Source organism: Cibotium barometz, chromosome 52 (genome assembly GCF_041138505.1).
Source record: "Cibotium barometz isolate CiBa-2024 chromosome 52, ASM4113850v1, whole genome shotgun sequence".
NCBI lineage: Eukaryota > Viridiplantae > Streptophyta > Polypodiopsida > Cyatheales > Cibotiaceae > Cibotium > Cibotium barometz.
In genome coordinates, this window is record NC_141097.1 from 24,870,557 (window position 1) to 24,942,645 (window position 72,089).

At 40.3% G+C, this 72,089-nt stretch overlaps 1 protein-coding gene and 1 pseudogene across 2 annotated transcripts; both read left to right on the plus strand.

The window, feature by feature from the left end:
* Positions 1-27,475: 27,475 nt before the first annotated feature.
* Positions 27,476-31,166, plus strand: LOC147608984 (uncharacterized; annotated as a pseudogene). The gene is made up of 3 exons (XR_015264350.1): positions 27,476-27,597; positions 27,855-30,154; positions 30,531-31,166. The product of XR_015264350.1 is annotated as an uncharacterized LOC147608984 (transcript).
* Positions 31,167-50,762: 19,596 nt separating this feature from the next.
* On the plus strand, positions 50,763-53,898 carry LOC147608985 (uncharacterized). The gene is made up of 3 exons (XM_086788687.1): positions 50,763-51,804; positions 52,209-52,555; positions 53,446-53,898. Exons 1-3 carry the CDS (start codon positions 50,763-50,765, stop codon positions 53,896-53,898), a joined length of 1,842 nt encoding a protein of 613 aa, XP_086644813.1.
* The last annotated feature ends 18,191 nt before the right edge of the window (positions 53,899-72,089 follow it).

Below are 72,089 nucleotides of genomic sequence, written 5' to 3' on the forward strand. Positions count from 1 at the left end.
CTGTACTGTCTCCATCTACTCCATTAATCTAGCTCTGTCACATGCATTTGTACTCTTCCTCTTCCTCTTCCTCTTCCCCTTCCCCTTCCCCTTCCCTTTACCCTTCCTCTTTCTCTTCGTCTTCGTCTTCATCTTTCTATTTTTCTTTATTTATCACTACATGGCTATGGTGTGAGCTATTGAAGGTATTGGAGGCATTCTTCTCTTATGCTTAACCCTAATGCATTTGTGCTTTTTCTTTCTCTTCCTGTTTCTCTTTCTCTTTCTCTTCCTATTTATCTCTCTACCAAGTGATGGTGTGACCTAATGAAGGTTTTCTTCTATTATGCTTAATCCTAATGATTAATGAAGGTTTTTAATTTTTATGCTTAATCTTAATGATTAATAAGAAACATAACGAGATTAGGGTTATAATTTCAAGGGTTAAAATTTATAATGTAAAATGAATGGGTTATTTGGTTGATTGTGTGAATGCACCCTAGAGGTACAAGCCTAGAGGTACAAGATATTGTGGCAAGATAAGAATGCCACATGTAATATTGTATGGTGTGTAGGTTTAGACTAAAAGGAGTGGAAAAGGAGTTGCCACATTAATGATATGTAAAGTGGAATAAGCTAGAAAGCCTATATCATTGTATGGTTCATTTTGTGAATGCAAGAGAGCAATAGAATTGAGTGTTGAATGTGTAATCTCTCTCTCTCTCTCTCTCTCTCTCTCTCTCTCTCTCTCTCTCTCTCTTATGGAATTCTTAGAGTGTTTTAATCCACCCTAAATATATTGAGTGTTGAATGTGTAATCTCTCTCTCTCTTTCTCTCTCTCTCTCTCTCTTATGGAGTTCTTAGAGTGGTTTAATCCACCCTAAATATATTGCTTAATCTATGTCTATCACCATGATCAATCCCTTCTACAGAGAGAGAGAGAAAGAGAGAGAGGAGGTGGTCTCCCCTTTTGCAGGGGCATTCTCTCTGCCAAATTCATGATGTATGCCATCAAGCGAGATGGGCACTAGGAGTTTGTCCACTTCAAAAAGATCACCACACCCGCATCAAGAAGCTTAGCTCTATAGCCTGCACTTGTTGTGCAGTGTCTACAAGGGCGTCTCCTGTGACCCTGTGCGTGTGTCGCTCAGAAGGTCTATGCAGGTGTCTACAAAAGAATCACCACCAGCCAGCTCGATGAGCTCATTGCCGAAACGGCCACTGCCCTAACGGCCAACCACCCCGACTATGCCCTATTCGTAGTAGCCAAAATTGCAGTCTCCAACTTGCACAAAATACCAAGAAATCATTCTCGTCATGCTGCGCACAATGGTGAAGATAGTGGGTGGATAAGGGCCACCCACCACAACCCGTGAGAAAAGCGATTGCAGTGAAGTGAAATAAGATAAGGTTTGGCACCGGCAACAAGTATTTTTTTAAAAAAATCCTTAATCTTTAAATTCATGTGTGGTGTAAAGAAGCCCAAATTAAGCCCTTATTCATATGCCATTTATGAGAATACTTGTGGTGGTCCATCCATGCAAAGATTCTCAAGTGGAGGCATCTTGTTATTTTTGGAGGTCATCAAGAACAATAATCTTTGTTCATTTGGCATCTTTAAGGTGTGGAGTTGTATATTTTTTTATCTCTCTATCCTTAGCCCTAAAAAATTGAGTGGATATCGGCTTCGAGAAATCCGTGGATTTTAACCACATTGGATGGGTTCTCCACCATAGTGCATAAAAAGGTTTGTAAAACTAAATCACCCATAATTGAGATGGGTAACTGTACTCGAGCTTGAAGCTCAAAACGAGAATATTTTGTGATCACCCACATTGGTATGAGGGTTGCCCTGCCCGAGCTTACCTAGAAGCTCGAAATGGTTGTCGCGTTATGTGTGCATGAGCGATGCACGTGCAAGGTGCATGCACATGGGTTGGCTCCCATGAGGTTCCCACCCAAACTTCTATGTTTAAATCGGACTCAGTGGTTAGTCGGCTCAAAATGGACTACTTCGTGTCTAGATTAGCCAAGCACATGCACACACACTTGTTGAGAATAAACCAATTTGCATTGAGGGGGAGTGTTGAGATTGTCAATGCCTAATTGATAGGGGTGAGAGATGAGTTGATCAAATTGATTGGAGAGGTTTTATGCACACACCCAAGTTTACATTGAGGAGGGGTATTGAAACGTGCAATGTAGAATGAATGGGTTATTTGGTTGAGTGTGTGAACGCACACTAGAGGTGCAAGATATTGTGGCAAGATAAGAATTTAGTAAACTTATGTGGTTTTTTGCTACTAATGCCACTCTAAAAGAACTTATATAGCAAACAATGATCATTACAACTAAATTACCTTTGTTCAGCTTCTTCTGTATATTGTGCATCCTCTGTTTTAAAGCGGTTTAGCCTTGTGACAAATGAATTAGCTATTGTATATCATCATCATAAGCTTGATGTGACTTGGAAGACAATATGGAGGGACTGCCTTTTAGCTTGTCATCTTTGATAGTAGATGGACCTTCTCTATCTTCTTAAATAGGGCCAATGCCTAGTGAAGCTTTCATGCCATCACTAAAAACAACTCTGACTTCTTATGGATAAATGTTAGGAGGATTAGAACTACAGGATCTCCCCATAGACTATTAGTTGCCATGGTTATTATGTCAAGAATATATTTTGGAAACTTCTCAAAACTTATGAATGTTGCTTAGATGATGCTGGAAATGGAGTTTAATGCGCAAGTGAGGTTCAACTTCTAGATATGATGCCTATAATTGGAAACAAAAATTATCTAAAAATGTCAAAGGAGGGAGCTAGATGACACTAGCCCATATGACCACATAGTGAGAGCTTGCGTTTAAGCCCAACCACAAGGGCCTTGTTTGCAAAAATAAGGCCGAGACTTGTAACATCCCGCAAACGGGAAACATAAATGGCAGCAACCACTACACATTCAATTACCCACTCGCAAGAGTTTGGGAAAGAAAATGCTAAAATGTTTAATAAGGTTTTAGCATTAACATCTTTTTAGCATTGTAATCGTTTGGTCAATTGTTTGCAGCAGTGAAGGAGAATTAGGCGCATGCAATTATTTTGATCTGCATCATTAGACGCATGCAATCATTTGCTTAGTTGAGCGTAGTGAAGCAACATTAGACGCATGCAATCATTTGCTCAGTTGTTTGCAGAGTGAAGGAGCATTAAACCCATGCAATTGTTTTCATTGGCATGCAATCATTTTTATAAGCATGCAATCATTTTCATCATTTTTATAAGCATGAAATTGTTTTCATCAGCATTGAATCATTTTTATAAGCATGAAATCATTTTCATCAGCATGAAATCATTTTTATAAGCATGCAAGAGAGGAAAGAATCTGATTCAAGCACAAACCTTATCTTAGGCACTTGAAATAAACCATAGTAACGATCGAAGAGAATACCTGGTGTTGGAGTTGTTCGAAGTGCAGGAGCAATAGATGCATGCATGGTTGTGTTTTATGGACAGCGTACAATCAATAGTTCTCCCTACAGGGAAAAACAAAGAAGCACCAAAAATTACAAGTTCACATGGCAACATCATATTTGCAGCCGGGGTAGCGCTGAAAGTGCCAGAGTGCCTTTGATGAAATCATTTTGATGATCAAGGAAGCAATTGCCTTCATGTGTGCAAACCGTAAGAGAGGCCTTTTACATGTAAGTATTGCCACTCTCTTTTTTTTCTTAGGAATGCTTAAAATTAATAGGAAATGGGTATGTACAACTGGCTCATGTAGACAAGTCTCACACATTGCTGACAATTTATCCAAGGGTGCACATCCATCGTAGTTAACAAGGATCAAACCCAGGACTTCTAAGAGAACACTTGTCCTCTTCTACTAACTTAGCTATTATCGTGGTAGCAACCCACTCACTTTACAAATAGGCCCAGCCCAAACATTGCAAACCTAACGTTAAACTCATCTTAGATATATTATGGGGGAGCTGCCATGTGAGCATCAATTATAGTGATGCTTATAGCAGCACTGAGGAATTAACTTTTTGAACCTACGATGCCGCTAATGCTGATCTTTCTCCCCCAAAAAATTCCCTCCACTCCTTTCTTTGAGGGACTTTATGGCTCCATCTACTCCATTAATCTAGCTCTGTCACATGCATTTGTACTCTTCCTCTTCCTCTTCCTCTTCCTCTTCCACTTCCCCTTCCCCTTCCCTTTACCCTTCCTCTTCGTCTTCGTCTTCATCTTTCCATTTATCTTGTTATTTTTGGAGGTCATCCAGAACAATAATCTTTTTTCATTTGGCATCTTTAAGGTGTGGGGTTGTATATTTTTTTATTTCTCTCCTTAGCCCTGAAAAATTGAGTGGATATCGGCTTCGAGAAATCCGTGGATTTTGACCACATTGGACAGGTTCTCTACCCTTGCATAGTGCATAAAAAGGTTTGTAAAATTAACTCACCTGTAATTGAGATGGGTAACCGTACCTGAGCTTGAAGCTCAAAATGAGAATATTTTGTAATCACCCACATTGGTACGAGGGTTGCCCTTCCCGAGCTCACCTAGAAGCTGGAAATGGTTGTCACATTATGTGTGCATGAGAGATGCACGTGCAAGGTGCATGCACATGGGTGGGTTCCCATGAGGTTCCCGCCCACACTTCTATGTTCAAATCGGACTCAGTGGTTCCGCTACTATGAGCGGGTCAGCTCAAAATGGACTACTTCGTGTCTAGATTGGCCAGGCACATGCACACACACTTGTTGAGAACACTCCAATTTGCATTGAGGGGGAGTGTTGAGATTGTCAATGCCAAATTGATAAGGGTTAGAGATGAGTTGATCAAATTTATTGGAGAGGTTTTATGCACACACCCAAGTTTACATTGAGGAGGGGTATTGAAACGTGCAATGTAAAATGAATGGGTTATTTGGTTGAGTGTGTGAACACACTTTGTGAACGCACACTAGAGATGCAACATATTGTGGCAAGATAAGAATTTAGTAAAGTTATGTGGTTTTTTGCTACCGATGCCACTCTAAAAGAACTTATATAGGAAACAATGATCATTACAACAAAATTACCTTTGTTCAGCTTTTGCAGATTGTGCATCCTCTGTTTCAAAGCGGTTTGGCCTTGTCACAAATGAATTAGCTATTGTATAAAATCATCATGAGCTTGATGTGACTTGAAAGGCAATATGGAGGGACTGCCTTTTAGCTTGTCATCTTTGATAGTAGATGGACCTTCTCTATCTTCTTAAATAGGGACAATGCCTAGTGAAGCCTTCATGCCATCACTAAAAACAACCTTGACTTCTTATGGATAGATGTTAGGAGGATTAGAACTACAGGATCTCCCCATAGACTATTAGTTGCCATGGTTATTATGTCAAGAATATATTTCGGAAACTTCTCAAAACTTATGACTATTGTTCAACTTCTAGATATGATGCCTATAATTGGAAACAAAAATGATTTGAAAATGTCAAAGGAGGGAGCTAGATGACACTAGCCCATCTGACCACATAGTGAGAGCTTGCGTTTAAGCCCAACCACAAGGGCCTTGTTTGGCAATAAGGCAAAGACTTGCAACATCCCGCAAACGAGAAACATAACTGGCAGCTACCACTACACATTCAATTACCCACTGGCAAGAGTTTGGGAAAGAAAATGCTAAAACGTTTAATAAGGTTTTAGCATTAACATCTTTTTAGCATTGTAATCATTTGCTCAATTGTTTGCAGTAGTGAAGGAGAATTAGACGCATGCAATTATTTTGATCTGCATCATTAGACGCATGCAATCATTTGCATAGTTGAACGTACTAAAGCAACATTAGACGCATGCAATCATTTGCTTAGTTGTTTGCAGTAAAGGAGCATTAAACACATGCAATTGTTTTCATTGGCATGCAATCATTTTTTTAATCATGCAATCATTTTCATCATTTTTATAAGCACAAAATCGTTTTCATCACCATGCAATTCTTTTTTATAAGCATGAAATCGTTTTTATAAGCATGCAAGAGAGGAAAGAATTTGATTCAAGCACAAAGCTTATCTTAGGCACACTAGAAATAAACCACGATCGAAGAGAATACTTGGTGCTGGAGTTGTTCGAAGAAGTGCAGGAGCAACAGATGCATGCATGGTTGTGTTTTATAGGGGGTAGCACTGAAAGCACCGGAATTCCTTTGATGAAATCATTCTGATTGATCAAGGAAGCCTTCATGTACGAGCCGTAAGAGAGGCCTGTTATTGCCACTCTCTTTTTTTTCTTAGGAAGGCTTAAAATTAATAGGATATGGATATGTACACGCGGCTTGTGTAGACAAGTCTCACACATGATTGTCGACAATTTGTACAAGGGTGCACATCCATCGTAGTCAACAAGGATCAAACCCAGGACTTCTAATAGAACACTTGTCCTCTTCTACTAACTTATCTATTATCGTGGACTCTCTTTACAAATAGGCCCAGCCCAAACATTGCAAACGTGACATTAAACTCATCTTAGATTTAATATGGTGGAGCTACCACGTGACACCTCCCAACTCGGCCATGTGGTAACTCCCAACTCGGCGTATGCTGAGCGTGAGAGAAGGCATGAAGTGTGTAGAATTAGGCGTTGAGCAAAAGCACATAACTCGAGCAACGTGGTGATCATCAAGCATGAAGAGGGTCGAGTAGCAACACATAACTTAAGCAACAACACATAAGTCGAGCATCAGCATATCTTAGAGTAACATGAACACAATTGAGCAATAGCGTGAACAAGAAGAGAGGAGCTAAACTATGCCTACTAGTTTCATGTGTCGTGTGCATGTATGCTAGCTAACGAGCATAACATGTGCTACATAGGAGCTGAGCTGTGTCTACCTATGACTTGCCAGCTGAAGTGCTCATTCCTGTTACCAACTAAACTATGCATGTATGTGCCTATTAGCCTGACTATTGGCCTAGTTTGGTTGAGTTGAAGAAGCAGCTGATATGGAGGCTTGACGGTATTCATGGATGTGTGTACAAGAGAGACATTGAGAGAAAGATGTAACAAACACACAAAGAGAGAGAGGGAGAGAGAGAGAGAGAGATGTAACAAACACAAATAGAGACAATGATTGCATGACTCAATGATGTCATTGACTAATTAAATAGTGTTAAATCAAGTACATGCTTTTATAGGCTGAAAAGCCTTATCTTTGACACATCACATTAAGTGGGGCAATGACACATGGCTACAAATATGACATTTGTTCACCGATTTGAGAACACTTGAGCCTTGAAAGTTAGGGAGAAGGAGAAGAGAATGCAAGGGTCTTACCAACTTGTACCTCTAGCCACTCATAGTAGAGTAACCCTCTCTTGTGGGAGAACTAAAGGTTAAACCTTGCCTCTTTCACTATCACACCACAAGGAGCTTTGCAAATGGGTAGGGAGCAAAGAGAGAGAGAGAGAGCTATGGAAATCTCAACCTCTAATTCAATGCTATGAAGAGTGAGAGCATGAGAGAGTAGTCAAGACAAGGAGAAAGCATGGAAATCTCAACCTCTACTTCAATGCTATGGTGAGTGGGAGCATGAGAGAATAGTCAAGAGAAAGAGAGAAGGAGAAGAGACCATTGACATGGTGAGTGAGAACATGAGAGAGTAGTCAAGAGAAAGAGAGAAGTAGAAGCGAACATACATCAGCACCATCACTCACTCACATAGTCCCTAAGCATACATGTAACAAAGAAGAAGAAGAGAAAGCATACAAGCTACTTCAATCACAAGAGCAAGAAAACTCAAACTTAATTGTGAGAATAGGATTATGTCTTTTCTCATTAGTCCAACTGTCTTATATATACAAGACTCATTTGTACAATGCCCGGCTTCCCAAATAATGTCGAAGGGCACGATAAGTTAGTCTAGGCTAATTTCCTAGTCTAAGTGTACATTATTGGCATTACAGAAGTCGTAAGGTTAGTGTTTGACTTTCTTTTGGCATTACACAAGTCGTAAGCTCAGTGTTTGACTATCTTTCGGCATTACACAAGTCATAGGCTCAGAGATTTCCCATAATCATTTTACATAAAGTGCATTTATTGGTAGGAAAAATATGGCTTGAAAGTGTTGTTGCATGTTTGGAGTAATGTTAGCCAATGTGGTTAAGATATCCCCTTCCTAATCACAATTCCATCCTTGAAATCGACATCAGCAGTGAAGCTTAGGGAGGCTAGTGGGTAGAAGTCATTAAAGTTCTAAAAGTAGTCAAAGCGGGACTTCGTGTACTGGGTGGTTTGATGAAAGGCTTTATGGGATTTCTAAAAGGCTATTAAAAAGTCAAAAATATCTTTGAATGTGAGCATCCACTATACTTGCTTATGGTAGTTGAGTATCTGGCAAAGAGTTGGGCCCTTGTTGATGTCACTAAACGGCCATGCCCTCCTAAAGACCTTCATGAAATGCATGCCATTCTGAAAACTCCACCAAAAGAACAACGATGAGCCAAGAAAAGTGAATGGTAATGACCACGTTGGGGTTAGGAACTACATTATAATCTTGGGTGAACTTACGCATTGTGCAAAGCATCCATTCTTCATGTAGAAGGGTGGGTGGCTGTGGTGGAGGTATCCAGGATAAATTGAACTATAGCTTCGGGTTCTTTTTCAGCTCTTTCTCAAATCTGATGGGAGGCACTGGGATCTCGCCTTCTTCTAAGACCTATGAGATGGGAGAGAGGAGTGATCATCTTGCAAAGTTGAAGCTTTGGTGAGTCCATTTAGGACATCCCCTAGAGAGGTAAGCGGTGGGGGTGGCTTGAGAGATGAGAGGGGTGTGGACGACGTTGGAGATGCAGGGGGGGTAATCCAAGGAGAGGTGTTGGTAGGTGGTGAGGTGAAGGAAACAACAAGAGGAGGAGCTGATGTTGAGGTTGGTCTAGGGAAAGGGAGGTCAAGGCATGTTCCTTTTGCCTTGGCCTTGGTAGAAGCATTTGAGGTGTGTGTAATTGAAGAGGGGCTAGATGTTGAAGGGTCATGGGAAGCTTCACATGGGCCACCGATCGTTTATCATGCTGGGGGGTCTTCCTTTGACATGTCCTTGCTGTCAGACACATCATCATCGTCCTTATCCTTGGCAGTGTTAGTTGTGTCTTCTTCTTCTTCCTTTCTAGCGAGCATTGGCTTCATGGATCGATAAAATTCACGGACCTCCATATATTCATCATTTGAGATGTCTTGGGAGTAAGCCACATCCACAGTGTTGAATAGGTGGCATTTGCTAGTGCTCATTTGTAGCTTCCAAATTCTATGAATACAAGAAGAGGATGCCAAAGGGCACATAGATAATGCTAGCCTTTGTGGGTGAGATGGCGGTAGGCCTCATCCACTACATGCTAGCCATGGGTGTGCATTCATTGAATGTTGGTCTCCGTGGTGAGATGGCGGTAGGTCTCATCCACTACATGCCACCATGGGTGAATGTTGGTCTCCTTGGTGAGATGGTGGTAGGCCTTATCCACTACATGCCAGCCAAAGGTGTGCATCCATTGAATGGCCCCACTGATGATGTCGGTGTGCAGGTTGGTATGGGCATAGCTCGGTGGGAACAAAAAGCTCAATGTAGTCTCCCTCATCTAGGTGGTCGGAAAGGTTAAGGACTCAACAACCATGATTGAAGGTTGTGATAGAGGACGTGGTGAGGGAAATGACACATAGTGGAGGGCTCAGTGAAGGAGATTGTGTTCTGGAAGAAGAGCATGGTGAGGGTGGTGTAGGAAGCATAAGGTACTTTGGAGAAAATTGTGGAAAAGGTGAATGTGGCAATCTCCACAATCATCAATGAAGATATTATGTTAGCTTGGAAAGTATTTTTCAAGAATCACTTCTTCTTGTTGTTGCGGACATCAAATTGTTTGTTTGGGAGTATCTTCTTTAATAATCAGAGTAGGCTATTCACACTATTATTTCTCCATCCATATGTTGTTTACAAGTTGAGGATTTCCAAGCATGCCCGCAAAGTTGAGTACTTTACAATCTCATCATACAATGGTGTGTTAGACTCCTTGTGTAACACATCATCTCTTTTAAAATTTAAAAGTTAGGTGTCTCTTCCTCACCCTCGCTTTTGAAAAAAGTGAGTGATCATCTCCTCCATGACATCCTCTTCCTCTATCTCATGTGGAGGGAATCCTGGTGGTCTCTTCCAAATGTACTGAACATGCTCCACTTTCCAAGTGCTCCTTACGACACTTGTACTCCTTCCTCAAGTTTACGTTAGGCCACAAGATAAAACGCCAGTATAAGCACTGCTAGGTAATGTATAAATGTCGCTATAGCCGTCCGTAAACGTTGCTCAATGGCATTGTAAAAAAATAGAATGTTTAACTTGGGTGGAAATAAAAACTTAAAATAAATTAAACTCCAAAAATCTTGACAAACATCCAAATCTTTTTGAAATAAAATAACAAAATCACCAAATCATTATGTTATGATGATATATATTTAATAAGTACCATCATCAAATCTATCTTGTAATAAATCCATGCAGGCCAATTGGCCTATCTCTAAATCCATCATTTTGATGGCTCCTATATCAATACAAAGTTTTATTCCACTACTTGAAGAAGATGTAGATGTATTATTATCGTGGTTATTATTATGACACATAGGCTTATTGATTTCATTTGATGAAACCAAAGGTAGTAGATCTTCATTTGTATTACATTCCTCAAATTTTGAATGGGTTTGTTCCATTTCTTGGTCCCAGGGATTTAATATTCACGTGATCACAAGATTTTTTGTGATAATAACACATGTGAACAAGTTATTCACATGTTCTCATGTTACCGTTCACAAAATAACAGGTCACTTACCATTTGGGAACCCCTTAAAAGCTTGGCTACACATGGGAATAAGCTATTCACATGTTCTCATGTTACCATCTTCACATAATAGCATGTCAGTGGCCACCTAAGAAGATTTTTCAAGGTAGCTGGTCGTGTGGGCTTGCGTGTTTGCTCGTGGGCGCCGCTTGTGGGGAAGAAACGGGTAGGTGTGGCTGCTAGGTAAAGTGAACAGACCACTTGCAAGAGAGTCTGCCGCAGCAGCTAGCGAGGCAGTGTGGAGACTGTGGCTGCCGCGTTGAACTGGGGGGGGGGCCTCGTCATTCTGCAGAGAGAGAGAGCGAAGAGTTCTAGGCCGTGTGTGAGCTGCTGGCGACAAAGTGCAAGGAAAGGCTGGGCGCAGCCAAAGGTGCTCTAGTGGAGCCTCCCCGTGTGAAGACAAAGTAGGCGTCGACTTGCAGAAGCGACGGTATGGTGTGAAGGGAGCGCAGCCAGTTGTGAGAGAGTCTGAAGAGAGTGTTGGCCACCAAGGATACAAGAGACTACACGTGGAAAAGGCTCTGGTGGTTGCCAAGGATACGAGGGGACAGCAGAGGAGATGCTGGGTGGTCAAGGGCAACAAGTGGAGCCTGTGTGAAGAAGGGAGCCGTGGTGGCGAGATTGGGAACAGTGTACAGGTGATGTGGCTTGGGCTGGATGCAGATAGTGATGCTGCGTTGAGAAGTGGTTCGTGGTGCTGAAGAGATTGTGCAAGGTTCTGGTGGTTGGGGAAGTTGCTGGTCACGACACACAGAGAGTGGGAGCTGCTGAGTTGAAGGTTCGCTAGTGTGGGCGCCTTCTGAAGAGAGTATCTGGTTTAGTGTGGGCGATGATTGCAGGTAGTGCGTGGATGCTGACTAGAGAGGGAGCCTTGGGTTTTTTGTGTGTGTTGGATGCAGAAGAGGTGCTGATGTGTGGGCTGGAGACAATGGGGTTTGCCTACAACAATTGGCAGGTAGCAGCTGGGGACAGACAGTAGCCGGGCTACAGAGAAAGTGAAGAAGGGGTGCTGGTGTGGGCGCCCTCTGGAGATTACAGGGACCGAGAGACAGAGGCTCGGTTGTCAGACACAAGGGTGTATTCCCTTGGTAGTAAATCCTGGCCAGAGTCCTGGTCTTTAGTGTATTTGCTGTGTTTATACAGTGTGTATGGTGCTGTGTGTTTTGCTGAAATATCATCTGTTCATTGTGGTTCTGAGCTGGGCTATAGAGGCAGGTTCTTTCTTCTTTTTTTCACCTCACATCCTTTTGGTGCCCCCACTGAGGATAGCTCAAGTTTCTCTTACGAGAGTGTATGCCCCAGAGTGAGAGATTGAAGGAAGGTGTTTCTGGTTTTTTTGGGATGGAAGTGAAGTTTGGGGATCAAGATGATGTCTTATCCAGAGTTTTATGGTGGTCCGAATGAGGATGTGGCAGATTTCTTGGAAAGGATGGAGGTTGCATGCATAAGCAACCATATTAATGAGTCGGTACAGGTGTTGCGGCTACTGAGCATTTGCTTGAAGGGAGATGCAAGGACCTGGTACAGAGCTTATGAGGAGTCATTAAGGGATGCTACTCCACGCATTGAGATGATTGAGGATGGATTAAAGACAGCACTTAGCAACAGGTTCAAGAAGCTAGAAGACCCCGACAAGGTTTGGCATGAGGTGCAAGCTCTGACACAAGGTGAGTTTGAATCAATAGATGATTATATGAAGAAATTTTCTTTGCTATGGGAGACTCTATGCAGGGCTTTAGGGGAAGACCAGGTATCGCCAGACATGATGAAGAAAAACAAGTTTGTAGCCGGGCTTAAGAGGAGTATTCGCTGGAAAGTGGAATTGAACAAGCCCAGGTCTTTTGAGGATGCGGTAGAAATTGCTAAGTCAAAAGATTGGAAGCTGCAGCGGATGAATCAGCTGGGGATGATTCCACTTGTAGCACAGCCGGAGATTCGTAGAGTGGAGGCTACACCCATGAATGCAGTGATTGAGAGGATGAAGCCCACTGCCCAGGCTATGCAGATGGTACCACAAGCTAGTCAAGGAGTACGTATGGTTCCTGCAGGTTCTGATGAGGGATTGCGGCAGGATATGAAACAGATGGTTGATCTTATGAAGAATTTGAGCTTAAATTTAATGGGAAGTACATGTGGTGGACGTGGTAGAGGCAGACGCAATAATCTTGAAGGGGGAGATGGACAAGCAGGGTATGGACGTGGTCGTGGTAGGGGCCGTCATTTCATTCCTACATGCTGGAACTGTGGTGAGCTTGGTCATCTGAGTACAGATTGTGATAAGCCTCAGTGAATGGGTGGTGATATGTACCCACTACCTTCACAGCTACCTGACAGGTCAAATGATTATGGTATTGATATCAGGGATCAAGCAGGCCCCAGTAGAATCACAGCTGAGGAGAAGGGTAAAACTAAGGTGATAGATGTGGTCACCCTTGAGAAGACGAAGGAGGCAAAAGCTGATGTGATGCCTTTGGGGAAACGGATGCCACAGGAAAGGGAAAGCAAGGATGCTGCAGGGCCCAGCAAGAAGAAAGGTAAAGTGAAGGAAGGAGAGGATGTGAAGGTCAAGCAGAAGCGAAAGTCTCGTAGGAAGTTTCAAGTAATTGATTTTCCACTAGGGGGTGGGCAGAATAGCTACAGTTTGCAAGAGGACATGGCTGAAAGGAAGGCTAACATTACTTTTGGGCAATTGATAGAGTTAGCTCCTAATTTGAAGCGTCAGTGGAAAAGACTTGTGAACCCAAAAGAAAAGGAGCCTGCCAAAGGGATAGTGACTGTTCTATCTGTTCAAGAGTTGCCTGATATATGTCCTGTGGTGAATGTGTGGTACAAAGGGAAGAATCTGGGAGAGGCATACATAGATGGTGGAGCACAGATTTGTGTGATCACATTGGCAGCTGTGGAGAGGCTTGGTCTTAATTCTACTGAAGCGTCTGGTTTTCGTATTCGGCTGGCCAATCATCAAAAAGTCAAATGCTTAGGTATGATCAAGGAATTGGAATTGCAAGCTTTTGATGTAAAGGTGCTTGTGGATTGTCATGTTATGCCTGTAGGAATGGGTGCATTCCCCATCATTTTAGAAAGACCATGGCTGAGAGCAGTGAAGGCTGTTCAGGATTGGAGGAAAGGGGTCATTACTCTGTATGATAGGAGAGGGGATAAGAAGCAGTTTAATATGGATAACCAAAAGCCTGTTCGTGATGAAGAGGAAAGTGAAGCTGATTCGAGTGATGATATGACTAGTAGTACTACTACTAGTGAGGGAACAGAGGATACTTCATCTAGTGAGGAGGATGCAGAGATGGATGCCCTCGTTATTGATGAGGAAGTGCTTAGTGATGAGGTTGCTGAACAAGAAGAAGCCATACATGAGGAATGCGAGGAGGTACAAATAAATCACGAGCAAAGGTATGCATGTGATGTGAAAGAGTCTGCTTTTGAATTTTTGAATGAACCTGTGTGGGATGAGTGGGATATAGAAAGTCTACAAGATGATGAGCCTGAGTCGGAGCTCGATGACCAGATGTGCATTAATGTTAAAAAAGCCATGACGAGAATTAAGGCTATGAAGGAAGAGCAACAGAAGACTAATAATGAATGATGCTGCTGCTATAGATGAGATGGATGCTGTAATAGATGAATTTCTTGGTGGCCTTGAAGGTGAAGATACAAGAATTGAGGTGGATGCTTTGGCAATGGTGCCTTTTGAAGGGGAGTTTGGTTTGCCTATGGTGGCTGGTTTTGATGGTGATGTTTCTTATGCTGATGGACAGGAAAATGTTATGGTACAAGAGATTTTTTTTGATGAAGCTTTCATCAACTATTACCCTCAGCAGGAGTTGCTGCACTGGTTCTCCAATATTGGTGCTGACCATATCAGTGATTTTGGAGTTGAGATGAGGCAGGATGGTGTGTATGTCAGGAGCTTTGTTTCCAGAAGCTCTTATGATATGTGGTGGGAAGTGGGATGGAAAACTATGCGTGGGGAAATTGACGGTGTTTCTTGGATCATTTGGAATAGAGATGTGTTGGTTACACTGTATGATGCTCAAAGGATTGACAGAGGGAAACGTGGTCATATGCTTTCTGCTGATTATAAATGATTCAGCAGGCTAGGGGTTGGGCAAAGTATGTCAGGTAAAAATTTGAAAGGTGTTCTTGGTCAGTGTACATATGGTGCGTGTGGTGTGTGAATAAATTTTGCCCTGAATGCCCTCGCAAGTGTACAGGCCGAGTGGTTTGGCAGTGAGCTGGTTTATGCATGTGTTTTATTTTCCGGAGCAGACGTTGGAGATCTGGAGTTTTATGGCAATTGTGAGATGTGCGGATGATTACTAAATACAAGGTACCAACGACTGACAATTGTCGGATTTGGTAAGTAGCTACAACGGGAAATAAAGAGGGGGCAGCTCTTGTATTTATTTGGAAATATGGGCGCGGCACGTGAATCAAATGAAGCAAAATATAAGGAGGCATTGGTAGCCATCATTTTGTGGTTTTGAGGCTTTTAAAAAATAAAAAATATTTATATTATGTGGCCACTCTATAGAGAGCCAAGTGGAGTTCTTTGTGGCGGCCAACTCGACATCTAGAAGGTGGTGGAAATAAAAGTGAAGGGGCCGTTTTGTTCTGGGGGTTCAGAGGTGCAGAGAGGGAGAAAGACCCAGCGTGGAGTTGTCGCCCTTGCGAAGTGGCTGCAATAGAGGGGGGGTCAAAAAGGCGACGACCTTGCTGGAGTTCTGCAGACAAAAAGAAGAGAAGCAGCCGCCTTGTACAAGGTAGCTGGTCGTCTGGGCTGGCGTGTTTGTTGGTGGGCGCCGCTTGTGGGAAAGAAACGGGTAGGTGTGGCCGCCAGGTAAAGTGAAGAGACCACTTGCAAGAGAGTTTGCCAGCCGCAGCAGCTAGCGAGGCACTGTGGAGACTGTGGCCACCGCGTTGAACTGGGGGGGGCCTCGTCATTCTGCAGAGAGAGAGAGCGAAGAGTTCTAGTCCGTGTGTGTGAACTGCTGGCGACAAAGTGCAAGGAAAGGCTGGGCGCAGCCAAAGGTGCTCTAATGGAGCCTCCCCGTGTGAAGACAAAGTAGGCGTCGACTTGCAGAAGCGACGGTATGGTGTGAAGGGAGTGCAGCCAGTTGTGAGAGAGTCTGAAGAGAGTGTTGATCGCCAAGGATACAAGAGACTACACGTGGAAAAGGCTCTGGTGGGTTGCCAGGGATACGAGGGGACAGTAGAGGAGATGCTGGGTGGTCAAGGGCAACAAGTGGAGCCTGTGTGAAGAAGGGAGCTGTGGTGGCGAGATTGGGAACAGTGTACAGGTGATGTGGCTTGGGCTGGATGCAGATAGTGATCCTGCGTTGAGGAGTGGTTCGTGGTGCTGAAGAGATTGTGCAAGGCTCTGGTGGTTGGGAAAGCTCCTGGTCACGACACACAGAGAGTGGGAGCTGCTGAGTTGAAGGTTAGGTGGTGTGGGCGCCTTCTGGAGAGAGTAGCTGGTTTAGTGTGGGCGATGATTGCAGGCAGTGCGTGGATGCTGACCAGAGAGGGAGCCTTGGGTTTTTTGTGTGTGTTGGATGCAGAAGAGGTGCTGATGTGTGGGCTGGAGACAGTGGGGCTCGCCTACAACAATTGGCAGGTAGCAGCTGGGGACACAGAGTAGCCGAGCTACAGAGAAAGTGAAGAAGGGGTGCTGGTGTGGGCGCCCTCTAGAGATTACAAGGACCGGGAGACAGAGGCTCGGTTGTCAGACGCAAGGGTGTATTCCCTTGGCAGTAAATCCTGGCCAGAGTCCTGGTCTTTGGTGTATTTGCTGTGTTTATACAGTGTGTATGGTGCTGTGTGTTTTGCTGAAATATCATCTGTTCATTGTGGTTCTGAGCTGTCTTATGGTGTGGGTGGGTGGTGCATGGTGAGAGAGTGTTCCAGCCGGTGGCTGGTGGTGCCCCGTTCGTGGTAGTGTTTCCAAGTTTGCGAGGTGGAAGGGCTATAGAGGCAGGTTCCTTCTTCTTTTTTTCACCTCACACCAAGATCAACATCTTAAAGCTAGAAGACATAGTTAAGGCTCTCATGAAGGAAAGGAACAAGTTTGCAAACACAAACTGGCAACTAAGAGACAAAAAAAGAGAGAGGAATAGATTACCCAAGATTTGGAAGAAGAAAAGGAAGTTCATTTAATACAACTTTGCCAAACCCTTTCTGACAACTCAACCCATGACTCCTATAGACATCAAGAACCTATTTAATAAGTTGAGGGAAAGGGTAGTTCCATTGGCTAATTTGAGTAACTCCTCTACTTAATAAGTTGAGGGAAAGGGTAGCACCATTGGCTAATCTATGTAACTCCTCTAGACCCTCTCCAAACCTTTACTCTATTTTTTTACTTCACTAACCCTCTCCCTATGTAAATTTAACCTTAATGTCAATGAAAAACTAACTTGGAGGAATTTAATGTTAATCAATCAAAATACTACAAGATATGTTGACCCCACCATAAGTATGGGTGTATTCCATGGGGATATATAACTAAAAGATCCAAAGACTATCTATCACTATTCCGTCCATCCAATAGTGTTAAATTCCATATCATGGCATAGAGTCTTATTGCATTCTACTAGATTTCAAAAGAGGGAAGAGCTTCTGGACTTAATGAAACCCACCATAGTTTCCCATCTCAAAAAAAGAAAAAGAGTTTAGAATGGATGCAAGAACCTGGATGGTTTGAAGCGTGGGATACCCACCACCATATTTTAATGCAATGTGCACAATAGCACCATAAATCATCCCTTTAGTATTTTTATATATGTCATTATGCACATCTACTTTGATCAAGAACATATAGTGTGCCCTACATTTTTGGAGAAGGAAGATGTACATGTGCATGACTCATGGATCTCTCAAAGACCACAGCTACTAAACCAAGATAAGGAGGCATAGGATAGATCAAAAGATGAATACACTTGTAGTGTCAATAGGCCCCTATTTTCTCTTACTCTGCAAAACCAAAGGGAGAATAATGACAACCCAAAATATATTGACCCTCCTTCTTCTTTCCCAATTTTTGAATTTCCCACTAACACTCTTGACCTCGAGAGTTTTTGGAAGTTATGCCAATGAGTGTGACTAATCCTTCACAACAAGAAGCTCTTTCTTAGAGAACTAAAATTTATCTCTAATAGTACAGATGTCATCTTGGATGTGCCTACCAACAATGAATATGAAGTGATGATCATAACTAGTAACGTGCTACTGCAACCCAAACTCATCTCATGAAAGCCTTAAAAAAAATCACACCAATCCATCCAACTACGGCAATCTTGCCAGAAGCGTATGCAACCACAGATAGGTAGCCATGGCTACCTTACCCCATTAGAGCTCCAAGGCAAATATGCAAGAATTAATGCTAATGGGGAAGGAAGCCTACGCCAATGGTAGGGTAGCTGGAAGCATATGCAACCACAAATAGGTAGCCATAGCTACCTTACCTCATTATTAGAGCTCCAAGTCAAATATGCAAGAATCAATGCCAATTGGAAAGGAAGCCTATGCCAATGGTAGGGGAAGAAAGCCTATGGGAAAATGTGGCTAGGCACACTAAGCTTGCAAATCCAAACTTAGTAGATCCACTGAAAATTACTCCTACGAGAGATGGCAGATCAAGTACCCTATGGATTGTAAATATCTATTCCATGCAATGGATTTGATGGAGGCTGATTAATGCCCTTGTCCCCTTTATTCTTGTTCCTTAAGAACTGTACTAGCTCGACACGACACAATAGCAGGCATAGTAGTAGCAGGGAGAGCGGTGGGGGGAATGCATGGCACAGTGCTTTGGGAGGGGTGGTGGTGGGGATGAGGATGATTCAAATGATTTAGACGTGCCTCCGGGTGATGGTACGATCTTGAGAAAGTCACTACAAGGCGATTTGGGAAATATAACAATATTGTGACCATATAATTGCCTTGTAGTGCTACTATTTTATTTTCACACATAAGTTCTCCATAATGTAATATAACACCAGTTCTTTGACACCCTTGAGAAAGTCACTACAAAATGATTTAGGACATCCAACAAGATTATGACCATCTAATTGCCTTGTAGTGATTCTACTTTATTTTCACACATAAGTTCTTTATAATGTAATATGAAACCATTTCTTTGACACCCTTGAGAAAGTCACTACAAAGCGATTTGGGACATGCAACAAGATTGTCACCATCTAATTTCCTTGTAGTGATTATATTTTATTTTCACACATAGTTTCTCCATGATGTAATATGACACCATTTCTTTGACACCCTTGAGAAAGTCACTAAAAATCAATTTGGGACATCCAATAAGATTGTGACCATCTAATCGCTTGTAGTGATTCTACTTTATTTTCACACATAAGTTCTTCATAATGTTATATAACACTATTTATTTGACATCCTTAAGAAAGTCACTGCACAGCAATTTGGGGCATTCAACAAGATTGTGGCCATCTAATTACCTTGTAGTGATTTTCACAAATAAGTTCTCCATGATTTAATATGACAACTTTTCTTTGATACTGTTGAGAAAGTCACTACAAAGAGATTTGGGAAATGACATTCAACAAGATTGTGACCATCTAATTGCCTTGTAGTGATTCTACTCTATTTTCACTCATAAGTTCTCCTATAGAATGTAATATGACACCATTTCTTTGGCACCCTTGAGAAAGTCATTTTATAACAAAGGGATTTGGGACATCCAACAAGATTGTGACCATCTAGTCTCCTTGTAGTGATTATTCTTTATTGCCACACAGAAGTTCTCCATAATTTAATCTAACACCATTTCTTTGATACCCTTGAGAAAGTCACTAAAATGCGATTTGGGACATCCAACAAGATTCTGAACATCTAATCACCTTGTAGTCATTTTGCTTTGTTTTCACATAGAAGTTCTCCATAGTGTAATATGACACCATCTCTTTGATACCCTTCAAAGAAAGTCACTACAAAGAGATTCGGGACATGCAACAAGATTGTAACCGTTTAATCACCTTGTAGTGATTCTGCTTTATTTTCACACATAAGTTCTGTATAGTAAATATGACACTATTTCTTTAATACCCTTAATAAATTCACTACAAAGCGATCCAGGACATGCTATTATGACCATCTAATCGCCTTGTAGTGATTTTGCTTTATTTTCAAACATAAGTTCTCCATAATGTAATATGACACCGTTTCTTTGACACCCTTAAGAAAGTCACTACAAAGTGATTTGGGATATCCAATAAGATTATGACCATCTAACTTCCTTGTAGTGATTCTGCTTCATTTTCACACATAAGTTATCCATAATATAATATGAAACCATTTCTTTGACACCCTTGAGAAAGTCACTATTAAGTGATTTGGAATATCCAATAAGATTGTGACCATCTAATCGCCTTGTAGCAATTCTGCTTTATTCTCACACATAAGTTTTCCATAATGTAATATGACACCTTTTCTTTCACACCCTTGAGAAAGTTACTACAAAGTGATTTGGGATATCTAACAAGATTATGACCATGTAATCACCTTGTAGTGATTCTTCTTTTTTCTCACACATAAGTTCTCCATGATTTAGTATGACACACTTTCTTTGACACCCTAGAGAGTGTCACCTCAAAGAAATTTGGGACATCTAATAAGATTGTGACCATCTAATTGCCTTGTAGTAATTCGCGTTTATTTTCACACGTAAGTTCTCCATAATGTAATACGATACCATTTCTTTGACACCCTTGAGAAAGTCACTACAAAGCAATTTGGGGCATCCAAAAAGATTATAACCATCTTATCACCTTGTAGTGATTCTACTTTATTTTCACACATAAGTTCTCCTACATAATGTAATATGACACCGTTTCTTTGAAAGTCACTACAAAGCGATTCGGGACATCCAATAGAATTGTGACCATCTTATCACCTTGTGGTGATGCTACTTTATTTTCACATATAAGTTCTCCATAATGTAATATGACACCGTTTCATTCACATATCTCACTAGTAAAAGTGATTTCTTTGGCATATCTCTAGAATTATTGGGTAGAATGTGCAAACAAGCAAATGAGCTAACACCACTCTAGTGTTCATATATATTAAAGAACTGACAACATGAAGTGTGGCCTAAGTATTTTATTAAGAAATTCATATTTATCTATTAATAATATAGTAATATGAGGAATATATGAAATATATCTAATTATCAAAAGTTTTGTTAATGGTGGCTCTCTTCTTACTACTCCAAACGTTTTTTCTCTCGAGAGAAAAGGCAGGAAATTGAGTCTAATTCTCCCCTAATGCTTCTCCTAGTGTTGTGATTTGAAAACTTTGGAGGCTAATTCTTCCATAATGTTTTTGTTTGTGTTGTAGTGATTTCGAAATCCTCATTGCATCATAGTGATTTTGCTATCCTAGTATTTAGGCAATGTTATGCACCTAATGCTTATGCTAGTATTGTAATGATTTGGAAACTTTGGAGTCTAGTTCTCCCATAATGTTTCTATTAGTGTTGTAGTGATTTCGAAAGTGATTTGGAACATCCAATAAGATTGTGACCATCGAATCGCCTTGTATCGATTCTGATTTATTCTCACGCATAAGTTTTTGATAATGTAATATGACACCTTTTCTTTCACACCCTTGAGAAAGTTACTACAAAGTGATTTGGGATATCTAACAAGATTATGACCATGTAATCACCTTGTAGTGATTCTTCTTTTTTCTCACACAAGTTCTCCATAATTTAGTATGACACACTTTCTTTGACACCCTAGAGAGTGTCACTTCAAAGAAATTTTGGACATCTAATAAGATTGTGACCATCTAATCGCCTTGTTGTAATTCTCCTTTATTTTCACACGTAAGTTATCCATAATATAATACGATACCATTTCCTTGACACCCTTGAGAAATTCACTACAAAGCAATTTGGGGCATCCAAAACGATTGTAACCATCTTATCACCTTGTAGTGATTCTACTTTATTTTCACACATAAGTTCTCCTACATAATGTAATATGACACCGTTTCTTTGAAAGTCACTACAAAGCGATTCGGGACATCCAATAGAATTGTGACCATCTTATCTCCTTGTGGTGATGCTACTTTATTTTCACACATAAGTTCTCCATAATGTAATATGACACCATTTCATTGACATATCTCACTAGTAAAAGTGATTTCTTTGGCATATCTCTAGAATTATTGGGTAGAATGTGCAAACAAGCAAATGAGCTAACAGCACTCTAGTGCTCTTATATATTAAAGAACTGACAACATGAAGTGTGGCCTAAGTACTTTGTTAAGCAATTCATATTTATCTATTAATAATATAGTAATATGAGGAATATATGAAATATATCTAATTATCAAAAGTTTCGTTAATGGTAGCTCTCTTCTTATTGCTCCAAACGTTTTTTCTCTCGAGAGAAAAGGTGGGATATTGAGTCTAATTCTCCCCTAATGCTTCTCCTAGTGTTGTGATTTGAAACCTTTGGAGGCTAATTCTCCCATAATGTTTCTGTTAGTGTTGTAGTGATTTCGAAATCCTCATTGCATTATAGTGATTTCGCTATCCTAGTATTTAGGCAATGTTATGCACCTAATGCTTATGCTAGTATTGTAATGATTTGGAAACTTTGGAGTCTAATTCTCCCGTAATGCTTCTTCTAGTGTTGCAGTGATTTGGAAACTTTACTCAATCACTACAATGCGAAAGGGGTCATCATGTCCAATTGTTTGATCCTTATCGTATTGTAATGTTTTTGAAAACTTTGCTAAATCACTACAATGCCAATAGGGGTTGTCGTGTCCAATTGTTGGACTGTTATTGCACTGTAATGATTTGGACACTTTGCTAAATCACTACAAGAGGATAGGAGTCATCATGTCCATTCGTTGGACCCTTATCATGTTGTAGTGATTTTGTTTTCCTAGGGCTCTCCTTCTGTTTTCCTAGGGCTCTCCTCCTGTTGGTTCAAACTTTCTTTCTCTCTAGAGAAAAAAGACCTGAAATTGAGTTGGCTACAACCTGATAGGGGTCATGTCCAATTGTTAGACCCTTACCGTGTTCTAGTGATTTTGTCTTCCTAGTCTTTTGGCAACATTATGCACCTAATGCCTCTGCCAGTGTTGTAGGGATTTGGAAACTTTGGAGTCTAGTTCTCTCCTAATGCCTAATGCTTTTGCTAGTGTCGTAGTGATTTGGAAACTTTGCTAGTGTTGTAGTGATTTGAAAACTTTGCCAAATCACTACAATGGAATAGGGGTCATCAAGTCTAATTGTTGGACCCTTATCATGTTGTAAGTATTTGGTAAACTTTGCCAAATCATTACAATCTGATAGGGGTCGTCATGTCCAATTGTTGGACCCTTTATCGCATTGTAGGGATTTTATTTTCCTTGCCTTTTGGTAACATTTTGTAGCAGTGCTTATAGTTACTTTCTTTTCAATGGATCTATTTGGAATTATGTGAGAATAACTCTTGAAATTTTATTATAGATGGAAAGGTTACAATATCAAAAGGTGATTCCACAATCTCTAGTAGGAGATACAAATAGAGTAGATTTTGGAAGCTTCACTTCTACTTATGGTTTTCTTACCATCTAACTTAAAATAGAAATCCCTTGGTGCATCACTACACATCAATTGGATCTCTTTTCTAAGAAGGGACAATGGCAATTGGCTTTCTAGATTGACCACTAAATAGGTATGGACCTTGTGATTGGATTACAACATCTATGTGATGGGGAACAGTGAGTTCCATCACGCATGTCTTGATCCAAGCTTTGCAGATGCCTCTCCACAACAGTCGCCATCTTCTGTAATGAGATCAAATTCCTCCCAATGAAATGACTGGTCATTAGAAACAACCAATGCTACAAATTAACAGCTGTTGCCACCCTAACAGAATTTGCTACAAACATTATGTTCTGATTTCACCTGAATGTAACATCTTGCATTGTTGCTTTGCATTCAATGGCATCTTCAGCAGAGGTCCTCTTTACAGCCCATCTCTCCTCCGAAAATTGGTTCATCGAATCATTATCAAGTGAACTCACGTAATATGTTATCTTTGTTTTCTTGACACCCTCACATGATGCAAATGTCTATGCAAAATCACTAAATGATATAAGCCAACTCATATGGATGCCCTTAGAACCTGTTGATGGTATCATTACTAGATGCATATCTCTTCTTATCTTATTCTTACATGCTACAATGATGTCTGTGCAATAACAAACTAATTCTTAGCTAGATAATGGTGGTAGTGGGATAGACTCTAGTATACTAAACTTATCATTTGCATTAGCTAAAAAAATACATGGAATTATAATAAAGGAAGAGATTCCATGTTTTGCTAAATGGATGGGTGGGTTGTCATATATCATGTGCCTATCTCTATGTGAAAGACATCGATTCTTCCACTGATGCACTTTGCATTCTGCCACTCCTACATATTTGATGATTTAAAGGTATAAGAAAATTTTAATTCTTAGCTATAGAAAACTATTGAAGACAAATCAATTACCTATGCTCCTCGAGTGCTGGGTCTCTCGTGATCCAATATAACTTCTTTCCGTCGTCACTCCGTGACTCCGTGACGCCAGCTAGGCCATGTTGGGCAAAGGGACAGACTCCGTCGTCACTCCGTGACTCCGTCCAAACTATGAGAGTTTCCCGACGTTATCACGTTTTGAACTATGAGAGTTATCCTCATCTCGTTGCGTAGTCGTCGCGCCCCCGCCTCTTTTATATGTTATAGCTCATGTCATGCCCTAAGCCTCCCTACACGTATCCTATTATCCAATTATGGCCTATGCAGGCTTTGTATCCTCTCCTGCACGCAGCAAGCTGCCACCACCTACCACATCACTACTTGGCGCAGCTCATTAGATCCTACCTTTCTCTGGTTACTAATCTCCCATACTCTCTTAAAATAATTCGATTTTGCCTTCTCACACGAATTGATTCCCATATGGTCTCATCTAATTTCTCTTGTAATTGAATGCCTTGATGTGGTTAGAATCATCTTATTGCTACCATTTGCATTTGTCTTGTCTTAATGCCTGGGGAGTAATGAGCCTCTGTTTTGTCCCTTCATAATTTGATGCATATATTGCTCTTGTGATTAATGTTAAAGGAATGTCTTTGATGTGGTTTTGTCAGAGCTTTCCGTAGCTGCTTAATCATGCCGACGAAGGATAAGGTAAGCTTGTCTGTGGATGTGGTGAAGGTCGGAGAGGAGAGCTTGCACAGGAGGTTCATTGTTGAAGAAGGCGACAAGCATGTGCTAGAGATAGTGAATATCATGTTGTAGTGATTTTGTTTTCCTAGGGTTCTCCTCCTGTTGGTTCAAACTTTCTCTCTCTCTAGAGAAAAAAGACCCGAAATTGAGTTGGCTACAACGTGATAGGAGTCATGTCCAATTGTTAGACCCTTACCGTGTTCTAGTGATTTTATCTTCCTAGTCTTTTGGCAACATTATGCACCTAATGCCTCTGCCAGTGTTGTAGGGATTTGGAAACTTTGAAGTCTATTTCTCTCCTAATGCCTAATGCTTTTGCTAGTGTCGTAGTGATTTGGAAACTTTACTAGTGTTGTAGTGATTTGAAAACTTTGCCAAATCACTACAATGGAATAGGGGTCATCAAGTCTAATTGTTGGACCCTTATCGTGTTGTAGGCATTTGGCAAACTTTGCCAAATCAGTACAATGTAATAGGGGTCGTCATGTCCAATTGTTGGACCCTTTATCGCATTGTAGGGATTTTATTTTCCTTGCCTTTTGGTAACATTTCACAGTAGTGCTTATAGTTACTTTCTTTTCAATGGATCTATTTGGAATTATGTGAGAATAACTCTTGAAATTTTACTATAGATGGAAAGATTACAATATCAAGGTGATTCCACATCTCTAGTAGGAGATACAAATAGAGTAGGTTTTGGAAGCTTCACTTCTACTTATGGTTTTCTTACCATCTAACTTAAAATAGAAATCCCTTGGTGCATCACTACACATCAATTGGATCTCTTTTCTAAGAAGGGACAATGGCAATTGGCTTTCTAGATTGACCACTAAACAGGTCTGGACCTTGTGATTGGATTCTTGTGATTGGATTACAACATCTATGTGATGGGGAACAGTGAGTTCCATCATGCATGTCTTGATCCAAGCTTTGCCAGACGCCTCTCCACAACAGTCGCCATCTTCTATAATAAAATCGTATTCCTCCCAATGAAATGATTGGTCATTAGAAACAACCAATGCTACAAATTAACAGTTGCTGCCACCCTAACAAGATTTGCTACAAACATTATGTTCCGATTTCACCTGAATATAACATCTTGCATTGTTGCTTTGCATTCAATGGCATCTTCAACAGAGGTCCTCTTTACAGCCCATCCCTCTTTACAAATTAAATGGCATCTTTAACAGAGGTCCTCTTTACAGCCCATCCCTCTTTACAAATTAACAGCTGTTGCCACCCTAATAGAATTTGCTACAAACATTATGTTCTGATTTCACCTGAATGTAACATCTTGCATTGTTGCTTTGCATTCAATGGCATCTTCAGCAGAGGTCCTCTTTACAGCCCATCTCTCCTCCGAAAATTGGTTCATCGAATCATTATCAAGTGAACTCACATAATATATTATCTTTGTTTTCTTCACACCCTCACACGATGCAAATATCTATGCAAAATCACTAAATGATATAAGCCAACTCATATGGATGCCCTTAGAACCTATTGATGGTCTCATTACTAGATGCATATCTCTTCTTATCTTATTCTTACATGCTACAATGATGTCTGTACAATAACAAACTAATTCTTAGCTAGATAATGGTGGTAGTGGGATAGACTCTAGTATACTAAACTTATCATTTACATTAGCTAAAAAAATACATGCAATTATAAAGGAAGAAATTCCATGTTTTGCTAAATGAATGGGTGGGTTGTCATATAGCATGTGCCTATCTCTATGTGAAAGACATCGATTCTTCCACTGATGCACTTTGCATTCTGCCACTCCTACATATTTGATGATTTAAAGGTGTAAGAAAATTTTAATTCTTAGCTATAGAAAACTATTGAAGACAAATCAATTAGCTATTGAACACAAAAAATAAAGACTAGCTACTACTAAATCTTAAAATTTGTCTTAGATCTTTTACTTTGATCATTGGTGATGTAGCATTATGTCCTTGCACATATAAGCATGCTACAATTGCACCATTTGGCCATCTTGTAGTACTCCATCATCCTACCTTTTTAATGCTTGTTAGGATCAGCATCATGTATTTTCGTTCTACCTATGCTCCTCGTTTTACCTATGCTCCTCGAGTGCTGGGTCTCTCGTGATCCAATATAACTTCTTTCCGTCGTCACTCCGTGACTCCGTGACGCCAGCTAGGCCATGTTGGGCAAAGGGACAGACTCCGTCGTCACTCCGTGACTCCGTCCAAACTATGAGAGTTTCCCGACGTTATCACGATTCACGCTACCGGACGTTCTGAGCTATGAGAGTTATCCTCATCTCGTTGCGTAGTCGTCGCGCCCCCGCCTCTTTTATATGTTATAGCTCATGTCATGCCCTAAGCCTCCCTACACGTATCCTATTATCCAATTATGGCCTATGCAGGCTTTGTATCCTCTCCTGCACGCAGCAAGCTGCCACCACCTACCACATCACTACTTGGCGCAGCTCATTAGATCCTACCTTTATCTGGTTACTAATCTCCCATACTCTCTTAAAATAATTCGATTTTGCCTTCTCACACGAATTGATTCCCATATGGTCTCATCTAATTTCTCTTGTAATTGAATGCCTTGATGTGGTTAGAATCATCTTATTGCTACCATTTGCATTTGTCTTGTCTTAATGCCTGGGGAGTAATGAGCCTCTGTTTTGTCCCTTCATAATTTGATGCATATATTGCTCTTGTGATTAATGTTAAAGGAATGTCTTTGATGTGGTTTTGTCAGAGCTTTCCGTAGCTGCTTAATCATGCCGACGAAGGATAAGGTAAGCTTGTCTGTGGATGTGGTGAAGGTCGGAGAGGAGAGCTTGCACAGGAGGTTCATTGTTGAAGAAGGCGACAAGCATGTGCTAGAGATAGTGAATGACAATAACAATTTACCGAGTGCTAGCACGGATGGGGGAAGTCTACGCTATGGCTCGCTTTTTGCCCCGAGACAAGCCAATACACCCTCCGAGACAAGTAAGCCTTCAATCCGCTATATTAATAATGAACAGCAGGACTGCAAGAAGGCCAGCAAGAGAGAGCTCCGTGAGCTTGATAAGAAGGCAGCACCAGAGAAAGATCTCACTTTGTTTGCCATGAGACTAGCTGTGTTAGAGAAGCTTGCAACCTATGTGGGCACCCTTGGTTTCATATGGGCCACTGTTGTGATCCTTGGTGGCTATGCAATGACCTTAAAAGAGATCGATTTCTGGTTTGTTACATTGATATTAGTCACAGAGGGGGCTCGAATCTTCAGTAGAAGTCAAGAATTAGAGTGGCAGCACCAAGATCCAGGCACAAACACCATCACCCAAGCTTACTATAAGGGTTCAGACGCAATCCACCGAAGTGCCCGGGCAATAGGTACAGTTTTCTCTAATTTGGTCACTCAACGGGGCTCCCAATCAAAGCACGGCGCAAGTGTGGACACTGTCTTCCTTGGAGGTGAGAGGATTAATCATAGCCTCCATCCTGCCCACCTTGGAAGGGTTTGGTCTACCTCAAAAGTCTCCTTTGTACCCTTCATGAGATTGATTTTCGAAGCTAAACGTGTCAGTGCTTTTCTGTATTGTATGCAAATCCTCTCTGCAATGGTTAGCATAGCTCTCTCAGTTTGGCGTTTGAGCACCCAGGATTCCAGTAAACCTGATGAAGGAGATACAGAGAGCAATCACACATCTGCCCTCATAATGTTCTACAGCCTCACTGTCTTCGAAGCTCTGGTTTTTCTCATGGAGAGGGCCTACTGGCAGTACAAGATCTCTGTGACGAACATCCTGCGCTATGTCAACAACAATTGCAGGCTAAAACATGATGAAGATTGCTACACTGTGAGACGTTTCTTCTATGATGTATATGCGAAGTGCTTGACGGAGAGTGTGTTTGCAGGGTTGAAGATGGATTTGGTGGATTATGCGCTGCAATGGCTACAATCAGATGTGCACGTGGAGCAGTTGAATGGGGTGAGGGCGCTATTTGCATTCTCAAGCCATGCAGAGTCAAGCCAAGAGACCTTAAGGACCATAGGGACAAGGCAAGGGGCAGTGGAGAGGCTGTTGGAGATGATAACATGGAAGAATGATGAAGAGCAGGCTATAAGGGAGGCAGCAGCAAACCTGCTGTGCAAGCTTGTGGGCTATGATCGCACAGGGATAAGAGTGGCAGCAATCTCGGGATCTATAGAGGGCATCCTCAGCTTGCTCACAGATGATAAACTTGAGGATACCCCCTCTTCTTATGCCCATGAATATGCGCGTGCAGAAACACTCGCCAAGATAGTGGAGAGTCCCAGAGTGGTCACCCATGTTCAATTAGGGCTCCGTATATTGATTAACTTGGCTAAAAACCCAATTAATTGTGCTAAGATAGGGGCAACCAGAGGCCTTCTTGCTAGGCTCATAAGCTTCATAGATGTAAACAAAGAGATTTTAAGGAATGGTAAAGAGAAGCAGGAGGAGACACTGTGGTTCTCGTCCCTAGAGTTGCTTAATACATTGGCAGCTTGCCCGGGTCCTTCAGGGAAGACACTGAGAGAGGACATTGCAAGAGTTCTACTATCTATCACTAATTTGAGAAACATTTTGAATAGTAAAGAAGGGGGTTGCCGACTGCAAGAGCTTGCAGCTAGCACCCTATCCAGCCTCGCCATGGATGCCCACGTGAGAGAGGTGATCGTCCGGACGGGCGGCATTATGCGCAGCCTGTTCGGCCTCTTTCTCACGCGTGTGAAAGAGGCCGGGAAGGAAGCAAATGAAGGTCGCCATCAAAGCAGGCGAGGCCCTAACACTGCTTGCCTTGCAGGACTCCAAGAACTGTGCCAGAATGCTAAGATTGAAGCTGCATGATCAACAGCAAGAAGGAGACGAGCTCGCTTCTGCAAGTACCTCTGGAGGCATTTCTTGTGGTAACGTCGTGGATGCCTTGATCGAGATGATGGGCGATCGACACCGTGGGCACCTGGCCATCTTCCTCTTGCACAGCTTCTGTGACAACCAAGTCGAGCAAGAATACAAGCTCCGCATCGCAGCATCCACTCCTGAGGTACACACTTAACAGCTCTAACATCTGATCTAACCCACTTCTCACACATGAATCGCTCTCTTAAGAAAGGCATTGCAGATGGAGGGATGCCAACCTAATTTTTCCCGAACCCTAAGTCATGCCAACACTACCTCAGGCCGTAGTTGCCATTCACACACTAGATTCATCAAGTGTCTAGGTTTTCACGACGTGTACTAAGGAGCCTTTTACTCAATACCTTTTTCACGACGTGCACTAAGGAACCTTTTACTCAGTTCTTCGCATAAAAAGTTTCTAGGTTCACACACTCCAGAAAAGAAAGATAAATCATAGGTTCACACGCATTTTGATTGAAGCCCTTGAACATCCATCACGCAATGTGTGTGTGCATGTGCAGGTGATGAAGCTGGTGATGGTGATGGATAAGGAGCACGAGAGAGCACAGGAGGCAGCGATAGGGTTAGCGTCCAAGACACTGCCATTATTGAGACCAGAGGAGGTAGAAGCTTTGTTCTCTGGTGGTGGGTGTACGAAGGAAGACGTGGTGGTGATGGTAGGGAATGTGTTGGACGCCCACCAGGCGCCTTCTATGAAGCTGCCACGAGTGCGGCGCTTCTGCCTGGAGCTGGTGGCGGCGCTGGTGGACGCTGACTCGGCCTCTTTTCTCCCCTTGTTTGAGAGAAACAACTTTGTATCTTATGTGGACAGCGTGTCCGCCACTGCCTCCGACCTGGAGAATTACGCCACCTTCTCCGGCGCCATTGGCGTCGCCTTCCACCACCTCACCATGGAGTGCCTCGTCCAAACGGTCATCGACAAACTCCAGCTCCAGCAGAAAATCTCCTTCTCATAGCATTGTAAATATAAAGTTTGTACACATCCTAGAATGTGCAATTGCTGTAGTCAAAGGTATGAATTTAATTCAGAAATTGCAGAAGTGAAAGGTTGGTCTATCCATGGCATCAATCATTTTTCTTCCGAAGGGTATATTTTAATTAGCCACTTAATTATTATGAGGCTTCAACGTGATTACAATGAGCAAACGGTTTCTTTTACTATTCACCATTAAAGTCACACTTTTGTACATTTATTATGAACACTCTTGCAAAATGATTTTTTTTTAAAAATAATCCAATATTACAAAATGAAAAATAAAAAAAGACTCTTAAATATATATATTTCTCTCATGTAAAGTACCACTTTTCTAAAAGCAAGCCAATCTACTTTTCTTTTTAAAATTTTCAATCCATTGTACAATATTTATCCCATGCCCTTTCTGAGTACTTGAAAATGTGTAATATAAATGCCCTTTGGGTTTATGTTACATGTCACCCACAAACGTTTAGGGTGCATATTCCAAATGTGACTAGATTCTCCTAAGCGCTGTATATTACAATTTCTAGGTGGATTTTTACATATACTAAGATTGGCATCCCAATAGTTGTAACATATAATAAAGTGCTTAGCACGGTTATAAAAGTGAGGCCCAAAAGCACCTACGCATTCGAAAAGATAATGTTAAGCAATGTGGTTCACATATCTCTTTTCTTAATTTGGATTTTGTCCTTGGAATGGCTTAGGAATGGTGAGAATTCCTTTAGAGGGTGAAGTTGCACCACTTGGTGACAAAGTCGCATTTGGACTTTATGTACCATGTGCAACAAAAAAAGTATTTGTAGGATATCCCAAATGATGAGCAATGGCCTTGAAAGGTCAAATCGACATGGAAAGTTAAACTTGAGCATTGGGTTCTTCTTTTACTTGTGCTAAAAGACACACTAGGCTCACCATGGGAAAGCAATTAAAGCATGTCCTCAAATAACTAGTGGCTTCACATTAGAATTTCTTATACCTTGGTTGAAAAAAGTATGGCGTTCTGACCATTTGGGATGTGCCCCCATGATTTCATGTGTAGTTGGCAATGGTATGAAGAGATGGAAGGGGATACGGAGAGAAAGGCATGCAGCATTGAAAAGGCATGAAGAGGTGAAAAGGCTAAGGAGAGGTATTTAAGGTTAAGTGAGGTGTTTGGAGATTGAGGTGGTTAAAGGTGGAGGGTTGGGGTTTGGTCATTGGGTACTCATGGAGGAGGCTAGTGCCCCTCTTTAGATTGGTCTTCACCCTCTTTAGTGCCTCTTGAATCGTTTTATTACAGCCTCATGCCAGGTCTTCAATAAACTTCATTGTGTCTAGTTTGGGTAGTAGGCCATGTGAGAATCATCGGTGTCCAGTTGGGTACTATGGCTTTCAGTGACTTCCAACCATCTCTTTTTTAAGGAAGGCTTCTTTGAGGATCATTGTGTAGGTTGAGATGGTACCAACAAGAGAGCCTGCAACAATGAGAGAGAGAGAGAGAGAGAGAGAGAGAGAGAGAGAGAGGGAGGGAGGGAGTATTTCATGACTCAATGATTACTTGATTGATTGATGTGTTAACCTTCACCAAGCATAATGCTTTTATAGGCATGCAACCTTATTTTTTGACCCACTAAAATCTCACACACACTGGATGAGTGACACATGGCACACTTATCCTATCCACACCTAAGCGTACATTCACACACGCATACACACTTGTAGGGAGTGTTCACACATAAGGCTCTGAATCCCAACAAACCCCCCTTTGGATCATAGGGGGAGTGCTTGGGAAAACCTTCAATTGTCATAATGGTTTGGACTCTAGACTGCACCACGAGCTCAAATGAGTCAAAATGGCACCAGCACACCTGAACTCTCATTCAAGGCTTGATATAAGAGCTTGACCATATAATGACAGCCTACATCAGCCTTCTAAGAATTAGGCAAAATTTGGACTAAAAAAGGGCCCTCTAAGAAGGGCCATGTCAAGAAGGGACCGTTTGGTTAGTGAACCTTATGTATCTTACATCAAAACCCCCACATATGACATATTGTTTTGGCACTTGTTGAAAAGTATATTTTAAATATACCACCTCTGAAAAATTTGGAGTTGATATGTCCAAGTTATGCCTTCCCCACTAAAAGGTAGATTCCAACGATCGTAGCCATGTAACTGACATCCAGCTACATGGATGTCACAAACGTTGGAATCTACCTTTTATTGGGGAAAGGCATAACTTAAACATATCAACTCCAAATTTATCAAAGGTGGTAGATGTAACATAAGTGTCAAAATTGTTAGAATCTACCTTAATGCATAACTTGAGCATATCAACTCGAAATTTGCATTAGGGAAAATTTGGAGCCAATTGGGCCCTTTAAGGATTGCTACACATTCTCTCTCTACAAACATGGATTCATGGTGATTTTTTTTGCAAATCAACTGAGAAGTGAGCGGAGTTTGGACATTTGGAATCTATTCTTTGAGACCTTTCCAATGATATATAGTATGATGGGCAATTTTGCATATTCAAGGAGTCCCTGCAGAGAGAGAATGTGCAGCAATCCTTAAAGGGCCCAATTTGAGTCCAAATTTCCCCTAATGTGGAGGCAGTAGATTTACAATGCCACATGTGGGGATTTTTATGTAACATACATAAGATTGACCACGGCCCTCCTCTAAACATATCCATACCTCCATTGAGCACTGTAGCAACACTTCTTGATGAAACAACACTTCTTAGCAGTAGAGGAATTGGGTATAAAAAATCAATGTGAAATGGGACCCTTTAATTTTCTTGAAGGGAATAGTAAAAAACTCATAAAATATATCAAATATTAAAACAACTACTTGAATTAAATTGAAATAAAGCATATAACAAAACATAAGACAAGAGAAAGAAAAACCATCACCATCAACACCATGCTGGGTGCAATCTTCCCCTCCCTTGTGCGTGGCCTTCCCCCACACAAGAGTATTTTTATTAGCTTCCTTGCAAAAATAGGCCACAGCTCCCAAAAATATACAAAGTGTGCTTTTAGAGAGCACGACACACTTCCACAATAAAAATAGAGTGTCCCAAAAGTTGGGGCTAGGGTAAAGCCTTTAGACTTTAATAAATTCAACATCATAAATGTATTTTACCCAATGTATCAAAATGGAAAAATCAACTACTAAGGTTATAAACATGGTGCGCATAAGAAACATTCTCCTCAACATTATTCATCAATCCTTATAATCTTCTTGACCTGAAAATATAAGTCCAATTAATAATTAAATTAATCCCACAGTCTTATGGATTAAGGTCATGGAGACCTAACTCATAAAGTTGCAATGGCTGACGGAGAGTCAATGGAGGACATCTCGCGTAGCAAGGTCGACCGAGGTCTTGACCAGTCTCGGTTCGATTTAAATGGTGAGCTTCCGGTACGGTGGATGAGGGACCAAGGAAGCGGTCTATGAGTGAAGCGCTAGGTCACCTGCGGGCTCTGGGTCGCCGAAGATACCCACACGTGCGTCGTGGAAGATATTAGAACAAGGAGTAAGAGTTGTTTTCTGAAATCGGGCATGGATCTGGTTGACTGACCTTGTTGGTCCTCAACGGATGAGTCCATGGCTCTCTTATATGGATCTGTTGATTGGTCTTGCTGATCTTCAACGAGAATTCCATCTTGATTTTTTATATGTGAAAATATTGTCGGGTACTATGAGCTAGGAACTATTGAAAAGGCCCTGAGTGAACAGGTGGTGAACGTTCTGGTTGCCAATGATGCCATAAGTACACCAATGATTGGAAATAAGGATTCAACTAGAGATTTGAGGATTGTCATCAGTGACATAATGGTTTCGTTAAAGGATTGTTTTAAAGTTAGCCAGGGATTTTATATTCACGTGATCACAAGATTTTTTTTGTTAATAACACTTGTGAGCATGTTATTAACATGTTCACATGTTTTCATGTTCTCAAAATAGCAGGTTACCAGTGACCTGGTAACCTGCCGAAGCCCGCCGGGCTTTTTGTTTTCCCGGCGGGCCCGCCGGGAAAATCCATTTTCCCGGCGGGAAAAAAAGTTAAAAAAAATGGTCAAAATATATTCATGTTCACAGTCATTCCTACCATTTTTGGGCCTTCTGGACACATTTATGATGTCAAAAGTTCAAAATTCTTTGTATAAAAAAAGTTATCTCTAAATTTATCACCTTAAGCTCGATTACCATCAATTAGATCTTATTATACTTCCAATTGAGTCTAATTGACATCAATTAATATCCAATTGAGTCTAATTGGTATCAATTAAGTCTAATTGGGTGTCAATTGATCGATTGGGCTCAATTGACATCAATTGACACCCCATTGGACTCAATTGGGCTTAATTGAACTTAATTGGATTCAATCAATTGACACCCAATTGGACACAACTGGGCTTAATTGGACTCAATTGACATCGATTAACACCCAATTGATGAGCTCAATTGACATCAATCCTAGTCAATTGATATCCAATTGATGCCAATTGAGCCGAATTGACACCAATTGCACTCAATTGGTACCCAATTGATGTCAATTGAGTCCTCAATTAACATCAATTAACACCCAATTGAGTCCAATTGACATCAACTAATACCCAATTGAGTCAAATTGATATCAATTAAGTATAATTGGGTGTCAATTAATCAATTCGACTCAACTGATATCAATTGATATCCAATTGGACTCAATTGACATCAATTGGGTGCCAATTGAGTCCAAGTGACACCCAATTGATATCAATTGCATCCAATTGGACTTAATTGACATCAATTGGGTGCCAATTGAGTCCAAGTGACACCCAATTGATATCAATTGCATCCAATTGGGCTTAATTGACATCAATTTACACCTAATTGATGTCAATTGAGTCTAATCCAGTTTAATTCACACCCAATTGATGTCAATTGGGCTCAATTGACATCCAATTGATGTTAATTGGACTCAATTGACATCAATTAACACCCAATTGATGTCAATTGAGCTCAATTGACATCAATCGTAGTCAATTGACACCCAATTGATGCCAATTGAGCCGAATTGAGCTTAATTGATATTAATTACACTCAATTGGCACCCAATTGATATCAATTGAGTCCGATTAGACTCAATTAACATCAATTAACATCCAATTAAGTCTAATTGATATCAATTAATACCTAATTGAGTCAAATTGATATCAATTAAGTCTAATTGGATGTCAATTGATCAATTGGACTCAATTGGTACCAATTGACATCCAATTGGACTCAATTGACATCAATTGGGTGCCAATTGAGTCCAAGTGACACCCAATTAATATCCATTGCATCCAATTGGGCTCAATTGACATCAATTCACACCTAATTAATGTTAATTGAGTCCAATCACGTTCAATTCACACCCAATTGATGTCAATTGGGCTCAATTGACACCCAATTAACTCAGCCCAATTGATATCAATTGAGTCTAATTCAAACCCAATTGAGTCTAATTACATCTAATTGGACTCAAGTGACATCAATTAACACCCAATTGATGTCAATTAAACTCAATTAACATCAATTAACACCCAATTGATATCAATTCAGCTCAATTGACATCAATCGTAGTTAATTGACACCCAATTGATGTTAATTGAGCCAAATTAAGCTTAATTGACATCAATTACACTCAATTGGCACCAATTGATGTCAATTGAGACTCAATTAACATCAATTAACATCCAATTGAGTTCAATTAACATCAATTAATACCCAATTGAGCCAAATTGGGCTTAATTGACATCAATTGCACTCAATTGGCACCCAATTGATGTCAATTGAGACTCAATTAACATCAATTAACATCCAATTGAGTTCAATTGACATTAATTAATACCCAATTGAGTCAAATTGATATCAATTAAGTTTAATTGGGTGTCAATTGATCAATTGGGCTCAATTGATATCAATTGACATCCAAATGGACTCAATTGACATCAATTGGGTGCCAATTGAGTCCAATTGACACCAAATTGATATCAATTGCATCCAAGTGGGATCAATTGACATCAATTCACACCTAATTGATGTTAATTGAGTCCAATTAGGTTCAATTTACACCCAATTGGGCTCAATTGACACCCAATTGATATCAATTTGGCTTAATTGATACCTAATTGATATTAATTAGACTCGATTGACATTAATTAACACCCAATTGATGTCAATTGACATCAATTATAGTCAATTGATATCTAATTGATGTCAATTAAGCCAAATTGAGCTTAATGGACATCAATTACACTCAATTAGCACCTAATTGATGTCAATTGAGTCTAATTGAGCTCAATTAATATCAATTAGTATCCAATTGAGTCTAATTAATATCAATTAACACCTAATTGAGTCAAATTGATATCAATTAAGTCTAATTGGGTATCAATTGATCAATTGGGCTCAATTGATATCAATTGACATCCACTTGGACTCAATTGACATCAATTGGGTGCCAATTGAGTCTAATTGACACTTAAGGGATATCAATTGCATCGAATTGGGCTCAATTGACATCAATTCACACCTAATTGATATCAATTGAGCCCAATTGATATTAATTGAGTCTAATTCACACCCAATTGAGTCCAATTGCATCTAATTGGACTCGATTGACATCAATAAACACCCAATTGATGTCAATTAAACTCAATTAATATCAATAAACACCCAATTGATATCAATTGACTCCAATTGGGTTTAACTGACACCCAATTGATGTCAATTAAGTCCAAATAGATATAATTAGGCTCAATTGACACCTAACTGATGTCAATTGAGTCCAATTGGATTCAATTGAGTCTAATTGGGTTAAATTGGATGCAATTAGGCTTAATTGATGTCAATTGAATTAAATTGGATGCAATTTGTCCAATTGATGTCAATTGAGTTCAATTGGATGCAATTAGGCTCAATTGACACCTAATTGATGTCAATTGAGTTCAATTCATACCCAATTATTGTTAATTGTGTCCAATTGAGCTCAATTAACACCCAATTGATGTCAATTGGGCTCAATTAACATCAGTTAACACCCTTTTGAGTCCAATTGATGTCAATTGAGTCCAATTAGGTGTCAATTGATATCAATCGAGTCCAATTGATCAATTAATACCCAATTAGACTTAATTGATGTCAATTGGACTCAATTCATTCAATTTAGCATCAATTATAATCAATTGACACCCAATTGATATTAATTGACATCAATTAGGTGTTAATTGATGTCAATTGAGCCCATGTGACATCAATTGTGTGTCAATTGAATCCAATTGATGTCAATTGAGCCCAATTGACATTAATTGTGTGTCAATTGATACATAATTAGCTTCAATTGGGCTCAATTGACATCAATTGACACCCAATTGATGTCAATTAGGCTCCATTGACACCCAATTAGACTCAATTTGGCTCAATTGACATCAATTGACACCCAATTAGACTCAATTTGGCTTAATTAAGTCTAATTGGACTCAATTAGACTCAATTTGGCTCAATTGATATCAATTGACACCCAATTATACTTAATTTAACTCAATTGACATCAATTGACACCCAATTGATATGAACTGATGTGAATTGAGCTCAATTGCATCGAATTAGGCTCAATTGACATCGATTGATACCCAATTAATATCAATTGAGAGCAATTGATGTGAATTGATGTCAATTGAGCTCAATTGCATGGAATTAGGTATAACTGACACCCAATTAATATCAATTGAGTGCAATTGAGCCCAATTCAGCTCAGTTGTAATCAATTGACACCCAATTGATGTCAGTTGCATCCAATTTGGCTCAATTGAAACCTAACTGATGTCAATTAAGTCCAATTGATGTTAATTGGCACCCAATTGATGTCAATAAGGTTCAATTGATGTTAATTGACTCCCAATTGATGTCATTTACGTCCAATTGAGCTCAATTGACACCCAAATTATCCAATTGAAGTCAATTAGACTTAATTGACTTCAATTGTGTTAATTAGATATTAATTGATATCAATTAACACCCAATTGCTATCAATTGAGTCTAATTCGGCTCAATTGACACTCAATTTACATCCAATTGGGCGTGAATTGAGCTCAATTGTATCATATTAGGCTCAATTGACATTAATTGACACACAATCGATCACACAATTGAGTGCAATTGAGCCCAATTGATATCAATTGTGATCAATTGACACCCGATTGATGTTAATTGCATCCTATTGGGCTCAATTGAGCACAATAGGATGCAATTAACACCCAATTGAGTGTCAATTGAGTGCAATTGAGCCCAATTGAGCTCAATTGATATCAACCGACACCCAATTGATGTCAACTGAGCTCAATTGAGCTTAATTGATATCAATTTACACCCAATTGATGTCAACTGAGCTCAATTGACACCCAATTGATGTCAACTGAGCTCAATTGAGCTTAATTGACATTAATTGTAATAAATTAACACCCAATTGAAGTCAATTGGGCTTAATTAATATCAATTAACATCCAATTATTATCAATTGAGTCCAATTCGACTCAATTGATACTTAGTTTACACCCAATTTTTGCAAATTTGGTGTAAATTGGGCTCAATTGCGTCGAATTAGGCACAATTGACATCAATTGACACCTAATTAATATCAATTGAGTGTAAATCAAGTGTAATTGAGTCCAATTGGGCTCAATTGAGTGCAATGATGTCATGGACAATTGAGTCAATTGATGTAAGTATAGTTAGATTTAATTGGTGTGTCAATTGAACTTAAGGCCAGCAAATTATACAAAACTTTTTTTGTGCCAATAATTTTGAACTTTTGACATCATAAATGAGTCCAGAAGGCCCAAAAATGGTAAGAATGACTGTGAACATGATTTTTTATTTTTTTATTTTTTATTTTTTTTATTTTTTTTATTTGCCCGCCGGGAAAATGGGTTTTTCCGGCGGGCCCGCCGGGAAATGATCATTTTTCCGGCGGGATTACTGGCAGAGAAGGTTTTTACAGGTCATAAAAAATGCCCGTGAATATACATTGTGATCACAAGAATTTTTATGTTAATAATAGGTTTTGTTAACGTGATCACGAAATTGTGAAGACGTTAATGAAATCCCTGAAGTTAGCTGATGCTGAGAAAAAGGCAATTTCATATTGGGTGTGTAAGTGGTGTGACTAATTTTATGTTTGCATGAACTTTCGGCTAGGGGGCCTGGGAACTCTTTTCCCTTGTACCCGAGACAAAACCTAACCAAATTCCTAATTAGATCCCATCACTATAGTGGTTGGGAGGTTGGCTAACCCATGGGACTGGATGGGGTTAGGCTGGACTGATGGATCCATAAATCGAGACTCAATTTCTGTTACTACGATAGATAAAGTAAATCCCGGATAGTAATTGTTCTATGGATAGGAATCAACGGCTGTGCCTCTTGATGGGGAAAAAAGCGTTGATCCCAATGATCCAAGTGCAAGTTTCTTCCTCAATCTGACCAAGTATCTTCATAGATGCAGTCGGATCAGCTTGATCAGAAATGGTCTTGACTACGTTAGAGTAAAAGTTATCCTGGTGGAATCGCCCGTGCTCTCTGGATAAAGGAAGTTTTTCCGGGTTTGGTTTTGGATAAGCCGACGGATTTGTCTCTTGTTCGGATATCCGTGGGCGAGGCTCCGAGTATGGGACCCTGTCCTCGCAAGATGTGCTACTTCCACTGCTAGCACCCCGAATCCGTTGCGCAGTGGGGACAGGGATTTCACAATTGTTATCAGAGCGAATTGGCTAATAAAGATCAACTAAGAAGACAAATATGTCAAAAATTTATATGGAACCCTGACTTGCTTGAGGCTTAGACATGATGGTATTTACTTTATAATTCCAAGTATCATGACTAACCGTATATAGCGAGGGTATAATTGCAGCTCTTTACCGACAGTATATACGAGTAAATCTAAGACTTGAAATTATAAGCATCAATTGATGAATTCGAATGTGGTTGATATGATTTTTAATTCTGTTTGAGAATTGATGAATTGATTTGGATTCTGATTGAAAAATTATGATTTCTGAAATTTAGTTGAAATGTAATAAACTAAGCGAAACCACAATGTGGATGATTGGGACGAGTCCCTGTGATGATATTCATAACTAGAATGATGATAATGATTTCAGCAAATCACTATGAGATTAGTGGATTGTGCTGTCAAATTGCTACTGTTAACACTTGACACGGTAGATCAAGTTAAGGGATGACAAATTGAGAACTTGCTTAACTGAAATTCCCGTGGAGAAATGTTTAGAAGAAAATTTTTCAGTCTAATGGACCATTATCCTATTAAAGATATGAATGATATGATCTGAATGAATTGTTATTTAATGATGAATTCTATATAAGGGATATTTATCCCCGTATTCTGTTGAGTTGACCAGAATATTAGGAACCGCAAAATAAATTGGATCTTAAGAAAAAGAGTTGTCCTCTACTTTGCGAGATGAGGACATCTCGCACTTTTTAAGTGGGGTAGAATGTAAGATTCCTCCCCCAGCCTTCGAGGTATGCAGCAGTAAGAATCTCCCTTTCTGATCTTATAATTATTTCCCTCTCTAAAATAAAAGAAGATTCTGTTTAAGAGGGAAGTTCCTTTCCCCAGAATACTTTCTCAGGAGCCCACCTGTTTGTAAGGATTCGGAACGATGAGTTCAGAAGTGAGAACCGGTGTTTTGGATGCCAAGGTTTTGGTCATCAGTTAATGACTGCCCGACTCCTGTCATGACAAGGGCACAGGGAAGTCAAGAACCCAAATTTAGAGACCAATTCCTTCATACCAATCTAATCAGGGTCCGTCTCGGACAAGATTGCTTAACTCCATTAACTAGGTCCGACCCATTGATTAGGGTCGAGATGTCTTGACGACATGGAGCAGCAGATGCAAGCAATTCATAAAGATATAAAAGCTGCCCAGGATCGACAGAAACAGTATGCAGATAAGAAGAGGACAGTCAGAGAATTCAGAGAAGCAGATATGGTCTTCATTCGAGTACAGCCCAAAAGAAGTTCTTTATCTCTTAGGAAGTATAAGAAGTTATCTCCCAGATATTGTGGGCCATATTGGATTTCAATGAAAGTAAGTGACTTAGCCTACGAGCCTTTTCTACCTCATCATCTCAAAGTTCATAATGTATTTCATGTAAACCTTCTAAGAAAAATGTGCCAAACCCAAATCATGGAAAGATGGTAAAACTTCAGTGGCAAGATACCATTGGCTTCTAGGTTACACTAGCTCCTTCCTTTATATAAATCGTAACTTTTACTTGTCGCTCACAGTAATCTTACTTCCATCGATCTCCTTTCTTTCTTAACCTCCTTCATGGCTTGGCAACAAGAATTGGTTTTATCCATGATGATTTCTCACCTTTAAGACGCAAGCGAGTCTGTGAAGAAGGATTTTATAGATCTGTATGAGCACTCACTTTTTCCTCACTTGGAAACTTCTGTAGCTTAGACCAAATGGCGGACCTATCAAGACATAACTAGGGTAACACCGTGAGGTCAGCAGCACTTTCGTAACAATGTCTGCTTGGCTATGGTTATTGAAGCTTTGGGTTTGGGTCCCCGATACTATTGCGTGATTAGATCGAGGCATATTGGGTTTTCTAAGCGGGTCTTCTTACTGGCGTGTTTTCTTCCTCATCAGAAGAGATGTCTTTACCCTATTTTTGGCTTGTCTCTCAGAGGTCCTTTTGTTAGATCACCTCATACCACTGGGTAGGTGCTGCAATAACCGGTCGAATTATTCCCGTTGATTAATTACCTTATATGTGTGCAACTTGTGAGTGCTACTTTTGTGACCATATGATGGACGGGCTTATGGAAGTGTAAAAAGTTCTTCTATCTTACTGTATATGTTCCAAGAATGAATAAAGTTGAAATCTTTGTTCTTGTCTTGAGTCTTACTCTCTTTGAGACTTTTCTTGGTGGTTAATCTTAATTAAATTTTCTCTCAGTCTCATATTCGTGCATCTTGCGAAATTACCCCCAGTTTGCGAGATGAGGATATCTCGCGTTTTTCAAGTGGGAGAGAATGTAAGATTCCTCCCCAGCCTCTCAAAATGTCCAGCATATTCCCTTGTAATCATTTCCCTCTTCAGAAATATAAGAGATCTTGTCTCTGCCTGTTTTGGCATAGAGAGAGAAAATATTATAGAGAGAGAATATTCAGATTTTGAATATTTTTGGATAGAAAAATATCTCATCTTATTAAAACGAATTCCCCTGAAACAGAAATTCAAAAAGAACTTTCCAATGTACAGTTGGAATTAATTGGAAATGAGTATAAAGGACCTTAGCCTAAGAGTCTAGATTTTTAGAAATTTTAGATTATCGTCCAATAAAGGTTCCTGTGGGCCAATAGGATCAATCCATGTGTGGGGAGGAGATAAATCTAATTTTTGTAAAAGAAGATACCCAAAAATGAGTAAATGCTCACATAAGATGAAGAGTTGACTATGTACAAGGTTTATTAGTAAGAAACTATGAGTAATATAAAAAATATGAGATATTTTGGGTATAATGATTCCATTTTGATACATATGTAAGGAAGGGGAGTCCCTTAAATGAGGTGCATACTTCACATGCTTGAATGAGTTTTAAACTCAAAAATAATGTGATATTTTTATCTCTCCTCTCTCTTGAACCAAACCAAATCAAAATGGAACCAAACCGAATCAAAAAGTAACCAAACTAGGTCCAAATCCAGTCCAAATTCAACCAAACTGAAATCTAAAAAATTCTAGAAATCAGTTAGCTTTGGTTAGAGCTTCCCTCTCCTATGAATAGAACATGAATCCTTTAAAAAAAATAGAAGAATTTTACTATACTAGAGTTATGCTGAAATAATACTAATTTCTACTATTCTCTAAAATTCTCTCCAAATTGAAGAAATTGGAGCTTCCCTCTTTCTTCAATCCCCATTGGTGGCTCCATCAACATACTTAACCAATTGATTGGTTGGGGGCCTCTACCATGAACAAAGAATCAAGCAATTTGTAAGGTAAATGGTGAATTTTGATCTTTTCTATAATTTCTCAATGCTTCTCTCTTCTCAACCCCTCTCAAGCTTGAGAAGCTTAATTGGAATGGTCTTTGAATGCTATTGAAGTTAATTGATGAATGGTAGTGAAGAGTTGACTATGTACAAGGTTTATTAGTAAGAAACTATGAGTAATATAAAAAATATGAGATATTTTGGGTATAATGATTCCATTTTGATACATATGTAAGGAAGGGGAGTCCCTTAAATGAGGTGCATACTTCACATGCTTGAATGAGTTTTAAACTCAAAAATAATGTGATATTTTTATCTCTCCTCTCTCTTGAACCAAACCAAATCAAAATGGAACCAAACCGAATCAAAAAGTAACCAAACTAGGTCCAAATCCAGTCCAAATTCAACCAAACTGAAATCTAAAAAATTCTAGAAATCAGTTAGCTTTGGTTAGAGCTTCCCTCTCCTATGAATAGAACATGAATCCTTTAAAAAAAATAGAAGAATTTTACTATACTAGAGTTATGCTGAAATAATGCTAATTTCTACTATTCTCTAAAATTCTCTCCAAATTGAAGAAACTGGAGCTTCCCTCTTTCTTCAATCCCCATTGGTGGCTCCATCAACATACTTAACCAATTGATTGGTTGGGGGCCTCTACCATGAACAAAGAATCAAGCAATTTGTAAGGTAAATGGTGAATTTTGATCTTTTCTATAATTTCTCAATGCTTCTCTCTTCTCAACCCCTCTCAAGCTTGAGAAGCTTAATTGGAATGGTCTTTGAATGCTATTGAAGTTAATTGATGAATGGTAGTGAAGAGTTGACTATGTACAAGGTTTATTAGTAAGAAACTATGAGTAATATAAAAAATATGAGATATTTTGGGTATAATGATTCCATTTTGATACATATGTAAGGAAGGGGAGTCCCTTAAATGAGGTGCATACTTCACATGCTTGAATGAGTTTTAAACTCAAAAATAATGTGATATTTTTATCTCTCCTCTCTCTTGAACCAAACCAAATCAAAATGGAACCAAACCGAATCAAAAAGTAACCAAACTAGGTCCAAATCTAGTCCAAATTCAACCAAACTGAAATCTAAAAAATTCTAGAAACAAGTTAGCTTTGGTTAGAGCTTCCCTCTCCTATGAATAGAACATGAATCCTTTAAAAAAAATAGAAGAATTTTACTATACTAGAGTTATGCTGAAATAATGCTAATTTCTACTATTCTCTAAAATTCTCTCCAAATTGAAGAAACTGGAGCTTCCCTCTTTCTTCAATCCCCATTGGTGGCTCCATCAACATACTTAACCAATTGATTGGTTGGGGGCCTCTACCATGAACAAAGAATCAAGCAATTTGTAAGGTAAATGGTGAATTTTGATCTTTTCTATAATTTCTCAATGCTTCTCTCTTCTCAACCCCTCTCAAGCTTGAGAAGCTTAATTGGAATGGTCTTTGAATGCTATTGAAGTTAATTGATGAATGGTAGTGAAGAGTTGACTATGTACAAGGTTTATTAGTAAGAAACTATGAGTAATATAAAAAATATGAGATATTTTGGGTATAATGATTCCATTTTGATACATATGTAAGGAAGGGGAGTCCCTTAAATGAGGTGCATACTTCACATGCTTGAATGAGTTTTAAACTCAAAAATAATGTGATATTTTTATCTCTCCTCTCTCTTGAACCAAACCAAATCAAAATGGAACCAAACCGAATCAAAAAGTAACCAAACTAGGTCCAAATCCAGTCCAAATTCAACCAAACTGAAATCTAAAAAATTCTAGAAATCAGTTAGCTTTGGTTAGAGCTTCCCTCTCCTATGAATAGAACATGAATCCTTTAAAAAAAATAGAAGAATTTTACTATACTAGAGTTATGCTGAAATAATGCTAATTTCTACTATTCTCTAAAATTCTCTCCAAATTGAAGAAATTGGAGCTTCCCTCTTTCTTCAATCCCCATTGGTGGCTCCATCAACATACTTAACCAATTGATTGGTTGGGGGCCTCTACCATGAACAAAGAATCAAGCAATTTGTAAGGTAAATGGTGAATTTTGATCTTTTCTATAATTTCTCAATGCTTCTCTCTTCTCAACCCCTCTCAAGCTTGAGAAGCTTAATTGGAATGGTCTTTGAATGCTATTGAAGTTAATTGATGAATGGTAGTGAAGAGTTACATAATTTGATGAATGCTATTGAAGTTAATTGATTAATGATAGTAAAGAAAACCTTTGGCTTTCCGTTTTCTCGAAACCTTTTGGCTTTCCGGAAAACTTTTGGCTTTCCGTTTTCTCGAAACCTTTTGGCTTTCCGAATTCCGGAAAAACTTTTGACCTTCTGTATTCCGGAAAGTTTTGACCTTTCACATTCCAATTTTTTTTGTCTTTTATTTTCCCAAGAAACTTTTGGCTTTCCGTATTCTGTGAAAACCATTGGAATTCTGAAATTTTTTAACCGTTCGTATCTTAAATGCATTCGGGGTAATTTAAAAATTTTAAAAAATTTGTGAAAATTAGTGAAAAATTAGACAAAGGTTTTTTAAAATTTTGGAAAAATGTGGGGTTGGTGTTTGGCATGTGGTGTGTCCATTTGGGCGCGCGTGACCATTCAAATTCCTTTAAAAATATATTTTTGACCGAAAAAAATAAAAAATCCATTAAACTAATAAATTTTCATTGGATTTGAGAATTGTCGGGCGGATTTGGAAATTTCGTGAATGATGCGATTCTCAGAAAAAATTAAGAAATTTCTATAAATTATTTTTAAAAATCCTAAGAATTGGTATTTTTAAAATATCAATGGTATTCTCACAAAATTAATTGCTAAAAATTTTCTAAAAAAATATAGGTTTGTAATGCCATAAGATAGGTTTGGTGGAATTCAAAATTATCACATTTTGAGGCCCTAGAAAATTAGAAAAAATTATGAAAAAATCATGATAATTCTTTTTCTCAAGAATTTAATATTTTCAAGGGTTATTTAATGTTGAAGTACATTTTCTCGTACTAACATTAGATAGAGGCGGGTTATTCGCATATTATTAATACGATTATACCTCATATTAATGGATATTTATGTTTGGATATTTAATTCTAAACGATGTATTCATGATTCTTTACCATTATTTAGCCATAGGAGGGCCCTCAAGTGACTCTTGACTTTCCATTCCCCATGTGTGACCCTTGGATGCCTGACCCTTACCTTAATCCTTAAGGTTAGTCCTAACCCACACTCCACTAGAGCTTGTTCCCATGCCTATATCATTGTATGGTTCATTGTGAATGTAAGAGAGCAATAGAATTGAGTGTTGAGTGTGCAGGGTGACCATGGCTTTCCATGTGTACGACCCAAGGTAGCATATTATAAATGTCATAATAAATATGGTCAAAGGATTTCAGCTGTGTTACATTGTAAATGATTTGAGTTTTCACGTAGCATGTAGGATCTTCTAACAATTGTGACATATGAAATGAAAGAGGAGGATATGGAGGCCCAATGTCTATTTTGGGAGTGCATCAATGGGGTGATGGAAAATCATGGTTTTGAAAGTGCATATTTCTTTGGTTTCATGGTAGATGAGGCATGGGCTAACTATAATGCAGTTCAACATGTGTTTCGATGGTGGCAAAAATAATGTCACTGAAGGAACACCCATGTATAAGTCACCTACCCCACTGATCGGTGATAAAGAAACTACACGTCACAAGAGACCAGCCACTCTGGTCATTGATATTGATGATGACGCAACACATCATCCGGAGTATAATGTGTATGTGTACAAGACCACAAATATGTAGGGAGGCCATTGAAGATCAATTTTAAGGAGCTTGCAACCACTACTCTTTCAAAGAACAAAAAAAGCCAGATAGTTTAGTGTGATTGAGCACAAGGTGAATGAAGCATTATAGGCAATACAAAGGACATGCATTGGTAGCAAGGTCATATATAGCAGAACTCTTCATGGTGGTAAGAGGTGTGGGCAACACATCGTCGGATCTGCAAAGGGTGTGCCTGCACCATCATTTGAAGGGTATCGCAAAAAGCACCCTAATGGTCTCATTAGATAGTGGATGTGGGTTTGCCCAGATCACATGCTTCATTGCTATATTATGGATCCCAACATAAACCCAAAGCCCAATTTTCCACCCAAGGTATGGCCAGTTGCTCTATGGGAACTAACCTCACATATAAGGAGGTGTATTCATTATGAAAAGTTGGATACCAGGTGGAGAGCAAGAATGTAGAAGGTCTCATGCCAACCCCTCCTACTAGTGGTGGGGCTACAAGTTCCTTTAACAATGGTAGGTAATAAAGAATAATCATATGGGCCTAGTATGAGAATAGAGGCGGGTAGTTCAGGCATGTGAAATGGCATAAGAGTTAGATACCGCATCTAGATATCAAATGAATAAAGGGTGCTTTGAAAATGAAATCTAGAGTGGTAAAAGAAGTGTAGAGGATGGATCACAAGTATGTAGTTGTTAAGATCGAATCACACGGGCATATTGCACATGTTGTAAAATAAGATGTGCATGTGAAAGACGAATCATGTTGTACGTGTCTAGATTTTGTAGATAGAGAATCCAAGAAGATGCCTTACCTGGCATATTCTTGGCTTGAGCTAGAATGAGAATATGTTCATCCCACCAACCTATCCTTTTGGACTAGGAGCTCTACAAAGCCTTGTCTCATAGGAGAACCTACCCTAATTTAGACCATTGAATGCATGGAATTTCACATGCTAAATGTTCTCACTTCATGTCCTATAGTATTTTGTGACTTTTGTAACCTCATTGGAGAGGATTCGACTATGCAATATCTTGTTTTGTGTTACCTTTGTGGTAGGCAATTGAGAAAGTGTAAGAGAGAGAGAGAGAGAGAGAGAGAGGGAGAGAGTGAGAGAGAGAGAGATTTGGAGGGAAAGAATTTCTTGGAATTTGCTCACACATTCGAAAAAAGCACTCACTAGAAATAGCTTGCCATAAAAAATCCCCCTTCCCTGTACAGTTAGCCACCACAATTTTTTTTGAAAAGCCTCCTTGGATCTTACTCTTATCTATGGCTTCCCATGGTTCTTTTAGGTTCATTTGATGCTTTCTTCTCATAAAAATTTATTCTTGTAAGATGTGTTTTTCTCATCATTTTATGTGATCTCTGTTGTGATTAGATATCTTAATATATGGTTGAAAACCCCTTACCATAGTTTGTATTTGTCTTCTCTTATTGTTACCATAAAAGAGTGATGGGCATGTGCTTTTTTTCTTTATGGTTTGATGCAAATTTAGGTGGGCACTTTAATGAAGATAACTATGCCATAGATACACACAAGAAGGTGATTCATGTATGTCATTGGGGGATGCAAATGATGATATGTAGAATGGTCATAGTGTAGAATTTTGTAAAAACCACTATGATAGCAATTATGGAGGTATGTATTTTTTCATTGCTACTCCATTGTTACGATTATTGAAATATGTAAGATAGCACAAGAGTTTAACAAAAGGGGTTTTCATCACAAGATACAATATCTCTCACACACACCCACATGTATGTATGTATGGATATATATACCCTTCAATTTGAATTCTAACGATGACTCTTGAACTAGTCAAATTCTAACGATGACTCTTGAACTATTCAAAATCTATTGCTAACTTTCGATTGGGATTCGAGTCTCAACTCTTAATTCTAGACTCTAGACTCTTGAATTGGTTGTCGAGTCTCGACTTCTAAAGTGTCACGGGCATTTTCTAACTTTAAAGCAATAAAGTGCTCGTAACCAAAGGCGGCACAACGTTATCGTAGCTGGATTCCTACAGCCGTGCAAGCCAATGCAGGAGCCAATCACAAGCTGGCTAGTGGCTATGGTGGGGGCTAATCAGAAGCTTGCGTGCTAACAGACGCTACATCGGGATGCTAGACAACAAGATTGATGAGGTATGAGCTAAGTTTTTCTCATAGCTCATGTGACGTAGTGCGATGCATGCTCACGTCATGCCGTCTGCCAGCCGCCTCCTATATAGCTCATGTCATTCCGTGCTATGCACAGTCTATGTCTTCTTCTCTTCCGCGCAGCAATTAGCCAGCACCATACCGCAGTTCAGAGAAGCCCTTTTTGATCTTACTTTTATCAGGTGACTCCCCCGTGGTTCTCTTACGATAATTTGATGTTGCGCCTTCTCACATGAATTGATTCCCATAAGCCACATGCTTTTCTCATGGTTCCGTGCAATTCCTCTTGTACTGATTAATTAATTTCTTAATGTGATAAAAAAACCTCTTACATTCGCCTTCACTTATTGCCTAATGGGCATTGTGTTTTTCTTCATGGTTTGACCTAAATATTGCTCCTTGTGATTAACGTGATAAAAATGTCGTGGTTTTGCCAGGGCTTTCCACAGCATAGTTATGCCGAAGGAGAAGTTGGATTTGTATGTGGATGTTGTGAAGGTGGGAGACGAGGCCATGCACAAGAGGTTCAATGTTGACAAGCATGTGGCGCTCGAGATTTTGAATGGCAATAACAGCATACCGAGCAGTGCTAGCCTGGCTGGGGCAAGTGTTGTACGCTATGGCTCGCCTTTTGCCTCGAGACAAGCTAATACACCGTCCAAGACATCAAGCAAGATCAAAGAGCTCTAGAGAAAGCACCAGACGAAGACGAAGACGATCTCATTTTGTTTGCTATGAGACTAGCTGTGCTAGAGAAGCTTGCGACCAATGTGGGCACCCTTGGTTTCATATGGGCCACTGTTGTCATCCTCGGTGGATACGCAACCACCTTACACCAGATTGATTTCTGCATTGTTACATCGATTTTAGTCACAGAGAGGGCTCGAATCTTCAGTAGAAGCCATGAATTAGAGTGGCAACATCAAGATCCAGGTAAAAACACCATCACCCGAGCTTACCATAAAGGTTCAGACTCTATCCACCGTAGTGCCCGGGCAATTGGTAGAGCTTTCTCTACTTTGGTAACCCCACGGGGCTCCCAATCAAAGGACGCAGGTGTGCAGACTGTCTCCCTTGGAGGTGAAAGGATTGACGATAGCCTCCAACCGGGCTCGTCTACCTCAAAGGTCCCCATTTTACCCTTCATGGTATTGATCTCCCAAGCTAAACGTGTCAGTGAATTTCTGTATTATACGCAAATACTCTCTGCAATGCTTAGCATAGCTCTCTCTCTGTGGCGTGTGAGCACTGGTGGGTATTTCAGTAATCAAGGAGGTAGAGAAAGCAATCACACGTTTGCCCTCGTAATATTCTACAGCCTCACTCTCTTCGAAGGTCTGGTTTTTCTCATGGAGAAAGCCTACTGGCAGTACAAGATCTCTGTGAAGAACATCCTCCGCTCTGTTAACGACCATTGCGAGCTAAAAGAAGATGCACAGTGCTACACTGTCAGACGCTTCTTCTACGATGTGTATGCCAAGTGCTTAACGGCGAGTGTGTTTGAAGGGTTGAAGATGGATTTGGTGGGTTATGCGCTGCAATGGCTACAATCAGAAGTGCTTGTTGAGCAGTTGCGTGGAGTGAGGGCGCTATGTGCATTCTCAAAATGCAAGATAGAGACAACGCAAGGGGCCGTGGAGAGGCTGTTGGAAATGGTAACATGGAGGAATGATGAAGAGCAGGATATAAGGGAGGCAGCAGCTAACCTGCTGTGCACGATTGTGGGCTATGATCGCACGGCGATAAGAGTGGCGGCAATCTCAGGTTCTTTAGAAGGTATACTCAGCTTGCTTACAAATGATAAATTTAAGAGTGGCGGCAATCTCTGGTTCTTGTGCTCATGAATACGCCCGCGCACGAACACTGGCGAGTCCCAAAGTGGCCACCCATGTGAAATTAGGGCTCCGCGTATTGATTAACATGGCTAAAAACCCAATGAACTGCGCCAAGATAGGGGCAACTAGAGGCCTTCTTCCTAGGCTCATAAGCTTCATAGATGCGCCAAACAAAGGGATCGTATGCATTGCTGCAAAGAAGCAAGAGGAGGCGACTGTGTGGTTCTTGTCGCTAAAGTTGCTTAGTCTACTAGCAGTTTGCCCAGGTTCGTCTGGGAAAAAGTTGAGACAGGACATTGCAAGCGTTCTCCTATCTATCACTAAATTGAGAAACATTTTGAATAGTCAAGAGGAGGGTTGCCGCCAACTACAAGAGCTTGCATCTGCTTGCCTTGCAGGATTCCAAAAACTGCACTAGGATGCTAAGACTGAAGCTGCATGATCAACAACAAGAAGGAGAAGAGCTCGGTTCTGCAAGTGCCTCTGGAGGCATTTCTTCTAGTTGCAAGAGATCAGACGTCGTGGATGCCTTGATCGAGATGATGGGCGATCGACACCGTGGGCACCTGGCCATCTTCATCCTGCACAGATTTTGTGACAACAAAGTCGAGCAAGAATACAAGCTCCGCGTCGCAGCATCCACTCCTACATACACATTATTTTTTTCCAAAGAGTACATCACACACACTGAGGTACATACACATTATTTTTTTCCAAAGAGTACATCACACACACTGTTGAGTGGGGAGGAGTCGGCTAGACTTGAATCCGTATTTACCCCATTAAGTATGAAAAAATTTACAAGAAGGGCGATTTTAGATCAAGCAGGGGAAATTTCAGCCAATCCGGTGCCTTTTGTGTTGCCATCAAGGTCCCATATGGGAGAGTAAAAAAGATGCCATGATCCCATTCTCTCATGAAGTGGCCATGTTTTCTCTCAGTAGCCCTTGAAGCACCTCTTTCAGTATCATTGGGGGTTTATCCTACTGGTGATGCCCTTGCCTCTCAAAAGGGAGGTACATATTTTCCATAGCACCTCTCATGAGTCCCAACAACCATGTGATCTCTCATGAGTTTTTCAAAAAAGAAATCCTTACCTTTTACTTTTCCATAGCACCTCTCATGAGTCTCAACCACCATGTGACCTCTCATGAGTCTTTTCATAGCATATCTTATGAGTATCAACAACCGTTTGACCTCTCACACATGAGTCTTTCCATAGCACCTCTCGTGAGTCTCAATAACCATGTGACCTCTTTCTAAAGCACCCCGTTCTTTTAACAACCATGTGACCTAGTTCTAAAGCACCCCGTTCTTTTAACAACCATGTGACCTAGTTCTAAAGCACCCCGTTCTTTTAACAACCATGTGACCTAGTTCTAAAGTACCCCTCTTTTTGAGAGTTTGCTTGGATGAGGTGAGCCTTAGATCACTCAACTTTCTGGTCTAAACATGGATAAACTCAACCCATGATGGGAAGCAAGCCTGCACAAACATTATTCGGGTGTTTTTTTCTGTGGTGATGTATTTTGATTGAAGCCCTTGAATAATAATCATTCTCTATGTGTGTATACATGTGTAGATAATTTTATTGATGATGGATAAGAAGAACAAGAGAACACAAGAGGCGGCGATAGGACTAACGGCTAGGACATTGCCATTATTGAGGCCAGATGAGGTACAAGGATTATTTTCTAGTGGTGGAGTCATGTTTACAAAGGAAGATTTGGTAATGATGGTAGGAATGGTCCTCGAAGCCCACAAGGTGCCTTCCATGAAGCTACCACGAGTGCGGCACTTTTGCCTGGAGCTGGTGGTAGCTTTAGTGGACGCAGACCCGACCTCTTTTCTCCCCTTATTTAGGACCCACAAATTTGCCTCTTATGTGGAAAATGTGTCCGCCACTACCTCTGACCTAGAGAATTATGCCACCTTCTCCAGTGCCGTCGGTGTGACCTTCCACCTCCTCACCATGGAGCAGCTTGTCCAAACGGCCATCGAGAAACTTCAGCTCCAACAAAAAATCTCCTTCTGAGAACACTAAATATAAGGTTGTAAATATCTAGTCCATGCAATAGATTTGATGGACGTCGATCAATGCCCTTGTCCTCTTCATTCTTGTTCCGTAAGAACTTCATTGTACACAAGGAACTTTTAATTGTTCCTCCCTAGGTAGAGAATTTGTAAATATATAGGAGAATTTGTGAGATTTCCATACGAGAGAGAGTGAAAAAGATGCCATGATCCTATTCTCTCATATAGTGGCCACATTTTCTCTCTGTTGCCCCCCACGAACATCCCTGAATCTTGGCCCAAGTGGCCATGAGTGTGTGGAAAATATCAAACCAAATCCTGCAAATGCATTGTGTATCATAAACCAAAGTACCCTCCATGCCCTTAGTGCATCTAGCCTTCAAAATATAGTAGGCTATGATACTAGCAATGATATCCTATGCAGTGTCCAATCTCTATGTTGGTGATATGTAGCATGTGACTCTGGCATGTCTTGGAGACATCATCGTCAATCCACTCCTTGGGTAATCATATCACTGTCGTTTCCTTCAAACTTGAGTTATAGGCTTGATAGTGTAAACCAAGTAATAGCACCAAAACAAATGTAAGCATCCCTTCTCGTCCTTCTAGAAAGGCGTGCTATTGCAATCCAAGTCCTCTATAGGTATACCTCCTCATCCTTCTTAAAAGGTGTGTTATTGAAATCCAAAACAAATTTAGGAATCACTCCTAATGCTTGCAAAATGTTGTGCTATCATAATACAAATCCTATGTGCCTCCCTACACTTCCATAAGCAACGGTAGACTATCTCTGATGCTCTTGCACAGCTTATGCAAGCTAGGCTAGCACCAATAATCGGTCTCCACTACTTAGTGACAAGGCCCCAAATGCCCCACGTTGTAAAGAGAGAGAGAGAGCGAGAGAGAGAGAGAGAGAGAGAGAGAGAGAGAGAGAGAGAGAGAGAGAGAGAGAGAGAGAGAGAGAGAAAGCCAAATAAAAGAGAAAGAAAAATGTTGTGCTATTATAATACAAATACTATGTGCCTCCGTGCACTTCCATAAGTAACGGGGTAGACTATCTATGAAGCTATTGCACATCTCAGGCAAGCTAAGCTAGCACCAATAATCGATCTCCACTAGTTAGTGGCAAGGCCCCAAATGCCCCACCTTGTAGAGAGAGAGAGAGAGAGAGAGAGAGAGAGAGAGAGAGAGAGAGAGAGAGAGAGAGAGAGAGAGAGAACTTAACTATCAAAACAAAAGATAGTCACATTTCACCATGACATATATACACAACCATCATCCCTCATTCGAAATAGACCATAAACCAACAAGATCATATTTGATTAACTTCACGAGTTTGATCCTAGAAAAGATACTTTAAACTCTACTAAACATGATGATCATGACATCTTGTGAACAAGACAATAAGACTTATCAACAATACAAATGTTTGTGAGAAACATAACTAATGGAAGAAAAGGTAGTAAAAATTCTATTCTATCATTGGATGTTTTTCTTCTTGTTGGTGTGGCTCCTCCTCTTCCTATGTAGGACCAGCCTTAGGAGTAGTGACTACCCTTTTCTCCTCCCTCATTATGAACTCTGGGATATAATCAACCATACTATCTACAATCTCCCCAACATCTTGGTCACCAGAGGCTGAGGATCTCCAGAAGCATCTAGAAACTCGGATCAAACTCCATAAATTTCATCCCCACCTCCTGGAACTCATTTAGCAACTCCCTTATCACTACCACTCTCTGCTCAATGCACTCTACCCTACAAGGGGTCACACTCAATAACAACAACATTTAATCCCCCTCTTTAGAGCACTGACAAGTGTTGTGCATGTCCCCACAATCAAGTCCATTATCCACTCTCCCTTAGTTGAAAGAAGGTTCATTAAATACATTATCAAATATTGAGGATTTTGATTAATCATGCTTGTGTCATGGGACCTTATGTACTTCTTGAAGAAATAATTAAAAACTCACAAATTCATCAAATATTAAAGCATCTGCCACTTCTACACATTTTAATGTTAACCTCTCAATATTTTATTTAAGAAAATTTACATTGTTAGAGTTAGAGGAAAAAATTAAAAAAGATCCATAGAGCATGGATCTTGAATCCTAGCTTTCTCATTAGCTAGACTATTCTTTTCTTAACACTTCCTTATAGGGCCCTTTTGAGTCCAAATTTTACCTAATGGGTAACCAAGTGGAAGAAGGGGAATAAGGACATCAGATGTAACTACTAAAAAAATGTTGACACGAGGAGGAAAGATGCTTCAAAAAGATGGCCAAAGGGTAGGAAAAGACACATGCCAACCTTATACAAGAAGTTGAAGAAGAAGATGTCGTGAAAGGTGAGACATCCACATTCACAAAGCAACATTTATAGCTATGGAAGATCTTTCTCAATGAGGAATATTATGATTAGGCTTTCTAAAAGCCTATATGTGTGAGTCTAGGGTCCTTTACTTGGAAAGTCCCCCAAAAACTTAATTAAATAGTATTTCTATGTGCTCATTTTGTAATACCTTAATATTATAAAGGTTTCATTATCCCTACCTAGAGTGGGGGAGGGAGGTTTGCTCAGTAGGTAAAATTTGAACTAAAAAAGGCACAACAACACAAAGCAACTATAGATGCACTTGATAGACGTGCAAAATAGCGGGTGCGTCTATAGGCGTTGCTTGAATAGAGAAATTACGAGCGCATCTAACAGCGCGTCTAACAGTGCATGTATTTGCACGTGTATTGACGCGTCTATTAGCGCATCTACACTGAGAATCTAACACTGCATCTAACAGCATGTCTATTAGCGCGTGTATTAGCGCATCTATTAGTGCGTCTACACTGAGAATTAGACGCAAAACAGAGAATACAAAAAGTGAGATTTTGGTGTAGGTTGGTAAATATACATCAGTGCTTTCCAAAAATTTTCCATGATTATCAAAGCACATAATTTTAACAAAAACATCAATGCTTTTTTGCAAACCCACATATACAAAAATTAAGTGAGGTGAGGAGAATGAGACTATGTAAAATAGTTTTGCCAATATCAATGATGGGCTATGGTTCAATCTCATCCTCAATGAGATCAACCCTTGCCAAACTATCTACCTCAAAATCCAAACAAGTGTTTAGATCTACAAATACATTCAATCCACTACTACTTGTACTACTCATGTGCTCATCGAAATCCAAACAAGTGTTTAGATCTACAAATACATTCAATCCACTACTACTTGTACTACTCATGTGCTCATCGAAATCAGCATCACCAATGGTAGGCTCGTCCTCACAGGTAATGGACTCAATATCTGTATCTCCTATCTCGTGATCATCCTCCTCTCTCATATCGCGGTCATCATCACCTCCATGGCCATGATCATCCTCCATGCGCTCCATATTTGTAAATGTACTATACATCACTTTGGAACGTGGCATAATAGGTATGACATGCCACCATCTATTATTATCCACCATTGGTTGATAGACAACCTAATTCAAACACAAATAGAATCATGTTATTTTTCTTGCATCGAAGGTATCAAATATTTAAAAGTGAGTATTTTTATATGTGTGTACAGTTCCTGTTCACATTGTTGCGGTAGTACTAGTGTGTCTTTCTTACTTTGCCACCACATCCTTAAACCACTTTACATCCAAAACATACACAAAGAAGCGTCGAAAGTCAAGCTTAATAATATCTTGGATTATGCCACAATAATCATCCATGGCTCCATTGGCTCCCTCAAAGCTAGCAATGATGCTGCAACCTTGTGTGTTTCTCTTATCATCAATCCGTTGTGTTCGAAAATGCTTGCTCTCACACCATATAGCATTGAACATAGTGCACTGCACCAAGACAAAATCAATTAAATAAGCAATCTAAATTATTGAAAGCTCCTAACTTATGCATAACATTCTATATACCGACCTTGCTCATGCATCCCCTAGAATACTCTCATTCTTCCATTGTGATATGCATCCCCTCGTCTTTCTCTACTTTCTCCATTTTGTCAAGTAGCCAATCCACATGAATATCCTTTGGAAGTGCTCTTAGATACTGAGGGTATGGCACACGAGATCCGTGGTGTGTATGAAAGAGGGCCCTTTCTTCTTGTCTTCTTGCCTTTGCATCCTCGTATCTTGTCACCCATCTTTTCATCACATCACTATTAAGCACGCAATAGAGGTTGATGTTATTAAGCAACTCCATGTCTATTACTTTGTTGCATCCTTTCCCTTGAGGCACAATAGAGGTCATCCTTAGGTCTTCATCATCTCTTCATAGTCGTGGGAGAGAGCTATCCACATCAACAAGAAACTCAAAAATATATACAAGTGACTCTTGTACCAACCAACCCTCGGCCATGCTACCTTCAGGTCTTGCATTTTGTCTCACGAAACCCTTCAAGGTCTTCATGAAGTGCTCGAGAAAGAACAACCATCGTGCATGTATAGTACCGCATATAGCAATCTCATCCACCAAATGCACTATGAGATGTAGTTGGCTTGTGAGAATAGAACGTGGAAATGTCTCCTCCACTAAACAAACCACCACCACTGACATAACTCGAGCATTCTCAAGCGTGGTGGGATCTATTTCCTTTGAGCTCACATACCTAGAAATAAAATACACCATATTAGCAATATGAACACCTTGCATGGAGCATTGATACGCATCACATTTTGTATCATGTAAAGTACCTCACAAGCTCGCCTATCTTGTAAATACAATCTTTCGCGTCCTTCGATGCACTACGAGAAATGCTAGTAGGTAGTATGAACTGAACACACGAGGAATGGTTGATTAGTTGCTTCTAATTCACTCACAAATTTGAAAGGAAAAAGATATTATGCACATAAAATACTTACTTGGAGCATCTTGTGTAGTAATAGCACGCTTCACCGCCACCATCTCTAGCTTTATAACCTCCACGGTACACGAGGTAAAAAAACACGCCCATTTGGTCTCTCTTGTGGCCAAGCTTCATGCATCGTCCCTGTAGTACGTAGATCCTCCCTTATGCCTACGGAATCTCGTGTCCCATTCCAATGTTCCCATATGGTAGATGCCACATTCTTGAAGATATGCATGGGATCAAGCAGGTGATTGATCTTGAGGTGGGACCAATATGGCGATAAACGATAAAAGATGGAGTATCTAAACAAAAGCTCGTGTTAGCGGGCAATCTTTATTTCTAGCCAATATAGCACACAATATTTACAAACCCTTACCGGCTCATGCCAAGTGGTGGAGGAGTCGTGGAACCGTCCCATATTCTTATCCAATCTCCCGCAGCGAGTGATTGTGGGAGGACTTCATTCCAAGGGGCAACATATCTAGGATGATCAGGTGGGAGAAATCGATGGTGATTCTCATAGATGACCTTATTCAATGCGTCTGCCCGTGAGGCAACAAGCGAAGGACCACAAACAGGACATGCATGGTAACTCGATGTAGTGAGACCTGAACAATAGACACAATTAAGAGTTGAAGGTGGGTTTAGGGTGCCGCATCCTTTGCCTACTCATAATTAGAAGTGCAATGCTTACCTGAACACTCACCATAGCGTGGGAAGTCATGCACCATCAACATCAAGAATGCTTTGCAGTTGAAGTCTCACATCATGCACCTTGATACCTCTCCAAAGTATCTCTAGCTCGTCAATCAAAGGCTCCAAATAAACATCAGGATTTTTGACTTTATATTTCCCTAGAATTAGAAGGGATAACATAACATATCCTTTCTTAATCGCCATAGAGGGTGGAAGATTATAATTCACCAATATCACTGGTACACTGTAAGAGGTGCTTTTGAGACCAAATGGGTTCACACCATCCATACCCAATCCAAGTCTCAAGATCCTAGGTTCTTCCTTGAAGCTTGGCCATGTGTCTTCAATATGCTTCCACGCAAGAGTGTCTGCGGCGGCGGGAGTTCTCCACTCGCCATCGGTTGATCGATGGGAAGAATTCCATGACATGAGCTCTGCAATGGATTTGCACTTGAACATATGTTGGATGCGAGGGATTATGGGAAAATGTCGCAAAACCTTACGAAGGCATGTCCAAAGTTTTGACTAGATCTGCTTTATATCTTGCCTCTCCACAAGTAGGACACTCTGTTGCATCCTTATGTAGTCCACGAAACAAAATGCAATCGTTGACGCATGCATGGATGCACTTGTAATCTAATCCTCCAAGAGAGGTCACATGTTGCCTTGCCATATCTCTTGAGGTCGGTAATTTATTCTCCCTTGGAAGCATTTTACACAATAGCCTGCACGTGAAGACTATAAATGAGGAAAAGCATTCGAGTAATTGACCCACTAGCATAATTCACCATGTTTGCAAAATAGACTTTAAAGCTTACTTGAGTAATGCATTCAAACTTGCATTGCTCCATCCATAGATGGTTTGCAAGTTTAGTAACTCAAGGGAGGCACGTAGAACAGAGAATGTGCACCCCTCAAACAGTGGAGTCGATGCCAGTAAAAAGATTGTCCTACTCCATGCTATCATCTCTCCCTTCGGATTGATGGACATATAAATCCCGCACCATATCATCAAACACCTCCTCCTCCACTGCTTCATGAGGTAATGGCAGAGGGCTACTATCACCATCACTCCATGCATCCGTAACGGTCCCTCCTAAAGATCCCACCTCATATCACCAATGCTTTGCCTCCTCACGAGATGAGCATAGGGCAACATATGCGGGTGTGGCACTGCATCCTGTATCAAATTAAAATGGGATCATAACTCAAACATATGAACACCCATAGGTATCTCAATCAACCTTAACTCTTTAACACTTACCATGTTTACGGTTGCATCCCATTCTCCATACTTTGAGATGTAATCCTACGTGCACGATACATGTTTCCTCGACATCGATCACACATACATTTGATTTTTTGCTCCAACAACATTTCGCGATGGTGGATACTACGGAGGGATTCATCCTCAATGGAGCGACTTGTTGTTAAAGATGAAGACATCCTACAAACAAACAACCCAAAAAATTTGCTCTTGTATCAAATATTTAATCTTAAATCTCTGTGGTGCGTCTAATATTGCGTCTAATACCACATCTATTCTGTGTGGTGCACATCTATAGGCACGTCTAAACCGTATGCGCAATCAAACGTGCATTTAGAGTCGTATATAGGTGTGCACTACATAGAACAAACATGATTTTAGACACCATATTAGACGCGCTTTTATAGACGTGATTTTCAAACCTACTTTTAGCGCGCTTGCTTTTCTTCACATACTTTTAACGTCACGCGGCCTGCTTTGCTATTAACAGACATAGTTCCGAGCATCCACACTTATCTCCAAGCAGCCACACTTATCTCCAAGCTTACACAGTCGTCTCCAAGCACACAAGAGAAGAGGGTGAACAAGGAAGAGAAGAAAGAGAAGCAAAGGGTGAATAAGGAAGAGAAGAAAGAGAAGCAACTTTGAAGAAGGACAAGAAGCTTTCATACCTCTATCCAAGGTAAGCCTCTTTACGGGTGATCGTCTTTGAAAGTTGCTCTCTTTGGATTCGTCCTTTGTTATATCCAAGAAACGAATGTTTTTGGTACTACTGTTGTGCTTTTGTGTTGGGCGCATGTCCTTTTTGAGTTTTTAGAATAGTTCGTTTGGTCGAAGCGCATATATAGACACATCTGAGAGCACGTCTAAAAGCACGTCTAAGAGCGCGTCTATAGACGCGTCTACTCTCTATGTTTGGAAACAAATAGCCGTGTCTATAAACGCGCTATTATATGTGAAGATAGACGCACTTTGTTATTTTTCCCTGGCCTAGCCTTCCCTTCCCTTCCCATTTTCTCTTATCTCCTCTCTTTTTCTGTCTTTTTTTCTCCTCCCTTTTCCTCTCCTTTCTCCTCTCTTTTCCTCTCCTTTCTCCTCTCTTTTATCCCCACTTTTTCTTTCTTTTTCTCCTCTCTTTTCCTCTCCTTTCTCCTCTCTTTTCCTCTCCTTTCTCCTCTCTTTTCTACTCTCTTTCCTTCTCTCTTTTTCTCTCCTTTCCACTTCCACTTTCAAGGAAAGGATTGCATATTGAATGATGGAAATAAGTGATTGCATGAATGAAGAAAGGGATTGCATGAATGATGGAAAGGGATTACATGATTGAAGACGGGATTGCATGAATGATGGAAAGGGAAAGCATGATTGAAAAAATGGATTGCACTCTATATTTTCCTCTCTTTTTCCTTCTCTCTTTTATCCTCTCTTTCCTTCTCTTTTCGTCTCTCTTTTTCTCTCTTAACTCCTCTTTTTTTTTCTCCTCTCTTTTCCTCTATTTTCCTCTCTTTCCTTCTCTCTTTTATCCTCGCTTTTCTTCTCTTTTCGTGGTAATTTTTCTCTCTTATCTCCTCTTTTTTTCTCCTCTTCTTTCTCCTCTCTTTTATCCCCACTTTTTCTCTCTTTTATCCCCTCTTTTTCTCCTCTCTTTTCCTCTCCTTTCTCCTCTCTTTTATCCCCACTTTTCCTCTCTTTTCTACTCTCTTTCCTTCTCTTCTTTTTATTATCTCAGTTCATCAGTAATCTTCTTCTTTTCTTTTTTCCAATTCATCATGTGGCCAAGAAGCTCTTCAGGCTCACTTGATCTTTGGGAGACCATCTTTCAGGAGTTTTATACCCTCTTGAGGCACCCTCCCAGTCATGGGGAGTTATACGGCTACATGATGAGTACTCTAAACACCCCCGAGGAGTCGGCACTACAGACTCCAAACCACCCCAACCCCACACTAGCTGAGATTACCCCAGCGGAGTGAACACAACCCAGCCACCTACATAGCCGAGCCCCTTCCCCCATGCGGTCAGGAGACCCTGCTGCCTCGCATAGCTGTCGACGTACTCCCGTGCAGTCGAGACTACGAGTGTTCCACGTGTTCGCATGTAGTCGAGAGTCGCTTCTCCAGCTACAAGTGGCCAGCGATCTTTCTCCCCCAAAAAATTCCCTCCACTCCTTTCTTTGAGGGACTGTACTGTCTCCATCTACTCCATTAATCTAGCTCTGTCACATGCATTTGTACTCTTCCTCTTCCTCTTCCTCTTCCCCTTCCCCTTCCCCTTCCCTTTACCCTTCCTCTTTCTCTTCGTCTTCGTCTTCATCTTTCTATTTTTCTTTATTTATCACTACATGGCTATGGTGTGAGCTATTGAAGGTATTGGAGGCATTCTTCTCTTATGCTTAACCCTAATGCATTTGTGCTTTTTCTTTCTCTTCCTGTTTCTCTTTCTCTTTCTCTTCCTATTTATCTCTCTACCAAGTGATGGTGTGACCTAATGAAGGTTTTCTTCTATTATGCTTAATCCTAATGATTAATGAAGGTTTTTAATTTTTATGCTTAATCTTAATGATTAATAAGAAACATAACGAGATTAGGGTTATAATTTCAAGGGTTAAAATTTATAATGTAAAATGAATGGGTTATTTGGTTGATTGTGTGAATGCACCCTAGAGGTACAAGCCTAGAGGTACAAGATATTGTGGCAAGATAAGAATGCCACATGTAATATTGTATGGTGTGTAGGTTTAGACTAAAAGGAGTGGAAAAGGAGTTGCCACATTAATGATATGTAAAGTGGAATAAGCTAGAAAGCCTATATCATTGTATGGTTCATTTTGTGAATGCAAGAGAGCAATAGAATTGAGTGTTGAATGTGTAATCTCTCTCTCTCTCTCTCTCTCTCTCTCTCTCTCTCTCTCTCTCTCTTATGGAATTCTTAGAGTGTTTTAATCCACCCTAAATATATTGAGTGTTGAATGTGTAATCTCTCTCTCTCTTTCTCTCTCTCTCTCTCTCTTATGGAGTTCTTAGAGTGGTTTAATCCACCCTAAATATATTGCTTAATCTATGTCTATCACCATGATCAATCCCTTCTACAGAGAGAGAGAGAAAGAGAGAGAGGAGGTGGTCTCCCCTTTTGCAGGGGCATTCTCTCTGCCAAATTCATGATGTATGCCATCAAGCGAGATGGGCACTAGGAGTTTGTCCACTTCAAAAAGATCACCACACCCGCATCAAGAAGCTTAGCTCTATAGCCTGCACTTGTTGTGCAGTGTCTACAAGGGCGTCTCCTGTGACCCTGTGCGTGTGTCGCTCAGAAGGTCTATGCAGGTGTCTACAAGTACCTCTGGAGGCATTTCTTGTGGTAGCAGGAGAGACGTCGTGGATGCCTTGATCGAGATGATGGGCGATCGACACCGTGGGCACCTGGCCATCTTCATCCTGCACAGACTTTGTGACAACAAAGTCGAGCAAGAATACAAGCTCCGCGTCGCAGCATCCACTCCTACATACACGTTATTTTTTTCCAAAGAGTACATCACACACACTGAGGTACATACACATTATTTTTTTCCAAAGAGTACATCACACACACTGAGGTACATACACACACTGAGGTACATACACATTATTTTTTTCCAAAGAGTACATCACACACACTGTTGAGTGGGGAGGAGTCGGCTAGACTTGAATCCGTATTTACCCCATTAAGTATGAAAAAATTTACAAGAAGGGCGATTTTAGATCAAGCAGGGGAAATTTCAGCCAATCCGGTGCCTTTTGTGTTGCCATCAAGGTCCCATATGGGAGAGTAAAAAAGATGCCATGATCCCATTCTCTCATGAAGTGGCCATGTTTTCTCTCAGGAGCCCTTGAAGCACCTCTTTCAGTGTCATTGGGGGTTTATCCTGCTGGTGATGCCCTTGCCTCTCAAAAGGGAGGTACATATTTTCCATAGCACCTCTCATGAGTCCCAACAACCATGTGATCTCTCATGAGTTTTTCAAAAAAGAAATCCTTACCTTTTACTTTTCCATAGCACCTCTCATGAGTCTCAACCACCATGTGACCTCTCATGAGTCTTTTCATAGCATATCTTATGAGTATCAACAACCGTTTGACCTCTCACACATGAGTCTTTCCATAGCACCTCTCGTGAGTCTCAATAACCATGTGACCTCTTTCTAAAGCACCCCGTTCTTTTAACAACCATGTGACCTAGTTCTAAAGCACCCCGTTCTTTTAACAACCATGTGACCTAGTTCTAAAGCACCCCTCTTTTTGAGAGTTTGCTCGGATGAGGTGAGCCTTAGATCACTCAACTTTCTGGTCTAAACATGGATAAACTCAACCCATGATGGGAAGCAAGCCTGCACAAACATTATTCGGGTGTTTTTTTTTGTGGTGATGTATTTTGATTGAAGCCCTTGAATAATAATCATTCTCTATGTGTATACATGTGTAGCTAATTTTATTGATGATGGATAAGAAGAACAAGAGAACACAAGAGGCGGCGATAGGACTAACGGCTAGGACATTGCCATTATTGAGGCCAGATGAGGTACAAGGATTATTTTCTAGTGGTGGAGTCATGTTTACAAAGGAAGATTTGGTAATGATGGTAGGAATGGTCCTCGAAGCCCACAAGGTGCCTTCCATGAAGCTACCACGAGTGCGGCACTTTTGCCTGGAGCTGGTGGTAGCTTTAGTGGACGCAGACCCGACCTCTTTTCTCCCCTTATTGAGGACCCACAAATTTGCCTCTTATGTGGAAAATGTGTCCGCCACTACCTCTGACCTAGAGAATTATGCCACCTTCTCCAGTGCCGTCGGTGTGACCTTCCACCTCCTCACCATGGAGCAGCTCGTCCAAACCGCCATCGAGAAACTTTAGCTCCAACAAAAAATCTCCTTCTGAGAACACTAAATATAAGGTTGTAAATATCTAGTCCATGCAATAGATTTGATGGAGGTCGATCAATGCCCTTGTCCTCTTCATTCTTGTTCCGTAAGAACTTCATTGTACACAAGGAACTTTTAATTGTTCCTCCCTAGGTAGAGAATTTGTAAATATATAGGAAAATTTGTGAGATTTCCATACGAGAGAGAGTGAAAAAGATGCCATGATCCTATTCTCTCATATAGTGGCCATATTTTCTCTCTGTTGCCCCCCACGAACATCCCTGAATCTTCGCCCAAGTGGCCATGAGTGTGTGAAAAATATCAAACCAAATCCTAAAAATGCATTGTGTATCATAAACCAAAGTACCCTCCATGCCCTACTATCTACAATCTCCACAACATCTTGGTCACCAGAGGCTGAGGATCTCCAGAAGCATCTAGAAACTCGGATCAAACTCTATAGATTTCATCCCCACCTCCTGGAACTCATTTAGCAACTCCCTTATCACTGCCACTCTCTGCTCAATGCACTCTACCCTACAAGGGGTCACACTCAATAACAACAACATTTATCCCCCTCTTTAGAGCACTGACAATTGTTGTGCATGTCCCCACAATCAAGTCCATTATCCACTCTCCCTTAGTTGAAAGAAGGTTCATTAAATACATTATCAAATATTGAGGATTTTGATTAATCATGCTTGTGTCATGGGACCTTATGTACTTCTTGAAGAAATAATTAAAAACTCACAAATTCATCAAATATTAAAGCATCTGCCACTTCTACACATTTTAATGCTAACCTCTCAATATTTTATTTAAGAAAATTTACATTGTTAGAGTTAGAGGAAAAAATTAAAAAAGATCCATAGAGCATGGATCTTGAATCCTAGCTTTCTCATTAGCTAGACTATTCTTTTCTTAACACTTCCTTATAGGGCCCTTTTGAGTCCAAATTTTACCTAATGGGTAACCAAGTGGAAGAAGGGGAACAAGGACATCAGATGTAACTAGTAAAAAAATGTTGACACGAGGAGGAAAGATGCTTCAAAAAGATGGCCAAAGGGTAGGAAAAGACACATGCCAACCTTATACAAGAAGTTTAAGAAGAAGATGTCGTGAAAGGTGAGACATCCACATTCACAAAGCAACATTTATAGCTATGGAAGATCTTTCTCAATGAGGAATATTATGATTAGGCTTTCTAAAAGCCTATATGTGTGAGTCTAGGGTCCTTTACTTGGAAAGTCCCCCAAAAACTTAATTAAATAGTATTTCTATGTGCTCATTTTGTAATACCTTAATATTATAAAGGTTTCATTATCTCTACCTAGAGTGGGGGAGGGAGGTTTGCTCAATAGGTAAAATTTGAACTAAAAAAGGTACAACAACACAAAGCAACTATAGATGCACTTGATAGACGTGCAAAATAGCAGGTGCGTCTATAGGCGTTGCTTGAATAGAGAAATTACGGGCGCGTCTAACAGCGCGTCTAACAGTGCATGTATTTGCACGTGTATTGACGCGTCTATTAGCGCATCTACACTGAGAATCTAACACTGTATCTAACAGCATGTCTATTAGCGCGTGTATTAGCGCATCTATTAGTGTGTCTACACTGAGAATTAGACGCATATTTAGACGCAAAACAGAGAATACAAAAAGTGAGATTTTGGTGTAGGTTGGTAAATATACATCAGTGCTTTCCAAAAATTTTCCATGATTATCAAAGCACATAATTTTAACAAAAACATCAATGCTTTTTTCCAAACCCACATATACAAAAATTAAGTGAGGTGAGGAGAATGAGACAATATGTAAAATAGTTTTGCCAATATCAATGATGGGCTATGGTTCAATCTCATCCTCAATGAGATCAACCCTTGCCAAATTATCTACCTCAAAATCCAAACAAGTGTTTAGATCTACAAATACATTCAATCCACTACTACTTGTACTACTCATGTGCTCATCGAAATCAGCATCACCAATGGTAGGCTCGTCCTCACGGGTAATGGCCTCAATATCTGTATCTCCTATCTCATGATCATCCTCCTCTCTCGTATCGCGGTCATCATCACCTCCATGGCCATGATCATCCTCCATGCGCTCCATATTCGTAAATGTACTATACATCACTTTGGAACGTGGCATAATAGGTATGACATGCCACCATCTATTATTATTCACCATTGGTTGATAGACAACCTAATTCAAACACAAATAGAATCATGTTATTTTTCTTGCATTGAAGGTATCAAATATTTAAAAGTGAGTGTTTTTATATGTGTGTACAGTACCTATTCACATTGTTGCGGTAGTACTAGTGTGTCTTTCTTACTTTGCCACCACATCCTTAAACCACTTTACATCCAAAACATACACAAAGAAACGTCGAAAGTCAAGCTTAATAATATCTTGGATTATGCCACAATAATCATCCATGGCTCCATTGGCTCCCTCAAAGCTAGCAATGATGCTGCAACCTTGTGTGTTTCTCTTATCATCAATCCGTTGTGTTCGAAAATGCTTGCCCTCACACCATATAGCATTGAACATAGTGCACTGCACCAAGACAAAATCAATTAAATAAGCAATCTAAATTATTGAAAGCTCCTAACTTATGCATAACATTCTATATACCGACCTTGCTCATGCATCCCCTAGCATACTCTCATTCTTCCATTGTGATATGCATCCCCTCGTCTTTCTCTGCTTTCTCCATCTTGTCAAGTAGCCAATCCACATGAATATCCTTTGGAAGTGCTCTTAGATACTGAGGATATGGCACACGAGATCCGTGGTGTGTATGAAAGAGGGCCCTTTCTTCTTGTCTTCTTGCCTTTGCATCCTCGTATCTTGTCACCCATCTTTTCATCACATCACTATTAAGCACGCAATAGAGGTTGATGTTATTAAGAAACTCCATGTTGTTGCATCCTTTCCCTTGAGGCACAATAGAGGTCATCCTTAGGTCTTCATCATCTCTCCATAGTCGTGGGAGAGAGCTATCCACATCAACAAGAAACTCAGAAATATATACAAGTGACTCTTGTATCAACCAACCCTCGGCCATGCTACCTTCAGGTCTTGCATTTTGTCTCACGAAACCCTTCAAGGTCTTCATGAAGCGTTTGAGAAAGAACAACCATCGTGCATGTATAGTACCGCATATAGCAATCTCATCCACCAAATGCACTATGAGATGTAGTTGGCTTGTGAGAATAGAACGTGGAAATGTCTCCTCCACTAAACAAACCACCACCACTGACATAACTCGAGCATTCTCAAGCGTGGTGGGATCTATTTCCTTTGAGCTCACATACCTAGAAATGAAAAAGTACACCATATTAGCAATATGAACACCTTGCATGGAGCATTGATACGCATCACATTTTGTATCATGTAAAGTACCTCACAAGCTCACCTATCTTGTAAATACAATCTTTCGCGTCCTTCGATGCACTACGAGAAATGCTAGTAGGTAGTATGAACTGAACACACGAGGAATGGTTGATTAGTTGCTTCTAATTCACTCACAAATTTGAAAGGAAAAAGATATTATGCACATAAAATACTTACTTGGAGCATCTTGTGTAGTAATAGCACGCTTCACCGCCACCATCTCTAGCTTTATAACCTCCACGGTGCACGAGGTAAAAAAACACGCCCATTTGGTCTCTCTTGTGGCCAAGCTTCACGCATCCTCCCTGTAGTACATAGATCCTCCCTTATGCCTACGGAATCTCGTGTCCCATTCCAATGTTCCCATATGGTAGATGTCACATTCTTGAAGATATGCATGGGATCAAGCAGATGATTGATCTTGAGGTGGGACCAATATGGCGGTAAACGATAAAAGATGGAGTATCTAAACAGAAGCTGGTGTTAGCGGGCAATCTTTATTTCTAGCCAATATAGCACACAATATTTACAAACCCTTACCGGCTCATGCCAAGTGGTGGAGGAGTCGTGGAACCGTCCCAAATTCTTATCCAATCTCCCACAGTGAGTGATTGTGGGAGGACTTCATTCCAAGGGGCAACATATCTAGGATGATCAGGTGGGAGAAATCGATGGTGATTCTCATAGATAACCTTATTCAATGCGTCTGCCCGTGAGGCAACAAGCGAAGGACCACAAACAGGACATGCATGGTAACTCGATGTAGTGAGACCTGAACAATAGACACAATTAAGAGTTGAAGGTGGGTTTAGGGTGCCGCATCCTTTGCCTACTCATAATTAGAAGTGCAATGCTTACCTGAACACTCACCATAGTGTGGGAAGTCATGCACCATCAACATCAAGAATGCTTTGCAGTTGAAGTCTCACATCATGCACCTTGATACCTCTCCAAAGTATCTCTAGCTCGTCAATCAAAGGCTCCAAATAAACATCAGGATTTTTGACTTTATATTTCCCTAGAATTAGAAGGGATAACATAACATATCCTTTCTTAATTGCCATAGAGGGTGGAAGATTATAATTCACCAATATCACTGGCCATACACTGTAAGAGGTGCTTTTGAGACCAAATGGGTTCACACCGTCCATACCCAATCCAAGTCTCAAGATCCTAGGTTCTTCCTTGAAGCTTGGCCATGTGTCTTCAATATGCTTCCACGCAAGAGTGTCTGCGGCGGGAGTTCTCCACTTGCCATCGGTTGATCGATGGGAAGAATGCCATGACATGAGCTATACAATGGATTTGCACTTGATGTTGGATGCGAGGGATTATGGGAAAATGTCGCAAAACCTTACGAAGCCATGTCCAAAGTTTTGACTAGATCTGCTCTATATCTTGCCTCTCCACAAGTAGGACACTCTCTTGCATCCTTATGTAGTCCACGAAACAAAATGCAATCGTTGATGCATGCATGGATGCACTTGTAATCTAATCCTCCAAGAGAGGTCACATGTTGCCTTGCCATATCTCTTGAGGTCGGTAATTTATTCTCCCTTGGAAGCATTTTACACAATAGCCTGCATGTGAAGACTATAAATGAGGAAAAGCATTCGAGTAATTGACCCACTAGCATAATTCACCATGTTTGCAAAATAGACTTTAAAGCTTACTTGAGTAATGCATTCAAACTTGCATTGCTCCATCCATAGATGGTTTGCAAGTTTAGTAACTCAAGGGAGGCACGTAGAATAGAGAATGTGCACCCCTCAAACAGTGGAGTCGATGCCAGTAAAAAGATCGTCCTACTCCATGCTATCATCCCTCCCTTCGGATTGATGGACATATAAATCCCGCACCATATCATCAAACACCTCCTCCTCCACTGCTTCATGAGGTAATGGCAGAGGGCTACTATCACCATCACTCCATGCATCCGTAACGGTCCCTCCTAAAGATCCCACCTCATATCACCGATACTTTGCCTCCTCACGAGACGAGCATAGGGCAACATATGCGGGTGTGGCACTGCATCCTGTATCAAATTAAAATGGGATCATAACTCAAACATATGAACACCCATAGGTATCTCAATCAACCTTAACTCTTTAACACTTACCATGTTTACGGTCGCATCCCATTCTCCATACTTTGAGATGTAATCCTACGTGCACGATACATGTTTCCTCGACATCGATCACACATACATTTGATTTTTTGCTCCAACCACATTTCGCGATGGTGGATACTACGGAGGGATTCATCCTCAATGGAGCTACTTGTTGTTAAAGATGAAGACATCCTACAAACAAACAACCCAAAAAATTTGCTCTTGTATCAAATATTTAATCTTAAATCTCTGTGGCACGTCTAATACCACGTCTAATACCACATCTATTCTGTGTGGTGCACATCTATAGGCACGTCTAAACCGTATGCACAATCAAACATGCATTTAGACTCGTATATAGGTGTGCACTACATAGAACAAACGCGATTTTAGACACCATATTAGACGCGCTTTTATAGACGTGATTTTCAAACCTACTTTTAGCGCGCTTGCTTTTCTTCACATACTTTTAACGTCACGCGGCTTGCTTTGCTATTAACAGATATAGTTCCGAGCATCCACACTTATCTCCAAGCAGCCACACTTATCTCCAGGCTTACACAGTCGTCTCCAAGCACACAAGAGAAGAGGGTGAACAAGGAAGAGAAGAAAGAGAAGCAAAGGGTGAATAAGGAAGAGAAGAAAGAGAAGCAACTTTGAAGAAGGACAAGAAGCTTTCATACCTCTATCCAAGGTAAGCCTCTTTACGGGTGATCTTCTTTGAAAGTTGCTCTCTTTGGATTCGTCCTTTGTTATATCCAAGAAACGAATGTTTTTGGTACTACTGTTGTGCTTTTGTGTTGGGCGCATGTCCTTTTCGAGTTTTTAGAATAGTCCGTTTGGTCGAAGCGCATATATAGACACATCTCAGAGTGCGTCTAAAAGCACGTCTAAGAGCGCGTCTATAGACGCGTCTACTCTCTATGTTTGGAAATAAATAGCCGTGTCTATAAACGCGCTATTATATGTG

Excerpts from the sequence above, each read along its gene's own strand:
- LOC147608985 (XM_086788687.1), top strand. The coding sequence starts at position 50,763 with ATGAGACTAGCTGTGCTAGAGAAGCTTGCGACCAATGTGGGCACCCTT. Across the intron at positions 51,805-52,208 it reads AATCTCAGGTTCTTTAGAAG|TCAAGAGGAGGGTTGCCGCC; the intron begins GTATACTCAGCT and ends CATTTTGAATAG. Across the intron at positions 52,556-53,445 it reads AGTACATCACACACACTGAG|ATAATTTTATTGATGATGGA; the intron begins GTACATACACAT and ends ATACATGTGTAG.